Source organism: Heptranchias perlo, chromosome 13, assembly GCF_035084215.1.
Source record: "Heptranchias perlo isolate sHepPer1 chromosome 13, sHepPer1.hap1, whole genome shotgun sequence".
Lineage (NCBI taxonomy): Eukaryota > Metazoa > Chordata > Chondrichthyes > Hexanchiformes > Hexanchidae > Heptranchias > Heptranchias perlo.
This window is the reverse complement of record NC_090337.1, coordinates 48,536,107-48,608,195: the sequence shown is the minus strand read 5'-3', so window position 1 is coordinate 48,608,195 and position 72,089 is coordinate 48,536,107. Positions and strand designations below refer to the sequence as shown.

The 72,089-nt window shown below is 41.2% G+C and overlaps 1 long non-coding RNA gene across 1 annotated transcript; it reads left to right on the top strand.

Annotated features, from left to right (window-relative positions):
* Nucleotides 1–22,973: 22,973 nt before the first annotated feature.
* Nucleotides 22,974–36,739, top strand: LOC137331085 (uncharacterized). The gene is made up of 3 exons (XR_010965374.1): nucleotides 22,974–23,037; nucleotides 27,713–27,795; nucleotides 36,203–36,739. It is a non-coding gene; the product is annotated as an uncharacterized lncRNA (long non-coding RNA).
* The last annotated feature ends 35,350 nt before the right edge of the window (nucleotides 36,740–72,089 follow it).

Below are 72,089 nucleotides of genomic sequence, written 5' to 3'. Positions count from 1 at the left end.
GTAATGTAAGTATTGCCGTAGATGGTAATGGGAGTGCATGGTGCCCAGATTGCTTGTGAAATTACATTGCAGGACTTCTCACTGACAAGCATCTGTGGATTTTGGAAGACGATGGCCTTGATTTTAATTCCCTCCACCTGGTGGAAACCAGAAGTTGGGGGGGGGGGGCAGTTAAAATGGAGCTGGTTTCCATTCCCACCCCAATCAAGCCAAGTACAATTTTAAATTGCAGACAGCAAGGACACCCGCTCCAAGCCAACAGGGCCCTCTTTAAACATGCAGATCGAGCTCCGATTACATCTTCTGAGTTCAATCTGCCATATTAACCTGAAGTCTGAGCAGGGAGCAGTTGTGACGAAACCTGCCAGGAACAACAGCCAGGGCCAGAAGAGGTCCAGCGAAGTAAGTTTTAAACCTTTTTTTAAGCTTCCTTGTGGACCAGGTGGAGCAGGACTGCTCCTCCAGACCCCACAAGGAAACCTTGGGCTACCCCTGCTCCAGGCATCCAACCCCCAATGTGGATTCCCCCTCCAGTGATGGACTTACCTTTGGCAATACACTAACAATAGCATTAAAGAAATTCGACCATTTATCTAATCCCCACAATTTTTCCCAATTTTACTCCCCCACCAGCTAGATATTGGAGACAAATTTCATTATACAACTACCATGTCCACTTGAAAGACTTATCACCACTTTTAATTTGTACAGCAACATAAGTCAAAATTGCCTATGTTCTCTCTGGGACTCTTGGGATGGGCATTCAAAAGCACATTTGTGTAAAAAGGGGTCTGGTTTATTGTTGTGATCCACAGCTTCTCCCTGTTTGAAGCACATGTTACTGATTCCAGAAAATCCTGGAGAATCCACACATTATTGTATTTTATTTGGGCTTTCAGTAATTTTCTGGTTTCTGAAAGGCTTGGAAATCTCGAGGAATCCTTGGTTCCGCTCGTTGTGTGCTTCTTCAAATACAATAATCATAATGAGATTGGGCAGTTTGAGGCTTCAGTATCTTTAAGATTAATGACCCAATTAATCTGAACTCTATCCTTCTGTTAACCTGTGCCGAGGCTGACGTGGGAATGTGGAAAGCCTTCTCTATTAAGATGAAGGTACATATAATTAAGATGTCAATTATTCCTTGGTACAGTTATCAGTTTGGGATGATCCCCTTGAAAGAACAACTCTGTGTTTTATCAGGAGTCTTTTTTAAATTAAATAATACCTGATTGGAAGGGGCGGTGGCATGGTGAGATTTTGATTTACTAAATCCAAAATTGTATTATTTAGCCTTTTAAATTGATCCGATTTACACTGCCTCTACCAAGCAAATTTTTGCTGTTTGGCCCACACTAAAACCGATTGCTTGCATTGATAAAAAGTAATAAGATTCAACCAATAATGGCTGAGATTTCATGTTTTTCAACCAGCTGATAAGCTAAGTGAAGGCCTCAGTCCTATTCCAATTAGCTCTTAATGGGAGAATTATTTGTTTAAAATAGCCTGCTTATTCCATATTGGCCAGAATGAAGACTAAGGGCATGAGAGTTCTTTCAAACCTCAGATCACATATCTTATCATTCAGTAATATCATGAAATTTCAAAAAAACATAACCCTTAGGGCTGAAAATCTTCCAGCTCCTGCATGTATTCATTTCTATTAATAGCAAAGCAATGAAGTCTCCAGTCTCACTATCTCAAGTCTGGGTATGTAGCTTATGAGCTGATTATACTCTGACAGATGGAAGGCGATTTGTTCTGGTAAGCACCTGGCAACCTCTAATGCCAGGCTTAGATTGGTTCAAGAAAGATATCAAATCAAACCTACCTGACGCTTAATAAATTAATGAGAATGGAGCTGGGATCTTGTGCTTCCTGGTGTAGTCTTTATTGTTCCCTGATGCACAATGTGTGGCTTTTTCCAAAAGTCTCCCTGTTTAGGAGAAAGATACTGAAGCCCTCTAGTATTTTTGAAAATGTCTATTCCTACCTCTCCAATTATGGGAATACTTGGAGTTTCCACTGTATTCTGCAGCTCCAGCTATCAAATTTGTCTGGTTTTTAACTTGTTTTTTATTAGCACAAAGAGTCATTGATCCACCATAGTGCATCTCTTTATCTTCTCTGCTAAACTCTGCCCATTTTAAACATGAAAAACATCTTATGTTTTAAAAAATAAAATCCTATTCTTATCTGCTTGCATGATGCTTCGTTCGTTTTTAAGTTTTTTTAAAAATATGCAGTTAGTTAATGATTGTTTTGAAAAGATAATTAGGAAATAAATGTTTCTGCCTTCCATGCCATCCAAGGTGTTCATGCAGATTTTCAGTGAGGTTAAGGAAGGGTCAAAACTTATTTCCTGTGTGTTTAGTCTATTTGCAGAACCAAGGACATCAGTTTCAGATATTCCTGATCTGCTTCCCAGAAAAGAACTGAACAATCAGCATTTATAAAGTGGGGGGGGGGGGGGGGGAGGTGGAGGGAGGGTGTTGTCTGTAATCAGAGGACAAACCTACAAACCTGCAGTGCTGTGACTTCTCGAAAGAAGTAAACTACATACTACAAAAGGTATAATTCTCCCAGCAAGAAATACCATGTTCTATGCCTGTGCTGCAAAGCAAGCCTTCTTACTACATGGAGCTTGCAGCCGGATCAGATAGTATTACCTAGGATTTACCTGTTGAACTGCATAAATGATCTCTGTTCCATCAGTAGATGAAATTGCAACCCTTTTAATTTAGTGATAGTTCCAGCAATAACCGACCACACGTCCCCCAACTCAACATTATCTGATTCAGCAGTGACTGAGAGCTCAGCATAAGAGGCTGATTTATCTGCCTCCGTTATCCATAACTGAAAAGTAATATTATCTGGCCTGGATGAACATCAGCGCTCAATGACCCTTTATTTTAATTTTGCTAAAAGCAAGGATCATTAATCTGAAGAGATTCAGGCATTTTCTTTGTTCTAAAGATCATATTTAAATGTCAGTTTGCTTTTTTCTCTATTTGTCTAGCTGCTTTGTACATGAAAGAATATAATCCTCAGCTAAGACAGAGTTAAAAGTGATCTAGACATATTCTGCTGATGCTGGAAAAGTACATAATGCTGAACAAAATATAACTACTAATAAACCTGTGATCTGATCAGCAAGAATTGCATTTATTTAACTTCTTAAAGTACTCTGAGAGCACCATAATTTAGATTTAATATTTAAGAAAATAAGGATTATCTATCTTTTTAAAAATGTCTTTATACACAATAAAATAAAATGGATGAAAAAGATTGGTCAAACAAACATCTTTCATGAAAATAGTAGCCCTCTAAGATGTAATTGTCAGGGACATTTAAATTATGCTGTTTTAAACTGCCTGCTTGTATTCAATTGCAAAGATATTTTCAACTTATGAATAAAAATGTGTTATCCCTTTGAATACAAACTAAATGAATCAAATTACACTACTGAGCAATAGTGTATATGCAACCACCTTTTACAAGTTTTGTAATGACTAAACTCACTTTAAGCACACGTTAAGTGTTTTACTATACTTCCATAATCTGCTTTTCTTTTACCTACAGCAGCAGATATTTGACTAATTTTATTCTACCGTCTTACAGTATAATATTCTGATCGGCTGAAAGTTGCGAGTTCAAAGCTCAGTTGAGGGTAGCCAGATGTAAAAGCCAATATACATCTGTGCGATGTTCTATCTTGTGATGGGGTGCCAATTAATCACCCTTTGCTTCCCCTTTTCCCCCCTACTCAATATGTTACCAGGAATAGAGAGTTCTCCGCTACTGTTTGAGTCCTAGCAGTGATTTCTGAAAGCTGCAATTGACCACAAAAACAAGATAGTAGATGAAACAGAAGCTGAAACCATAATTGCAGGGTAAGGTTGAACTCTGCTTGCAATGTACCGGGACAATGAAGAGAGCAGGCTGACTGAAGCATTCTGCCTATAGTCTAGAGCTTTAGATTGACCTGCCTATTCTCAAAACTAGACATCTTTTTATTTATTTTGTACAGTGTGGTGTGCTAAAGTTTATTTCTCTAATAATTTTAAGCTGATAAATTATTACCATATTGTTTATACATAAAGAAATAACTCATAGATTTGTGCTTTAGGATTACTTTCGGAGCACATCGTAGTATTTGAGATTTTTTGTTACAGCAGACATTTCATGACCATGAAAACTGCAGAATTTGCATAGTTGCATATAAGACACAACAGCTTTGATACTGCCTGTGCTATCTTTAATTACAGGCCTGAAATGTAACAATTTTCTCATTCCACATTGTTTTATTTAAATGACTCATTTCTGGTGTGTGTCTGTGTGTGCACATGTTTTGTTAATTAGTTCTGAAAATAATTTAAAAGATCCTGGCACATTGTTATTTCCCACTCAAGATTTTGTCCGGATTCTGTTTGAAGCTTTGATCAGCTTTAAGATGGGCTTTTTGGTCAGTTTTGTACTAATTAACAACATTTTTTTAAAATTACAAATCTATAAAGTGTCATACTTATCCCCTCATACTATACACAGTGCATCAACTCTAATTTACCCATTAAAGGTATGCCCTGATTTTTTCCCCTCACTTTCTCTCTGTAGAAAGTACTTCACCTTCACTTTAGTGGTGGGGCAGAATCTCACAATGATGGCTTAGCTTAGTCAATTTGCAATGTTGGAAATTATGAGCATGAACCTACTACACAATGAATGGAAAGGAAAATCTTTTGAACCATTGGAAAAGTAGATGCAGCAGTCTTCACGTCTGCCAATTTGGTTGGAGGTAGGTCACATTCAGGCTTCTACAGCCTGCCTCATTAACATTAATCAAGTGACCTCCTGGCATGTGTGATACCTGTATTACAAGCTCACAATGAGTGGAATATCCAGAGTGCTGCAAGCGTAAAGAGCAGATAAACTCAGATATGTTTTATAACCACCTTTGGCTATTATGAATTCAGTTATCTTCCTGTTGGCCCATTGACCCCTTCTCTTGTCTTCAAACAGGTCTAACTATATTAGCTGAGATGTGGAGATGCCGGTGATGGACTGGGGTTGACAATTGTAAACAATTTTACAACACCAAGTTATAGTCCAATGATTTTATTTGAAATTTACAAGCTTTCGGAGGCTTCCTCCTTCCTCAGGTAAATGTCAGGAACTCCTCGAAGCCTACGCATTTACAAATCACAGAACAATACATGGTGATTACAGACAGTCTTTGCAACTGCCCGTTGCCAAGGCAATCACCGTATTAGCTAAGCAGTTGATATGTAGGAGAAGAAAATTTGGCAAAATGTAGGCTATGACATAGAGGAAGATCAGAAAACATAGCTCTCAGAGATAAGTTAAGACTAGATATTTTCCTAAACTCATTCCTGCTGACTTGAAGTTTCATAAGTATAGAATCATAGAATCATAGAAGTTACAACATGGAAACAGGCCCTTCGGCCCAACATGTCCATGTCGCCCAGCTTATACCACTAAGCTAGTCCCAATTGCCTGCACTTGGCCCATATCCCTCTATACCCATCTTACCCATGTAACTGTCCAAATGCTTTTTAAAAGACAAAATTGTACCCGACTCTACTACTGCCTCTGGCAGCTCGTTCCAGACACTCACCACCCTTTGAGTGAAAAAATTGCCCCTCTGGACCCTTTTGTATCTCTCCCCTCTCACCTTAAATCTATTTCCCCTCGTTATAGACTCCCCTACCTTTGGGAAAAGATTTTGACTATCTACCTTATCTATGCCCCTCATTATTTTATAGACTTCTATAAGATCACCTCTTAACCTCCTACTCTCCAGGGAAAAAAGTCTCAGTCTATCAAACCTCTCCCTATAAGTCAAACCATCAAGTCCCGGTAGCATCCTAGTAAGTAGGGTCTCATTATATTAACTAATAAGATTTTCATCGTGTTATAAGGAGATTGGTCATCAAACTCTGATTTGTATTTGCTTTGGGACAGTAACTACAGTAAACACTAACACACAAGAGTTCTTGGTTGCCGAGGATCATGTCACAATGAGGACAGAGAATGTTTATATTCTGCTGAAACAATAGCAAGAAGTCGATGCCAGAAACTTACATTTCTTGATTGTCATGAACCAGTTGATGACCTCTGTGGGAAATGTGGGGAAATGTGAGGTTATTCACTTTGGTAGGAAGAATAGAAAAACAAAATATTTTTTAAGTGGTGAGAAACTATTAAATGTTGGTGTTCAGAGGGATTTGGGTCTCCTTGTACAAGAAACGTAGAAAGTTAACATGCAGGTACAGCAAGCAGTTAGGAAGGCAAATGGCGTGTTGGCCTTTATTGCAAGGGGGTTGGAGTACAAGAATAAGGAAGCCTTGCTACAACTGTATAGGGTTTTGGTGAGACCACACCTGGAGTACTGTGTAAAGTTTTGGTCTCCTTACCTAAGGAAGGATATACTTGCCTAGATTGATTCCTGGGATGAGAGGGTTGTTCTATGAGGAGAGATTGAGTCAAATGGGCCTATACTTTCTGGAGTTTAAAAGAATGAGAGGTGATCTCATTGAAACATATAAAATTCTGAGAGGGCTTGACAGGATAAATGCTGAGAGGTTGTTTCCCCTGGCTAAAAAGTCTAGAACTAGGGGGCATAGTCTCAGGATAAGTGGTCGGCCATTTAGGACTGAGATGAGGAGAAATTTCTTCACTCAGACGGTTGTGAATCTTTGGAATTCTCTACCCCAGTGGCTGTGGATGCTCAGTCGTGAGTATATTCAAGGCTGAGATCGATAGATTTTTGAACTCTAAGGGAACCATGGGATATGGGCATTGGGCGGGAAAGTGGAGTTGAGGTAGAAGTTCAGCCATGATCTTATTGAATGGCAGAGCAGGCTCAAGGGGCCGTATGGCCTACTCCTGCTCCTATTTCTTATGTTCTTATGTTCTCTGTGCTTCTTTACTGGCTGATTTACAAACAGTAGTGCAATCAGCAATATGGAAGTGTGCTAAGGTGACCTGAAAAATTATTTTTAGACAACCACATTATTAATCTGTCAAATATTAAGAACTATCAGGTTTTATGGTATTTAGACAGCAGCATATATCATTGACTTCAAAGCTCCTTAAATGCTCCAAGTGAAACTGTGAGATTCCATCAGTAAGCAAATTATACAAATTGGGGATGATTTTTACCTCAAAGACTGTAACTAGAAAATGCTAAACAGAATCTAAACTCATGGTGAATATTGTCCATTCTGAAAAGTCCTTTTCGTAGTATCAAAGTAGGCACAACACAGGAGGAGGCCATTCAGCCCACCGTGTCTGTGCCGTTTTTGGTTGGTTATGCCAATATCCTTGACAATTACTGCCACTACCGTGTTGAATAAAGCTAAAAGAGTGTCTTTCAGAGAACTTGGCGCACTCAACTGTTTGGCCATTTCACCCATTCCAATTCACCTTGAAGGAAAGCTCTGAAACCAAAACTTCCGGTTGCATCTCTACAATGCTTGTATTTAACTGCTGTCAATCTACTGAGTGCTTGGCCATATGGCTAAGCCACTGAATTTAATCCATACAACAGAGTCTGTTTGGATCCTAGCTATAATGTGAACAACTGGTATGCTTGTAACCTGGCTAGGAGGTAGACTAAAATATGAGTCCAAGTGCCTTATTATTTTTCCCTAATTTTCTACCCCACCCCTTTCATCTCCTGAAGGTACTGACCTATACTGGGGAACAGCTTTGTGGACATCAGGAGCCCTCCAACTGGGTATTATTTATGTGAAAACTAGACAGTAAACATCGGTGGGCTATTTTCCATGGGAGGACATAAAAGCCAAGCCTGATCCTGGCTATCATCCACACTTCCCGACAGGAATCATTGGATAATGATCAAGACCAGAGATTGAACCTGGGATCTTCCTGGGCCGTTTGGTTTAATACTGCACAAGGAAGTGTATTTTTCCAATGAACCATTCGGAGAACTGACTTATTTTTAATTTCAAATATTTACATTTCTCATTAAAGGCACATTGATGTACATTGTAATGATTGGAAATAGTTAAACTATATAGAGATGATAGAAATAGAGTTACTCAGATGGCTGAACAGCGGCAAACATTACAGTTTGTTGAGGGAGTTTGGAAGCTGACAAAATGTGGGTTTTTTTGTTAATTTTTGAATGGGATTTATTGAAACGGTTAAATCTGGGTGATTGGCATTGGTTTGGATAGGCCAAGAAATATATTGATTGCCACTTTGTTGTTTCCCTCAAAAGAACAAGTGCAAATTTGACATTGTGTTAGAATTTGAAGTCTGCATATGGTTGCAGCATTTTGGTGGTTTGCAGATTGTTATGGGTACGGTCAATAAAATTGTGCAAGCACATATTTGAGAGGACTTTTAAACAGCTAGTAGAAGACACTTTATTTGATACAATTTCTGTTACATAAAAATTTAGAAATTGATCACCTTTGTCTCCATCTTGGTCTATTGAATATAATAAGATTCTAGTGTATCTGCTCCACACCAAATATAAATATTTACATACTGGACAGGTATCTCTGCAATAGCAAGTTGCTAAAGGATTCTGGAGACAGAAGCCTTTCTGTTCAGCTGGACAAGTTCCAAGACACAACTGTTCACTTGATCAGTGCCCTGCCAGTGGACTGAATATCCACCCCTTTTGTCACTGGCACACTGTGACTGCAGTATGTATGTACAGATGCGCTTCAGCAACTCACCAACTTTACTTTGACAGCATTTTCTTCCACTCAACCTCTACCAATGGGGTCACCATTGACCAGAAACTTAACTGGACCAGCCACATACATACCGTGGCTAGAAGAGCAGGTCAGAGGCTGTGTATTCTGTGGCAAGTGACTTACCTCTTGACTCCCCAAAGCCTTTTCATCATCTACAAGGAACAAGTCAGGAGTGTGATGGAATACTCTCCACTTGCCTGGATGAGTGCAGCTCCAACAACACTCAAGAAGTTAAACAACATCCAGGACAAAGCAGCCCGCTTGATTGGCACCCCATCCACCACCTTAAACATTCACTCCCTCCACCACCGGCGCACAGTGGCTGCAGTGTGTACCATCTACAAGATGCATTGCAGCAACTCGCCAAAGCTTCTTCCACAGCACCTCTCAAACCCGTGACCTCTACCACCTAGAAGGACAAGGGCAGCAGGCGCATGGGAACACCACCACCTGTACGTTTCCCTCCAAGTCACATACCATATTGATTTGGAAATATATCACCATTCCTTCATCATCACTGGGTCAAAATACTGGAGCTTCCTACCTAACAGCATTGTGGGAGAACCTTCACCACACGGACTGCAGCAGTTCAAGAAGGCGGCTCACCACCTCCTTCTCAAGGGCAATTAGGGATGGGGAATAAATGCTGGCTTTGGCAGCGTCACCCATATCCCATGAAAGAATAAAAAGAAACCATCAAGAAGAACAAGAGTAGCAATGTTGTGGGAACACCACCACCTCCAAGTTCCCCTCCAAGTCACACACTGCACTGACTTGGACATTAATCGCAGTTCCGTCATTGACACTGGATCATTGTTCTGGAATTTCCTACGCAACACTACTGTGGGAGCACCAACACCGCAAGGGCTGCAGAGGTTCAAAGAGAAGGCCCACAACTGTCTTCTCAGAGCAACTAGGGGTGGACAATAAATGTGGCCTTGCCAGTGTTGCCCCATCACAAGAACAATTTTTTTTTAAAGTACTGTTACTTCAAAAAGAGATTACATTAATGAAAGAAATCTCTATATCTTATCCATGTATCTGGCAAATTAATTTAGTTCCGGACCATTGGTTAAATCACTGTTCCAATTTAAAATGTATAAATGCCTGCAGGGCAAGATGAAAGATACTGATAGACTTCAATGAATTAGGTTGATGGTAATAAACTGTCAATTATACTTTGTTGAATTTATGGTTATTTAAAACTTCTTATGTAAGTGATAACATAACATTTGATATGAAATGTAATTTTTTAATACTCTGAATATATCATTGTAGCTGATATGTCCATCATCTAGTTTTTATGAAGCCATATTGCAATCAATGCTTTTAATGCAGACTGCTGGCAAGGTCCAATTGTCTTTTATTCTCCTCTGTCACCTTTTTAAGTAACAGTACCACTATTTTGCCTTAATATTGAAACACAGAATTGTTACAACAGTCAAAGGAGCTCCTGTGTCAATATGGGGGTAAAGTTCCATTCCCACATACCAGCAGTGCAGGCAAGCAACGGGCACATGGTGGGGGTGGGAATAGTGGAGAACAGTCTTTGCTCCGGAAGTGTGTTGAGAAAGTACTACCTGGTTGTGCTGAGGACAGGAAAGTTGCACTGCTCCATGGATCGTGAGTCATTATGCCTCCAATATTTATTTAAATTAAGGCCAGGTCTTCCTGTCCCACAAATTGAAGCCAGATCGTTACTATGGACCAATAAAAACAGGGTCTCAACAGGTGCAGAACCACCAAAAGTGGCTTCATGCACCTCTTAAAATCACATTGCTTTTGGCTTGATCAGTAGTATTTGTTTTTTTTTTACTTTTCTTTTGTTACATTGATTTTGGGGAATGTTTGGTTTTGATCCATTTCCACTTCAGTAATTCTTTTCCTTTCCCTTTTTCCCCTGTTCCCACTTTACCAGTCAAAAGATGTTTCACTGTAGCGTAGAACAGCTCCTGCTGGTAGGATGGGCAACCTTTTAGAATTCCTCTAGCACCTCTGGGAGCTGAAGAAGAAGAATTGCAGAGAACTCATTAGAGGGTTGTCTGTCTGCAATTGAGGCAGATGGCACAGACCCACCATTACTCAGGCAGGCTGGTCCACAGATGATACCAGACCTCCTTGAGCAAGTTACAGTTGTCTTGATGAGGGATGCCGCTCTCTTGTTGGGATTTACTTTCTCTAGGTGACATCTTGTTGTACCATCAGAAAAGCGCTCGCAACGGTTTAGAAGTTCAAGCAGCATATGCAATGACACACACGTACATCTGCATGTCAGCCTGGGTTTCAGTAATTGTTGGTCCATTATGCAGCTAATTTGATCTGAGATTACTTGAGGTGATCAGGAGCGGGAAATCTTTTTTTCCCCTCTCACTTAGGACTTGGGTACTGAGGCAAAGCTTACACATCATCAATTTCCGCCAAAGTTATAGCGGCCAATCGGGACAATCTCCGAGGATTTTTTTCTTTTTGGGGGTGCTGAGGGAGGAGAAGACCAGCTCCACCGAGTGCTCAGATTTGAGTATGTTTATTTTTTAACATTTGAACTCGTGTTATGTCATCCATTGCATAAAAACACCACCATAGATAATGTTGGTTGACTGATTATGTCAAAATCACATCACATGACATATAAAACGTGGAAGTAGAATTTCCATGGGGGTTCTTTTGATTTCCCGCTGCAACTTCGGCGGGAAATTGTCAGAAACCTCAGAGAGAAGTTGCAAACAGTCATTTACACTGTCTCTTTGGAGCTTCCGCCAATCTCCCACCAAAGTTAGGAGAACTCCCCACTCCCCCACCAGCGCCCCCCCCCCCCACTTCCCTACAGCAGAAATTCTACCTCACTGTGTTCAATAGATGTCCATTAGCTTTTTCTAGCAGAAATGTGGGCAATCAGGACCTGTCAGCTATCGTGCTCAATTTGCACTCTGCAAGTGGTTTAACAGCTACTTATGTAAGCAAGTACTGGTCAAGGACATTAATCCAGCTCTGAAGAATAGGAATCTCTGGGAAATTAAGTTGAGTAGAAAATTTGTACAGCCAGATTCCCTGATACATCGGGGCCCATTTTCATCTTGTAACAGTGTAGAAGGACAAAAATTTCAATATAAAAAGACACCGACTTACCACTGAAGGTCTGCCCATTCCAATTTAGGCAGCTTGTGCTCCTGCTAGAAAAAGATGGGTCTGCATTAATGTATTTAAATAGGGGCCAAATTATATAGTTAGGACCCCAAATTAATTTTGGTTTCAATCTGCGCTACCACTACTGCTTCCACAACTCACCCGCAAACTATGGTCAAGAGGCAGCCATTTGTAGCACAACATAAAGGGATCAGAAGCTGCAGTTAGATGAAGCTGAGAAAAGGTCTAGCAAACTTTTTAGTACTATTAAGTCATAAAGGCTTCCTTAAGTTTAATTGCTTGATGCTTGGTGTGCTCTTCACATTTCCCTGCCATTTACTGACACTGATCCAGTTAATCTAACCATCAGCAAAAAATACAGATACTATGCAAAGAATTTAGTTTCTCCATCAGGAGATGGAGTTATAGTTATAAACTGAGCTTCAGTTGAGCTTTAAATGTCTAAGCACATGGACAATAAAGGAGAGGATGACAAACGGCAATACGAAGTGGTTAGGAAACAAGTCAAAAAAATAATTAGGGAAGCAAAGAGGAACTACGAGATTAAATTATCAAGCAATATAAAAAGAAATGGTAAAGTATTCTACAGACATAAATAACAAAAGAAAACTCAGAATAGACAGAACAAATCCAGGGAACTATAGACCAGTTAGTTTAACATCAGTGGTAGGAAAGATAATGGAATCTTTACTCAAAGATGTAATAGAAAGACATCTAAAGAACAAAAATATAATTAAGAATAGTCAGCACTGATTCAGAAGGGAAAGTCATGCTGAACCAAACTTATTGAATTCTTTGAAGAAGTAACAGAAAGAGTTGACAAGGGTAATATTGTAGATGTGACATATTTGGATTTTTAAAAGGCCTACGATAAGGTACCGCATTGTAGACTCATGGCTAAGGTCAGAGTATGTTGAGTCAGGGGACAGGTAGCAGAATGGATAGCAAGCTGACTACAGAACCAAAAAGAGAGAGTAGAGGTTAAGGGTAGTTACTCGGACTGGCAAAAGGTGGGAAGTGGTGTTACACAGCGATCGGTGCTGGCACCACTGTTGTTCACAATTTACATTAACGATTTGGATTCAGGAATCGGAAGTACAATTTCAAAATTTGCTGATGATGCAAATTGTGGAGTGTAGTTAATACAAAGGAAGAGTGCATCAAAATGCAAGAGGACATTAATAAACTTGCAGAATGGGCATGTAATTGGCAAATGAATTTCAATATAGATAAGTGTGAGGTGGTGCATTTTGGTATGAAGAATAAGGAGGCCACATACTGCTTGGATAATAACAGTCTAAATGGGAAAGAGGAGCAATGGGATCTAGGGGTACAGATATACAAAACACTAAAAGTAGCAATGCAAGTTAATAAAATCATTAAAAAGGCAAATCAAGCACCGGGGTTCATTTCTAAAGGGATAGAATTGAAAAGCAAAGAAGTTATGTTAAACTTGTATAGAACCTTAGTTAGACTACACTTGGAGTATTGTGCACAGTTCTGTTCTCCATTTCATAGAAAGGATATGGAGGCATTGGAGAGCGTGCAAAAAAGGTTCACAAGGATGATACCAGAACTGAGAGGATATCCTTATCAGGAAAGGCTGAATAGGCTGGGACTCTTTTCTCTAGAAAAGAGAAGGCTGAGGGGTGACCTGATCGAGGTCTTTAAGATAATAAAAGGGTTTGATTAGGTAGACGTAGAGAAAATGTTTCCACTTCTGGGGGAGTCCAAAATTAGAGATCATAAATATAAAATAGTCGCTAATAAATCCAATAGGGAATTCAGGAGAAACTTCTTTACCCAAAGAGTGGTAAGAATGTGGAACTCGCTACCACAAGGAGTAGTTGAGGCAAATAGTATAGATGCATTAAAGGGGAAGCTAGATAAGCACATGAGGGAGAAAGGAATAGAAGGGTATCCTGATAGAGTTAGATGAAGTCGGGAGGGAGGAGGCTCATATGAAGCATAAATGCCGGCATAGACCAGTTGGGACGAATGGCCTGTTTCTGAGCTGTAGTTTCGAAATAACTCCAGCTCGGTGGGCAATCTAATTCCTACCTGGTTGTTTTAATTTCCTTCAGCAGAAAATAGATGAGGTTTTCTTTTTTTGAAAGCTTGTTGACAAAGCTTTAACAAACAACAGCTGATCTTTTTTAAAAAATTGTTACGAAATTCACTCCCTTTTTTTGGAGGTGTAAAACAGTAAGTTGCTCTGAAAAGGAAAAGCAATGGCAGTTTGAGCTTCACCCTCAGTTTTCCAAAGTCTTTAGCATTCATCTCTGTGAAAGTTGCCTTAAAAAAAAATCAGAAAACAGTTATTGATGCCACCTCAATTTCAAGATCTGTTGAAGGATTACCTCACAAAAGACTTACAACATCCATTCAGATAACAAAATGCAATTTTGCATTGCATCATTTCTAGTATGTTCAGAGTGTGCTGCTCCAGGAGCACTGGGATTTCCTGTCCCAGGCCATTAACATGGTCCAGGGCGACCTCGGCACAGGCCCACCCCTGGCAGGGCCTATCATTGGCAGAAGGGCCAGGAAATTTGAGCACTGCTCAGGCATGCAGCTGCATATCAGCTGCCAGATCAAAACCGTCTAGCTGCTGATAAGAGATCAGCAGTCAGATGGCCCTAGTTGCATCCAACATCCTAGGGGAAAGGGAGTTCCTCCTACTTTGTCTTGGTTTCTTTGGTCAGCCTCCACATCCTCCACCTTTTTCTCTGGTTGATGGTACATTGGCCTGGCCTGAGATTCCCATGATTTACTGGGGTATCCAGTAAGTGTTCTCCCAGGAAAATGAGGTGAGAGTGTGGGAATGGTCCCCCCCCATGTCATTAGCAAGGCTGCAATGGGTCTGCACTGACTGTAGGCCCAGGTCCAGTTTCACCCTGCCCCTCCCTCCCCCGAAAATCCTGGGGCAACATAAAAATGGCAGAGACCCTGAAACATAGGTCTCTGCCCCTTCTTCCTGACCTTTGCACATGGGAAAATGGGCAATCCCCCTCAGGTGACAGGAAAATCTACCCTTTGATTTTTGAATGTATTGACTTTGTTAACTTTGAAGACTAACTAAATAAAACATTCTGTTTCATCACTTTCAGCATTGTGCCCAGAATTTCCTGTTTTTTACTCATGACAACTTTTTCAGTAAAATTATCAACAGGAAGAATTTCATCCCTTAGATTATTAGTTTAACAGAATAAAAGATTTTTATCCTAACTTCAGTTATGACTTGATTCATGCATATTTAGTGCACATCCAAATATGCAGAAAATGTCAACTTGGCATATTTTAGTTCGGTCTGCCCTTAATATTTGACTTAATTTATGTTTTGATTATCATGTGGTGATAATATATTATAGTGGGATTAAATTCGAATCTGCAAAATTCTATAAATACCATGAAGGCAGCATTGCTACCTGTAGAAATGGAATTTGATAAGCTGTAAATGTGCACTAGCATTACTGTACACTGGAGGATTCGACAGATAACTTCTAGGTGGTTTATGAACTTCAAACTTCCCCTCCCCCATGCCAAGCCAGGCTACCTCCTTGTGGGCCTCTACTTCTCTAACAGCCACTAGAAGGTGCACAAGAACAGAGTGGGTTGGTTTGTAGTCTGATTTTTAATCCTCTTTCAATGCTACTCTCCATCTGGTTTGACATGGAAACATTTATTGCACAACATATACTAATCAAAGTATACAGTAAAGGAAAAATAGAAACAATCCTTTTACATTCATGCACTTTCAATGTTTTTGTCCATCTGATCCATTGAACATCATAAGATTCTAATATATTTCCATCCAAAGAAGATTATAAAAGTTCTGTTGTATCTGCTTGATATGTGAACGTGTCCTACTGTTATGATAAAATGCAGCTTAAAAAAAAAAAAAAAATCACAATCAACTTTCAGAAAGATGAATGTTATCGACTCAAGGCTGGCTACTGATACCCTCAGCTAGAGTTCCTCTGCCCTACAGCATGTTTATGTTCAGTGCTCTCTGTTAAAATAGAGGCTTCAACAGGGTGTATATGTAAGTACTTACTCCTCAACTAATGTTACTGATACAATTAGTATATATCACGCTATTTACCATGTAATTTTTCATGCCATAAACCATTGCATTGTACTCGATGCAAGTTGAAGCAAACTCTAGTATATTGCATTACAATCAATATACACTAAGTGTTGTATACATGTGCATACTGTGTGTGCCAAATGTTAGCAGTCTTCCAGATATGCGGTAGTATATATAAATTTGGTCTTGAGGCCCATGTTACTGCACATGAGCTTCTCCAAAAAGGCAGTGCCATAATTCACTGTCAAACTGAAGATAACATCAGTGGTTCACTTTTACAGTGCTGAGAAGTGTGGTGGGGGAGTCACTTTGCAGTGGCGGTGCAGGGAAGTGTTTTCTATCATTTGAAGGAGTATATGATTAGGGAAACAAGTAAGCCTTGTTTGAACAAGGTTAAACTAATTTGAACACTTCAGTGTGATATATTGCTGTGATTTTTGTATCTTGCACAAACTCACATGCCAGGGAGCCTTTAACCCTTTCAAGTCTACAACTGGAAATTTGTGAATTACAAATTGATTTCTCTAATTCCACTTCATAAGATTTAGCATTTGAAAGGTGCAGGTGAAATACTGCAGCTGTACTATGACTACTGGATAGTGAAAAAGAAAGAAGTTGCATTTATATTGTACATATATGTATCCTTGGGGCATATTAATTACCTTTGAAGCATAGTCACTGATGTTTTGCAAGCAAACACAGCAGTCATTTTGCACATAGCAAGGTCCCACAAACAGCTGGGATGAGATAAATGACCATTTACTCTGTTTTGGCATTGTTGGTTAAGGGATAAATGTTGGTCAAGATGTTGGGAGAACACCAGGCCTTTTATCTTCAGCCTAGATTATCTGCTGGAGTGTGCTTTGATCCACAACCATCTGACCAACAGGTGAAAGTGACCAAAGCTGACACTTTAATAAAATAAGGCGAAGAGCTTTCTAGAATCATAGAATCATAGAAAATTTATGGCACAGAAGGAGGCCATTTGGCCCATCGTGTCCGCGCCGGCTGAGAAACAAGCCACCCAGCCTAATCCCACTTTCCCGCATTTGGTCCGTAGCCCTGCAGGTCACGGCTCTTCAGGTGCACATCCAGGTATTTTTTAAATGAGGTGAGAGTTTTTGCCTTTACCACCCTTTCAGGCAGTGAGTTCCAGACCCCACCACCCTCTGGGTTAAAAACCTTTTCCTCATTTCAGCTCTAATCCTTCTACCAATCACTTTAAATCTATGCCCCCTGGTTATTGACCCTTCCACTAAGGGAAATAGGTCCTTCCTATCCACTCTATCTAGGTCCCTCATAATTTTGTACACCTCAATCAAATCACCCCTCAGCCTCCTTTGTTCCAAGGAAAACAACCCCAGCCTATCCAATCTGTCACCATAGCTAAAATTCTCCAGTCCTGGCAACATCCTTGTAAATCTCTTCTGCACTCGCTCTAGTGCAATTACATCCTTCCTGTAATGTGGTGACCAGAACTGTGCGCAGTACTCGAGCTGTGGCCTAACAAGTGTTTTATACAGTTCCAGCATAACATCCCTACTTTTATATTCTATGCCTCGGCTAATAAAGGAAAGCATTCTATGTGCCTTCATAACCACCTTATCTACCTGTCCTGCTACCTTCAGGGATCAGTGGACATGCACTCCAAGGTCCCTCACTTCCTCTACATGTCTCAGTATCCTCCCATTTATTGTGTATTCCCTTACCTTGTTTGCTCTCCCCTAATGCATTACCTCACACTTCTCCAGATTAGACTCCATTTGCCACTTTTCTGCCCATCTGACCAGTCCATTGATATCTTCCTGCAGTCTACAGCTTTCTTCCTCCCTATCATCCACACGGCCTATCTTTGTGTCATCCGCAAATTTCTTAATCATGCCCCCTACATTTAAGTCCAAATCGTTAATGTATACCACAAAAAGCAAAGGACCTAGTACCGAGCCCTGCGGCACCCCCTGGAAACAGCCTTCCAGTCGCAAAAACACCCGTCAACCATTACCCTTTGCTTCCCACCACTGAGCCAATTTTGGATCTAATTTGCCACATTCCCTTGGATCCCATGGGCCTTTACTTTTTTGACCAATCTGCCATGTGGGACCTTGTCAAAAGCCTTGCTAAAATCCATGTAGTCTACATCAATTATGCTACCCTCATCGATCCTCCTTGTCACCTCCTCGAAAAATTTAATCAAGTTAGTCAGACACTGCCTCCCCTTAACAAATCCGTGCTGCCTGTCCTTGATCAGTCCGTGCCTTTCTAAGTGACAGTTTATCCTGTCCCTCAGAATTGATTCCAATAATTTGCCCACCACCGAGGTTAGGCTGACTGACTCGGTCTATCCTATTCTGTAATCAAAGAGTTAATTTTCCAAATTATTTTTCTTATCATTCTCTTATTGGTAGAAAAATTTGTACCTTAAGTACAAGAAGAAACCTTCAGCCACTGACATTCCCTCAAGGCCACTTGACCATTGTTATCCTTCTGTGCAATAAGTAATGGCTGAATGTGATGTGGTACTCAGTCATATTGAAAAGTGCCAAATCTGAACCTTTGTCTCTGCAAAATTAGTTCTTTTCAGTGAGGCAGTTGTGGCGTCGGCATTCCTGGCTGGGGAGGGAGACGGAAACCAGAGTTCCCACTTCTGATCAGGATGGGTTGGACTTGGCTGTGATACCCTCTGTTTAACTAGGTCACCACACTATCCAAGCTCAGGTCTGAAGGAGGAACTGGTGAGCTGCTGCTGCCCTTCGGACCATACCCCAATATAAATTCAGGAGAGAAGGGATAATGGGAGAACATTGAAGGAGAAAAAGTTAGTTTCCATAGCACCATGTGTAGAAGTTGATATTTTTCATCTTCACTGAATTTTGCAAATGAGCATGAATAAAAATTCCAGACAGATTGAAGTATGTTCATTTAATTACACTTTCTCCATCTCCTGAAACAAAGTTACTTTTTCTGCATATAAATAAATTATCCATTTTTCTATGAGAAGCAGTAATAAATATTTGGACTCCGGCAATTCAATTCTACCAATATAGTTCATTGCTTTAAATGGGTTAAAACTAAAATGAATATGTTCAGCGGCATTATTCTTTGATAAAAAGTTTAAGATACTAAATTATATATGTATATTGTATCACATACGGAAGGGCAAATTTTCTTTAATAAAATAATTTGATATCTTTACACAATGGCAACTAAGTACAGATTTTAAAGCAAATTTTCAGCTGGACTGAATATGAATTATGTAAATTAGAATTCATAGATTTTGCTGTTTCTGCCTAGCACCAATATGTAACTTATGCTGCCAGTTTGATACTTTCTGATGGTTTAATATGCAAGTTATTTTTAAGAATTCACATTTGAAGTGATTACTCTATATGGTAACTCTAGTCCTAACCTTATCACCCATAATCAGTTTTTTAAAAATGCAATATATTAAATTGACATTTGTTGATTCAATTATTTAACTAATAAATGTCGATTTTTGAACAAGTTGTAGATGAAGTATAACATTTGTACACATTGTATTCAATACTCCTTGCAATCATAAGTGGGTGAGATATTTGAAGAACGAATCCTCTATATGATTGAATGTTGGATTTTGATGCCGTCACCCTGAGATCCTCATTATTCTAGTCTTTTTCTCAGTACCATTTTATTTGCAATTTTGTACATACCATCTTAATAATTAAAGTTTGAAACAAATGTTTGGTAATGCAGAAAACAAAGTAATGTTTAGTACACAGGTTTGTAATTCAATATTAGTTTTGAAGCAACTGAATGACTAGAGAAGGATCTATTCATTTTAATTGCTATTTATTAAAGTAGCTGGCAAATCATTTATTTTTAGTATATGTAGGCACTGTTGATTGAAGCGTGCTGTGGTATTTGTTTTCAAGGTTGCAGTGGATGTAAATGAATAGTCCTAATTCCATTCTTCCTGAATAAACCGTGTAAACAGGTCATTATTCATGGGCGTTGAACAGTAATCTCATTCGTCATGGCCTCATTTACAGAGTGTGTAAAATGAAAAAGAGGAAGGGACAAATGGAGTATCAATAGTAAAACCAGCCTTATCTGTGGCTCACTGACCATATTGGTGTAGTGGAAAAGGCCCAATTAACTCTTTTCCCTGCCTCCCCCTTCCTGTTATTGAGTGTCTAGAGCTTTGCCTTCTCAATGTTCTTTGTACAGGCAAAGAGTGTAGGAGTCACGAGAGACGGGTTAATCCTATATCGTTTCAGTTATTTTAATTCCTTATCCGCATTCTTACCCTTAATAAAGGAAATGCATTTTATAGTTGTTCATTTTAATTTAATTAGTAAAATATTGAAAAATATGATATCTGATTCAGAAATGAAAAGGTTTCTGCAAACTTCTGTGACTCTTTTTAAATTTATGGTCCTCTCAATAAGAAGTTCAACTTTGTTCCATAAAATTAATGTTTTAATAATGTTCACTACAGTGTGATGATAAATTTAATCTTGAATATCCCTATATCTAATGGTCTAATAGCTAGTTGATATGCTTTCAAAGGGATTATGACTATAGGGGCAGCTACAGAATTAAGAAGAAGAAAGAACCTGAATTTTTCAGCGCCTTTCACGACCTCAGGATATCGCAAAGCATTTTACAGCCAATGAAGTATTTTTGAAGTGTAGTCACTGTTGTATTGTAGGAAACATGACAGCCAATTTGCGCACAGTGAGATTCCACAAACAGCAATTAAATAAATGACCATATAATCTATTTTAGTGATGTTGGTTGAGAAATAAATATTGGCCAGGACACCGGGGAGAACTACCCTGCTCTTCTTTGAATAGTGCCATTGGATCTTTTACACCCACCTGAGGGCAGATGAGACCTTGTTTTAACGTCTAATCTGAAATAGATTAGAATTAGATGGTCAGTACAGCATGGAACACAGTGGTCCCTGGTTGAGGCCAGAGAAGTGTTGTCTTTGGATGACAGCAGGACAGAGTTGAATAGTAGAGATGTGAGAATGGTTGAATTTAGTGGAATTTTGCTTGACTTACTTTGAGATCAGGAAGTATTTAAACAGAGCTTTCCCTCAGCACATTACATGCATGGGTTAGAGACCATGTAGAGGTGGATGTATATATTCTATGGAAGACAGCAGGCTTGATGGTTCAAATGACCTTTTCTCAATTCCTGGCTTTCTTATATTCTCTCTTGATTTTTTAGCTGCACGGCTCTGATCTGGAATGTAACATTAAATTACTATTCTTACATTACAGCTGTGACTACACTACAAAAGTATTTCATTGGCTGCAAAGCACTTTGGAATGTCCTGAGGTCGTGAAAGTTCTTTCTTTCTCTTTCTTTCTTGGTAATCAGTTAACTAATCAGTGCTCATCTGCTGTGTAGGTAAAACGAGAATGGAGCGAGAGGCTATGCATTGTACAATTAAGTTTCAGAGTCCAAGAACTCAGTTATCAATGCATGTTTTGTGACTTGTTTATCTAAATGCTCACTTAACCCATTAAGATTTGATTGAAGTTTAAACTTCAAAATGCTCCACTGAACCTACTGCTCTACACTTCTAATTATTTCTACCCTTTAAAAGCTGAGCTGCTCCAGTCCCCTTGTTGTGGATGATTGAAATTTCCAAATTATTGAGTGTGATTTATTTATTTTCTGATTTTGTTTTCTCATCAAAGTCTTTTGCTGTCCCTTTTAATTTTGCTTCTGTTGATGATTGCTTACTTAAACTCTGCATTCACCTTTTTTATCTTAAATTTTGATAGTCCCGTTTCAACATTCAGGGAATATCACAACTGCTGATGGCCTGAAGTTTATTCATATTTCAAATCTTCCCCATTTACCAGCCTTTTAGAGAAATTCATCAAACAATCTAGTAGCATTTTTATTTATTATTTCTGTATAATTTAGTTATGTTGTATAGATTTCTTTTCAGTTCCTCCGTCTGTTTTGTGTTCTCAGTTTATCTTTGATCTCTTGTGTAGACTTTCTTTGTAGCATATACTCTACTTAATCCACTAGAATTACGTGATTAAGGAGTTGTGCAGCTTCCCCTATGGATCACCTACAAAAACCCATTATAGAGAGTTACATTCTAAATTGAGTACAAGTGAAAATAAATGTTAATTCACTTGGACTTTTTTTTATTATTCATCTTGACAGTTAACAAGTGGGAAGTGACAGCGTTTGTGCTCCAGTGCTTTTACCCCTCAGAGAAATATTCAAGCTACATCACTTTGTGATTTTAAAAAAACTACAGAGTAAATCTACTCTGAAGTGGCTACGAATGCAGCTTTGTGAATTGTTTGATTTTGTAGGCACAAGCATTTCTATTTGACTGGTTAAGCTGTACAGTAAAAAGCTCAAGTACCTTGAAATTAAACTTTAAATATTTTCTTATGAAATTCCTGTTTAAAATTAATGGGTTAGCACTTCTGAAAAAAAAGCAGACAAAGGAATTTCAATACATATGCGTTTAGTGTTTGTGTGCTAATAGTCAAAGATCTTAATTTCAAGACTTGTGTATGCCTATATTACATAAAACTATTAATGGGCAAAACATATGCCCTCTTTATCAGTCATAGTTTTCAATATGATCTATATGCCTGTCTGTTTCATGCATTCCTAGAGTCCCACAGTTCTCAAAATAATATTATGATTAGGAACAGTGATTAGAATAATAATATTTCTGAAGAGAGAAGAAAATACTTGTAAACTATGAATGTAAACATATCAAGATATAATTATTAATCAAAAATGTTTGGGATGTACTCAGAAGAGCTGGGATTTTAGAGGGGGGATCACAGGTTAGAAATGACAATGAATTTCGGTTAACACATGGGCTGGAGAGTGTAGCAGCGATGTGTAGTGTAACTAAATTTCTTCCATGTTTTAAAATAGACATATCCATTTCATTAGTTTAGTTTATTCCAGTCCATGTTTTGCAACAGATGCACTATGCTGGGTAATTGAGACCGGAAGCAGTGAACAGAGGGAACAAGCTGGGAGCATATGGTTGAAGAATATGGTGTAATATATGTGAGTGGATTTGCATTGTGTGGCTCGTAAACTGAGAAAGAGAAGCTTGAATGATTTATCAAAGTCATTTAAACCCCAAAAGTCATTGGGCCAGAATTTACTGTAGCCGGCAAACGAACATCGCCTGTCGTTCATTAGACTAGCTCTTGCCCATTTAGTTTCCACGAGATTTTGCACTGCAAAGTGCTGAAAGTGGGAGACAGAAACAGTGCAGCGTCCTCTACAGGGCATCTGGGACCTTTGTGAACAGGGCAAGCAACTGTGTATCTCCTCAATCAGGTTGAGGATTGAACAGCGCAGAATCTGAACCAGGAAGTGTAAATTAGAGCAGTGAATTTAATGTTCCAATCAGGTACAGAAAGAGAAATAAAGAGAGGGAAAGAAACATTGGATTAAGAGAGAGAGAAAAATGAGACAGAAAGAAAAATTTAAAGACAACATTTAATTTAATTTATTTTAAATCTCCACCAACATTAAAAGCTGCAGGAATGAGACTCCACACTTGTAATAGTTAATTTTCAGTGCCAGAGAGGTTGTTTGGCAGTAATTAGCACTTCTTATGTCATTAAAAAGGTACTTAGACTGAAATGGACAAGCCCTAACTTTCTGTGGCGAGTTTAGTTTGTATCTACCATGCAATTATAGGAACTTTCATGCATTCAATGGCAAGTCAGCCAGCGAGATGCTGTTTTCGGGAAGCTAACGGCAGAACAGCACATCTCCGAGAGCAACTTCTGGATTTTCGTGTTTAACTACGTATCTGCCTCACCTGAAGTTACTGTGCGATTTGCACATAAATAATGGTGAGCACCCTTAGCCTCATCGTTATTTTGACAGTAAATTCTGGCCCATTATATCCTGTCTGATTCTATGTAATTAATGCACTGGGAGCTTAGGGGTTAGTTTTAGTTCCTTTTTGTCCAGATTGAATTTTGTTTTATCAGCAATCAGTGGCAGATGCTAAGGCTCACACAATCAAGTCGTGCAATTTAAGTAGATGTGTCAGTGCAATGGGTTTACACGCTATCCTTTTACCTCTGGGATCTTTGTTTGAATTGAGCCCAATCTGATGTGATAAATGCTTCCCCTCTTTCATGGCTGTAAGTGAGTTTGAGAAGTCTGAACCCAGGTCCTAGAGGGCATGAGCTTTTTTTTCAGATTGGAGTTATGACACACACTTGCGCTAGAGCAGTGGATGCTTTACTCTGTACCTTATTCCAGGTGCTAACACTGGGTCCCCAAAATAGGGAAAATTCATTAAGAAAAATATTAAACATAGACATGGAACATAGAAAATAGGAGCAGGAGAAGGCCATTCGGCCCTTCAAGCCTGCTCCGCAATTCAATATGATCATGGCTGATCCTCTATCTCAATACCATATTCCCGCTCTCTCCCCATATCCCTTGATGCCTTTTGTGTCTAGAAATCTATCTAGCTCCTTCTTAAATATATTCCATGACTTGGCCTCCACAGCCTTCTGTGGTAGAGAATTCCACAGGTTCACCACCCTCTGAAGGAAGAAATTTCTCCTCATCTCAGTCCAAAATGTCCTATCCCGTATCCTGAGACTGTGACCCCTTGTTCTGGACCACACCCAGCCAGGGGAAACATCCTCCCTGCATCCAGTCTGACTAGCCCTGTCAGAACTTTATATGTTTCAATGAGATCACCTCTCATTCTTCTAAACTCGAGTGAATACAGGCCGAGTCGATCCAATCTCTCGTCATATGACAGTCCTGCCATCCCAGGATTCAGTCTGGTGAACCTTCGCTGCACTCCCTCTATGGCAAGTATATCCTTTCTTAGATAAGAAGACCAAAACTGCACACAATATTCCAGGTGTGGTCTCACCAAGGCCCTGTATAACTGCAGTAAGACATCCTTGCTCCTGTACTCAAATCCTCTTGCAATGAAGGCCAACATACCATTTGCCTTCCTAACTGCTTGCTGCACCCGCATGTTTGCTTTCAGTGACTGGTGTACAAGGACACCCAGGTCCCTTTGTACATCAACATTTCCCAATCTATCACCCTTTAAATAATACTCTGTCTTTCTGTTTTAACTTCCAAAGTGGATAATTTCACATTTATCCACATTATACTGCATCTGTCATGTATTTGCCCACTCACTCAACCTGTCTAAATCGCCTTGGCGCCTCTTTGCATCCTCCTCACAACTCACGATCCCATCTAGTTTTGTGTCGTCAGCAAACTTAGAAATATTATATTTGGTTCCCTCATCCAAATCATTGATATATATTGTGAATAGCTGGGGGCCCAGCACTGATCCCTGCGGTACCCCACTAGTCAGTGCCTGCCACGCCAGAAAAGACCCATTTATTCCTACTCTCTGTTTCCTGTCTGTTAAGCAATTTTCAATCCATGCCAGTATATTACCACCAATCCCATGTGCTTTAATTTTGCACACTAACCTCTTCCGTTGGGACTTTATCAAAGGCCTTCTGAAACTCCAAATAAACCACATCCACTGGTTCTCCCTTGTCTATTCTACCAGTTACATCCTCAAAAAACTCCAGTAGGTTTGTCAAACATGATTTCCCTTTCATAAATCCATGTTGACTTTGTCTAATCCCATTGATATTTTCTAAGTGTCCTGTTATCACATCCTTTATAATAGACTCTAGCATTTTCCATACTACTGATGTTAGGCTAACCCAGTCTGTAGTTCCCTGTTTTCTCTCTCCCTCCTTTTTTAAATAGTGGGGTTACATTTGCCACCCTCCAATCTTCAGGAACTGTTCCACAATCTATAGAATTTTGGAAGATGACAACTAGTGCATCCACTATTTCCATGGCTACCTCTTTTAGTACTCTGGGATGCAGATTATCAGGCCCTGGGGATTTATCGGCTTTCAGTCCCGTTAATTTCTCCAGCACTATTTTTTTACTAATACTAATTTCCTTTAATTCCTCCTTCTCACTAGTCCCTTGGTTCCCTAGCATTTCTGGGAAGTTATTTGTGTCCTCTTCCGTGAAGATAGAACCAAAGTATTTGTTTAATTGCTCTGCCATTTCCTTGTTCCCCATTATAAATTCTCCTGTTTCTGACTGTAAGGGACCTACATTTGACTTCACTAATCTTTTTTCTTTTTACATGCTTGTAAAAGCTTTTACAGTCGACTTTTATGTTCCTTGCTAGTTTACTCTCATACTGTATTTTTCCCCTCTTAATCAATCTCTTGCTCCTTTTTTGCTGAATTCTAAACTGCTCCCAATCCTCAGGCTCGCTACTTTTTTTGGCAGCTTTATATGACACCTCTTTGAATCTAATACTACCCTTAATTTCCTTTGTTAGCCATGGTTGGGCCACTTTTCCTTTTGTGTTTTTGTGCCAGAAAGGAATGTATAATTGTTTCAATTCATGCATTCGTTCCTGAAATGTTAGCCATTGCCTATCCACCATCATGCCTTTTAATGAAGCTTCCCAGTCTATCATAGCCAACTCACTGCTCGTACCTTCGTAGTTTCCCTTGTTTAGATTTAGGACCCTAGTTTCAGAATGGATTACTTCACTTTCCGTCTTAATGAAGAATTCTATCATGTTATGGTCACTCTTCCCTAAAGGATCCCACACAACAAGATTATTAATTAAGCCCTTCTCATTGCACAATACCCAATCTAGGATAGCCTGTTCGCTCATTGGCTCCTCAACATACTGGTCTAAAAAACCATCTTGTACATGCACCAGGAATTCATCCTCCATGGTATTATTGCTAATTTGGTTTGGCCAGTCTATATGTAGATTAAAGTCACCCATGATTACTGTAGTACCCTTGTTACATGCATCTCTATTTTCCTGTTTGATCCCATCCCCTACATTACCACTACTGTTTGGAGGCCTATAGACAACTCCCACCAATGTTTTCTGCCCCTTTGTGCTTCCTAACTCGACCCAGACTGATTCTACATCTTGATTTTCTGAGCCAATATCCTTTCTCACTATTGCTCTGATTTCATTCTTTACTAACAACGCCACCCCACCTCCTTTTCCTTTTTGCCTGCCCTTCCTAAATATCGAATACCCTTGGATATTCAGCTCCCAGCCTTGGTCACCCTGCAGCCATGTCCCTGTAATTGCAATTATATCGTATCCGTTTACATCTATTTGCACTGTTAATTCATCTACCTTATTACGAATGTTTTGTGCATTCAGATACAGTGCCTTTAGATTTGTCTTTTAACATTTTTAGACATCTTAACATTTTTTTGCACTATGGCCCTATTTGTCTTATTACCATTTTTTCTTACCCGGACCCTATTTGTTGGTGCACTCTTTTGTTTATTGAACTAAAATATTATTGTGCCACATTACAGCAAAACTACCAATTTTATTTTATTATATTGCAGGAAATAACATATCCTGTAAGATAAGTAGGAGCTATTTTGCAAGCTGAATTGTATTTTTTTCTCAAAATATTGAGGGTGAAATTGGTCTACGATATGGACTTAGAGCAAATCAGCAGCCGATTAACACCATGCTTGAATTTCTTCTCCATTGACTTTAATGGGGAAGAAATGGAAGTGGTATAAAATGAACTGCCGATTCACTATCGACCATTTTACGCTGCTGTTGAAGATCAATTTCACTCCTTTATTTCTGTATTCATTATTTACCATTCATCCTGGTTTCATTGCTATTTGTTGTATGTTGCAGGTACTTGTACCTTTTGGTGGTGAACTTTAAGCAGAGGCTACAGGCTGCGGAACATTGTTCTATGCAAAATAAACCACTGAACGGTAAGCCTCAAAACAATGCAGTGAGATGGGTGGCTGTGATATGAATGGTTTCTTTTGCATAAATCACAATCCCCCACCAATACAATTTTCTGATGTTCTTTCAGGCGCAAGTATGAGGAGCGAGTTGGCTAAGGTAGATTGGGAAATTAGATTAAAAGATATGACGATAGATAAGCAATAGCGAACATTTAAAGAAATAATTAATAATTCTCAACAAATATACATTCCCTTGAGGAATAAAAACTCCAAGGGAAAAGTGATCCAACCATGGCTAACTAAAGAAGTTAAGGATAGTATTAGATTAAAAGAAGAGGTTTACAATGTTGGCAATAAAAATAGTAAGCCTGAGGATTGGGTAGGTTTTAGAAATCACCAAAGGATGACCAGGAAGTTGATAAAGAGAGAGAAAATTGAATATGAGAGTAAACTAGCAAGAAATATAAAAACAGATTGTAAGGACTTCTGCAAGTATGTAAGAAGGAAGAGATTAGTGACAGTAAAAATGGGTCCCTTAAAGGCAGAGACAGGAGAAATTATAGTGGGGAATAAGGAAATGGCAGAGAAGTTAAACAAATGGTTTATATCTGTCTTCACAGTAGAAGACACAAAAAAAATATTGGAAATAGTGGGGAACCGAGGGTCTAATGAGAGTGAGGAATTTAAAGTAATTAAGATTAGTAAAGAAAAAGTACTGGAGAAATTAATGGGACTAAAAGCCAACAATTCTCCTGAACCTGATGGTGTACATCCTAGGGTTTTAAAAGAGGTGACTGCAGAGATAGTGGATCCATTGGTTTTGATCTTCCAGAATTCCCTAGATTCTAGAACGGACCCCGTGGATTGGAAGGTAGCAAATGTAACCCGCTATTCAAGAAAGGAGGAAGAGAGAAAACAGGGAACTATAGGCCAGTTAGCCTGACATCAGTAGTAGGGAAATGCTAGAATCTATTATTAAGGACGTAGTAACAGCGCACATAGAAAATCATATGATTAGGCAGAGTCAACAGGGTTTTATGAAAGGGGAACATGTGTTTGACAAATCTATTAGAATTTTTTGAGGGTGTAACTAGCAGGGTAGATAAAGGGGAACCAGTGGGTATATTATATTTGGATTTTCAAAAGGCATTCAAGGTTGTTACACAAGATTAGGGCTCATGGAATTTTGGGTAATATATCAGCATGGATTGAGGATTGGTTAATGGACAGAAAACAGAGAGTAGGAATAAACAGGTCATTTTTGAGTTGGCAGGTTGCAACTATTGGGGTGCCACAAGGATCAGTGCTTGGGCCCCAGCAGTTTAAAATATATATCAATGACTTAGATGAGGGGACCAAGTATAATGTATCCAAGGTTGCTAATGATACAAAACTAGGTGGGAAAGTAAACTGTAAGAAGGACACCAAGAGGCTGCAAAGGGATATAGATAGGTTAAGTGAATGGGCGAGAATGTGGCAGATGGAGTATAATGCAGGGAAATGTGAAATTATCCACTTTGGTAGGAAGAATAGAAAAGCAGAATATTTTTAAAGAAATGTTGATAGTCAGAGGGATTTGGGTGTCCTTGTATACAAATCATAGAAAGTTAACATGCAGGTATAGCAAGCAATTAGGAAGTCAAATGGTATGTTAGCCTTTATTGCAAGGTGGTTGAAGTGTAAGAGTAAGGAGGTCTTGCTGCAATTATATAGGGGTCTGGTGAGACCACACCTGGAATACTGTGTACAGTTTTGGTCTCCTTACCTAAGGAAGGATATACTTGCCTTAGAGGGGATACGATGAAGGTTCGCTAGATTAATACCTGGGATGAGAGGTTTGTCCTATGAGAAGAGATTGAGTATAATGGGCCTATACTCTCTAGAGTTTAGAAGAACGAGAGGTGATCTCATTGAAACACATAAAATTCTTAGAGGGCTTGACAAGTTAAATGCGGAGAGGCTGTTTCCCCTGGCTGGAGAGTCTAGAACTACAGGGCATAGTTTCAAGATAAGGTGTTGGCCATTTGGGACCGAGATGAGGAAAAAATTCTTCATTCAGAGGATTGTGAATCTTCGGAATTCTCTACCCTAGCGGGCTGTGGATGCTCAGTTGTTGAGTATATATAAGACTGAGATTGATAGATTTTTGGACACCAAGGGGATCAAGGGATATGGGGATCGGCAGGAGAGTGGAGTTGAGGTAGAAGTTCAGCCATGATCTTACTGAATGGTGGAGCAGGCTCCGGGGGCTGTACGTCCTACTCATGCTGCTATTTCTTATGTTCTTATGTTCTTATGTTCTACTCTGTTTTTACAACATATTTGCTGTCTAGTGCTTTTTTAAGAGTTTTTTCTCTCACCATTCTCTCCTCTCTTGATAAGCTTTGACTCCTTGCTGGGGTATGGCTTCATGGACTCCAATTGTCCTCTGGTACCTTGCCTAAGCAACCATTATTCACGTGTAAGCCTTGATAGTGAGTTTCAGCATGTTATTCCAGCTGGGGGGATGGGAAGGTGAAGCAACACAACCAAGCTCATTTCTGATGTCCTGGCCAGATGCCCACACGCGTACACTTCCAACAGGTGTTGTTGGCAATGCGAGTGAAGACCTTGGTCAATTGTTTTTTTAGCTCTGTAATCCAAGGGTATCAAAGCTACCTGCAGTGCTCCTACTCCCAGCCTGGCTGAGATTAGCTAATTCAGTGCAGATCATGCATCAAACCTGAGTCCTTCATGGTCTGATAAATACATTTTTCTTTAATTTTTTGCACGTTTCAGACAGACTTATCATTGTAGATTTAATGAGAAGTTGCAGAGCATCAAGTACATATGGTCATTTTGTGAAAATGTTTTTGAAAAAAATCAACCAAAAGTGTATCAACAAGCGCTGAATCAGCACCTAATTTTAATTTGATCATATTTACAGTAAATTAATAATATCTATCAGCTTTGCTTGGACGGTAGCACTCTTGCCTCTGGGCCAACAGGTTACAGGGTCAAGTCCCAAACCAGAATACGAGCTCATTAATCGAGGGTAACACTCCAATGCAATACCGAGGAAATATTGTCCGACAGATGAGACATTAAACCAAGGCCCCTCTGCTTCTGTTGCAGGGATTTCTGGGGATGTTAAAGATTACATAATAGGGGACCATGGGTTCATCACTGAGCACCCCTCACCTTAATGTACAGAACTACATAATTATGTACAACCCTCACTGCACTCACCTGCAAGTATTGTGTCCTATAGCATATACTCTGTATGAAAGCATGTAGACTTACATTAAATAAAATATATAAAAATAATTCATGGTACTATTTGAAGGAAGTTTTCCTGCCGTCTTAGCAAAAATTCCTTCATCAACCAACACTGCCAAACAACAAATTAACTAATCATTCATTTTTTTGCTCTTTATGGGATGTTGTTGACACAGAATGGCTACTGCATTTGGCTGCAAAGTAATTTGTGGTTTGAAGTGCTTTGAGATGTTTCAACATAGTCAGATATCATATTAATGCAAGCTTTTTTAATGCTTTTGGTTACAAGAAAATGTCACTAATTTCTACCACAGAAAGCTCAAGTACTTTTGCAGCAGTTGTTTAAATGAAGACTGTGCCCTATAAATTAGCTTTGATGGGTCATGAAGATACATATGTTAGATATCATTTGGTGTGATGGTGCTCCACAAATTTAAATTGGGGTAATGTTTAAATTTAACAGTTTCCACAAAAAAGAATCCACAGACTGTAATTAAAATCACTGCGACACCATTGGTTTGGTGTCCAAGCCCTGCCTGAACATTCAATCTATGTTTAAAAATGGTGCTATTAACCAGATCTGTCATTGTTCGAGCTGCCATTTTGACATCAGAATTCCAGGCAGCTAGGCTACAGTTTTATGTATTTGTTACAGAATCTATTTTTTTTAAACTAAAAATTGTACTCTGTTGCTATGGGTAAGCATGCTAGTCTTTCCTTACAAAAGCCTTTCTCTGACAAATGAGATAGTAAGATGAAACGGAGAAAAGCGGCATATGACAGATGTCAGGTTGATAACACAAGTGAGAACCAGGCAGAATATAGAAAGTTCATAGGGGAAGTGAGAAAGGCAATAAGAGAGGCAAAGAGAAAGTATGAAAATAGGCTGGAGGCTAACATAAAAGGGAATCCAAAAGTCTTCTACAGGCACGTAAACAGTAAATGGGCAGTAAGAGGAGGGGTGGGGCCAATTAGGGACCATAAAGGAGATCTACTCATGGAGGCAGCGGGGATGGCCGAGGTACTAAATGAGTACTTTGCATCAGTCTTTACCAAGGAAGAAGATGCTGCCAGAGTCTCAGTAAAGGAAGATATAGTTGAGATTCTGGATGGGCTAAAAATTGATAAAGAAGAGGTACTTGAAAGGCTAACTGTGCTTAAAGTAGATAAGTCACCCGGTCCAGATGGGATGCATCCTAGGTTGCTGAGAGAAGTAAGGGTGGAAATTGCAGAGGTACTGGCCATAATCTTCCAAACATCCATAGATACAGGGGTGGTGCCAGAGGACTGGAGAATTGCAAATGTTACACCCTTGTTCAAAAAAGGTTTGAGGATAAACCCAGCAACTATAGGCCAGCCAGTTTAACCTCAGTGGTGGACAAACTTTTAGAAACGATAAACCGGGACAGAATTAGCAGTCACTTGGACGAGGGTGGATTGATTAGGGAAAGCCAGCACAGGCTTGTTAAAGGCAAATCATGTTTAACTAACCTGATAGAGTTTTTTGATGAGGTAACAGAGAGGGTAGATGAGGGCAATGGAATTGATGTGGTGTATATGGACTTTCAAAAGGCGTTTGGCAAAGTGCCGCACGGTAAGCTTATCATCAAGATTGCGGCCCATAGAACAAAAGGGGCAGTAGCAACATGGATACAGAATTGGCTAAGTGACAGGAAACAGAGAGTAGTGGTTGTTTTTTGGACTGGAGGGAGGTGTACAGTGGTGTTCCCCAGGGGTCAGTGCTGGGACCACAGCTTTTCTTGATATATTAATGACTTGGACTTGGGTGTACAGGGCACAATTTCAAAATTTGCAGATGACACAAAACTTGGAAAGGTAGTAAACAGTGAGGAGGATAGTGGTAGACTTCAAGAGGATATAAACAAGCTGGTGGCATGGGCAGACACGTGGCAGATGAAATTTAATGCAGAAAAATGTGAAGTGATACATTTTGGTAGGAAGAACGAGGAGAGGCAATATAAACTAGAGGGCACAACTCTAAAAGGGGTACAGGAACAGAGAGATCTGGGGCTATATGTGCACAAATTGTTGAAGGTGGCAGGGCAGGTTGAGAAAGTGGTTAAAAAAGCATACGGGAACCTGGGCTTATAAATAGAGGCATAGAGTACAAAAGTATGGAAGTCATGATGAGCCTTTATAAAACATTGGTTCAGCCACATTAGAAGAAGTAGAATAGAAGTTTACCACATGGAAACAGGCCCTTCGGCCCAACATGTCCATGTTGCCCTGTTTATACCACTAAACTAGTCCCAATTGCCTGCACTTGGCCCATATCCCTGTATACCCATCTTACCCATGTAACTGTCCAAATGCTTTTTAAAAGACAAAATTGTACCCGCCTCTACTACTGCCTCTGGCAGCTCGTTCCAGACACTCACCACCCTTTGAGTGAAAAAATTGCCCCTCTGGACCCTTTTGTATCTCTCCCCTCTCACCTTAAATCTATGCCCCCTCGTTATAGACTCCCCTACCTTTAGGAAAAGATTTTGACTATCTACCTTATCTATGCCCCTCATTATTTTATAGACTTCTATAAGATCACCCCTTAACCTCCTACTCTCCAGGGAAAAAAGTCCCAGTCTATCTATAGAGTCATAGAAGTTTACAACATGGAAACAGGCCCTTCGGCCCCACATTGTGTCCAGTTCTGGGCACTGCACTTCAGGCAAGATGTGAGGGCCTTAGAGAGGGTGCAGAAGAGATTTACTAGAATGATTCCAGGAATGAGGGACTTTAGTTACGTGGATAGACTGGAGAAGCTGTGGTTGTTCTCCTTAGAATAGAGATGGTTGCAAGGAGATTTGATAGAGGTATTCAAAATTATGAAGGGTCTAGACAGAGTAGATAGAGAGAAACTGTTCCTATTGGTGGAAGAGTCAAGGACCAGAGGACGTTGAAGGTGATTGGCAAAAGAACCAAAGGTGACATGAGGAAAAACTTTTTTACACAGCAAGTGGTTAGGATCTGGAATGCAGTGCCTGAGGAGGTGGTTGGAGGCAGATTCAAAAGCGAAGTGGATAAGTACTTGAAAGGAAAAAATTTACAAGGCTAAGGGGAAAGGGCGGGGGAGTGGGACTAGTGGGATTGCTCTTGCATAGAGCCAGCACGGACTCAATGGGCCAAATGGCCTCCTTCCGTACTGTAACCTTTCTATGATTCTATTTAAAAAGCATGAAGCTCCTTTAATAATCATTGGTTGTGGTTCTGGGTGTTGTCCAGGGCTCAGAACAGAGATAGTTCCAGTTTATCATCTATATTTTTGATTGTCTATTTATTTATATGCCTATAATTGCAGCAGTTGGTCAAGACAAAATCCACCCATGTTTTATCTCCATAGAATTTGACAATATTTCCAATTCACTAAGAAATAACTTTCTCTGCATATGCATGGGAAAAAAGTTCTTTACCACACTTGCAGGACGTATTTCACTAAGAAACTCCATAAGCCCTTGTTGGGTGCAAATGTAAAATGGATCCACATTTGGGCTCAAAAGGTACCTGCATTGCTGCACAAAATTGTATATTTCTCTCAATGCAAACTCAACATGGAAATAAATTTACAATTCATGTGCTGATACAATTAACCACCCTTTGGTGCCAGGTTAATGATTATTGAGAGGAGCAAGTGCATTAAAAATCTTCAAAGTGATAGCTACATGGCTTCTGAAGAAGTGAAGATTGAAGATCATGTGGTCACAATTTTTTTGCCCTTTTCCTCTCCAAAAAAACCTTGTACACATGTGACCTTTTATGCAGGTCTGACCCATACAAATAGAAACTGCCTTTCATCCACTAGAAATGGTGATTTCCACGAAGCAACTCCACTCCCTAATTTCTGCTAGCCTGCCCTCCTTGAGGCCAGATACCAATTCTTAGTGTCTGGGGATATCGGAAGGGGGGAGTGGCAAAGATTACAGGGGGAAGAAAATTTTATAAGGCCTATCATCGGGCGTAGGTAGTGTGATCCGCTATTAACCAGCGCCCAGTGGCCCCTGCACAGACAGGACGGGACTTTCGGGAGGCCTGAGGACTTATCTGCAAACAGCGTTGGAAATCAGTGTTGACACGAGGATTCAATGCAAATTGCACTTCCCACCAGCAGCGGGAGCCCCAATCTCTAAAAGAGAGGCTGTCTCTTAAAATATCTTAAAGGTAGCCGGTACCTGTTATTTCCTAAAAATAACAGTCTGCTGTCTGCACAGAGTCTGAACAGAGATCAAACATCACAAGCGTAAAACACAGATGCAGGTCCCGTCCCTATGTTTACACACTAATGAATTATGTTAAAACACTGAATAAAGGTTGTGCACTACTAAATCCCACATCCTCCAATCTGCATGCCAGAGACCTCACCAATCTGCCGATCTGAGTTGGTACCAGGCCTGCAAGGGTGCGTGCACCAAGGTTCTCAAATGATGCACTAGAGACCTTGGTTCAAAAGGCAGTGGGAGGCAGCGGGGGATGAGGTGAATACCAGGCACACAGCACCACGAACATGGATGCAGCGCAGGAAGAAGTTCAATGCTTTGACACGAGTGGTCAAGGTGAGTGAAGTCAACTGTCAAGTGGCATCTCCTACCATATCAGGAGGCAGCAAGTGGCAGTGGCATTTAGCTCCTAGAGCTTGTTCTGCCATTCAATGAGATTATGGTGGACCTGTGACCTAACTCCATATACCCACCTTAGCCCCATTTCCCTTAATATCCTTGGTTCACAGAAATCTATCAATCTCAGATTTAGAATTCACAATTGAGCTAGCATCAGCTGCCATTTTCAGAAGAGTGTTCCAAACATCTTCCATCCTTTGCATGTAGAAGCATTTCTTAACTTCACTCCTGCACGTCCTGGCTTTAAATGTTAGGCTATGCCCCCTAGTCCTAGTATTCAAGTATAGGACACCTCCAAAGACAGTTACAAATGTGTCGGCAGCCAGAAGCAATAATCCAGCCGCTAACTCGCAAATTCTGCACAGTCCCTTTAAATAGCGCTGGTGGGGGTCCTCCAGGCACTCTAAGACACATTCAGATGGTCGTGGTTGAGACTGTGCATTGAGTTGAGCGTTAAATGCCAAAATGGCATCTGCCACTTTAAATCAGCATTGCACACTGATTGTTCCCATTTTCTCCTTACTTTACATGCTGCTGGCGTTCAGTATTTGCGCATACCAAGATGGCATCCGGCGCACATCACACTGGAAACGTGCGTGCGCAGTCAAGACGCCACCTTGGATGTTCGCGGGGCCGCATAGCGCCAGAACAACGGGTGCAACACGGCCCAATTTCTAGCCCTGAATATCTCATTTTCAAACTTATGTAGGATACAAATAATTCTGCTGTTTCCCACCTCTCGAGGAGAAAATGCACCCCTTGAGGCTGAGGATTGGATTCAGATGTTATACTTTTTCGTGAGAATGTTGGAGCTATCATGGAAGATCTTTCAGCAGTATTTAACCTTTTAATTAAACAAGACATCACCTTAAGCTTCATACTCACATGTATTGCAAGCCATATTATAGAAGATCTCAAAGCAATATGTATCTTTTAAGATCTCGCCATAAGCCTGAAGGAGCGAATCGCCTCCCCGTTGTAGAACCTGCCCAATTTTCTTTCCGTTCAAAGTTGAAATTGACCCCCGCTGTGTCTCGTCTTAAGCTCTGGGAGCTTCCTTACAGATGGCTGTAGAGTTGTCATGTGCTTCAAGGTGCATTGGAGTTTTTTGAATCCCTCATGCATTGCTGCAGAGATTTCAGAGCTGCACTGTTGCACATTCTCTGATAAGGATGTTCAGTGCACTCTCAAAAAGTGTCAAGCAAGCCTTTTATTCATCAAACAATCCCTTCTCAAGGAAAGCCCAGTAAGGTAACAATCCCTGGCATATGCAGCAGAGAAACACTGGGCTGGCACAATGGCCAGCTGCTTCCTGTTCCTCCATTGCCACCTCTGTTGTTCCTTCTCATTTTTGCTGTGTTCTTCACCCAATGCTCCCTCCTCAAATTCACTCTCTAACTGTGTTTGAGGAAAGAGCTTTGTATCTGAGATGGTGTTTGCATGATGTGAATGCATAGTTTCAAAGTTACTTATACCCGGCACCTCATCCCTCTTAAGAGATTGAACCTCGAGATGTCCCACTCCTTGCACTCATTGAACATGTGTACAATGCCCATTATGATTGGCAGCGAGCTGATCTTGCAAAATCTAGGGAGTCCCGCCCACCTCTCTACTGGCCTGATCCTGGCCACTCTCTAGTGGTCCCAGCAGCAATTTTGCTTGGATCATAGAATTAACCCTATAGTACAAATGCAAGGTTGTTTTTATTTTCCTTCTAATCCATGATCTTCAAAAATACAACCATCTCATGTACTCTGAGGTCTGCAGCAGCAGTTGATTTTTCTCCCCTGCCTCCAGACACAAGGCTCTGCCAAGAGATGTTCCTGTGCCTATTAAAATGACCTGAACCTGGAAATATAGGTGAGTTCATGGCAGGTCACTTCAGGTGTACTCTGCCTGACTTCTGCCCAAGTGAAGGGGGGAGGAGAATTGGCCTTATCATCTTTAGGACTAGGAACTGCTCTTAAAGCTGTCTAGTTTTAATGTTTCTGCCTTTTAACGTCAAATCTGTCAGGACTAAAAGTTTTACAAGTTTTGGAATTACTTTCATCTATTGAAAGTCAAGCAACCAGTCCTCGGGCTGATATAGAACAGGAAGCGTCAGTCATGCTGCATTCACTTGACCTTTACAAGTGATCTGGATCTGGCTTTGAACTTCTGTGAAACCAGAATGTAATGTTCACACTGTCAGATTGAGTTTATTGTTCTAGGGTTCACAAGTTCTCCACTCCCCTTTCCCACATAGAGCAAATGATATCTGAATACACATATTTGAGGGCTTTATTGTGGAATAGTGTTCTCTTTTGAAGGGAAATACCCACCTCCATATTGAATCCTAGATTTTGAAAATTGCACTGGGCCTTAACATGCATAAGTTATTGAAGTAATAATTGTAGGTTAAAAACTTAAAATGATGTATAGATCAGGTAAAAGTTCTTTTGTCTACTATAGTATTCAGTGAGAGTGCACGTACTGTTGAGATATGTATAATCTCCAAGTCTAGTCCAGTATGTATGTATAGTATACTCATGTTGTAATTGTAAATTGTAAACAACTACAATTATAGAACAATACGGTGAGTAATAGATGCTGTTTTGGTGATGAAAAATGAATTTTTCTAGTATCTTTGATGGATACAGCAATCTAAAATCCCTCTAAATCTTGTACAAATGCTTTTTTTTGTAAACTTCAAATATAGTTAATGTCTTTTTAATTTTACTTTAGAATTAACAGAGAGCATTAGAGGAGATTAGGTCTTCAGTGTGCTGACATATTAATCTCTTACCTCTGTGAACTAGTGCCCTAAATTATGCCATGGGATACTAACATACACATACTTAATGCATCATCTAAAATATCCCCCTCTGGAGGGATGTTAACCCATGTATTTTAAAATGAGTTAATGCCTCCATTAAAATAGCAAAGCGGGGAGTTTCAGACAAGCATGTTAAGTGTTTGTACATTAGTTTTATGCAACCTAACTTCAGGCCCAAGGTTTGAATCTACCTGTCTGTTGGCTGTGAGAGCCCTACGTAAAATGAACCTCAGCAGACTTCCTCAGAAAAGTCACAGGATGGCTGGATAAGCAAATGGAAAATATCACACAGCTACAGTAAGGGGTGCTCTGCCGAGGTTGGGTTTAAGGTACATTGTTGTGGCAAAGTAGAGGAAGTCTGGAACCAATATTCATCTCCCCATTGCCCTGTTTGGTGTGAAAGGAGCAGTAGTGGGACGAAAATTGTGGAGTCAATGGAAATAAAAATAGGGAGAGATGTAAAATAGGCTGCCAACTCGGTATCACCCTTTTACACAATGCACAAAGTCAGGATTTACCCCACTGACTAACCTCTGGAGGCTCGACGGCTGTGATTTTCTGGCGGGCCTCAATTTAGGCGGCCAGCCATCCCACCCAAAACTGGCGAGGAAATAATTAATATATTAAACTGAGGGTCCTATGACATAGTCAGGATCTGAACGCCATTTTTGACCGATTCAACACCGCCACCACCACTTCCTAAACTCGACCACAAATTATGGGTGACGTAGAGTGGGAGATGATCAGTTCCAGCACCATTTAAATAGGCACTCACCAGCTTTCATTTAAATTACTGCAAACATTTGGTAGACATCTTGCTGTCAATTCACAGTTGTTTTTGGGTGCAGAATCACTAGGTTTTTTTGTTGCTTGTAGTGGCTAGACAACCTACAGTGAGCTTAAGGTGGTACTGGCTGTTTCTTAAATAAGAATCCTTCTGGCCAGTCCATTCTGCCTAAAGGAAGGGGAGCAGCTACAACAAGTGGAAGGCCCACCTGGAGCTGCAGCTGCAAGGAGACCACAAAGAAGGAGGAGGGCTCGCAGACATCCAGACCCTCCCAACAATGTGTATAAACCCTGAGTGACTTACCTACAATTCTCAGAGGAGCGGTGCATAAGGAAGCTGCATTTTGACAAGGAAGCTGTCACAGACCTGCATCACCAGACGTGCAACCCATTGCCACAGCTGGCACTGTATTGCCTGTTGCAGTCAAAGTGATGACAGCACTCAATTTCTTCGCTTCCAGCTCCTTCCAGGCTGTAACAAGGATATCAGCAACAACAGTCAACCTACGTGAAGCAGGTGTAGTAAAGTGTCCCATTGTGATTGGAGGAGAGGCTTGTGCAGTGGTGCAGGGAACGATTAGTGCTTGGAGAAAAGTGCGGTACCTGAAATCAGAAAGTGTTCCATTTCCTAACGGAAACCATGGAGAAGTGTATTTTTTTTAAATCGTTCATGGGATGTGGGTGTCGATGGCGAGGCCGGCATTTATTGCCCATCCCTAATTGCCCTTGAGAAGGTGGTGGTGAGCCGCCTTCTTGAACCGCTGCAGTCCGTGTGGTGAAGGTTCTGCCACAGTGCTGTTGGGAAGGGAGTTCCAGGATTTTGATCCAGCGACGATGAAGTGCAAAGTACTCTCCATTTTTAATTCTTGCATAAAAAAGTTTTAAAATCTCTTCATAGTATCATAGAGTCATAGAAAGTTATAGCACAGAAGGAGGCCATTCAGCCCATCGATTCCGTGCCTCCCGAAAAAGAACTATCCAGCTTAATCCCATTTTCCAGCGCCTGGTCCGTAGCCCGGTAGGTTACGGCACTTCAAGTGCACATTCAAGTACTTTTTAAGATGAGTTGAGGGTTTCTATCTCTGACACCCTTTCAGGCAGTGAGTTCCAAACCCTCACCACCCTCTGGGTGATAAAATTTCTCCTCAGCTCCCCTCAAATCCTTCTACCAATTACTTTAAATCTATGCCCCCTGGTCACTGACCCCTCTGCTAAGGGAAATAGGTCCTCCCTATCCACTCTATCTAGTCCTGTCATAATTATATATACCTCAATTAAATCTCCCCTCAGCCTCCTTTGTTCCAAAGAAAACAACACCAGCCTATCCAATCTTTTCTCATAGCTAAAATTCTCCAGCCCTGGCAACTTCCTCGTAAATCTCCTCTGTACCCTCTCTAGTGCAATCACGTCTTTCCTGTAATGCGGTGACCAGAACTGTACGCAGTACTCAAGCTGTGGCCTAACCAATGTTTTATACAGTTTCAGCATAATCTCCCTGCTCTTATATTCTATGCCTCGGCTAAAAAAGAAAACTATCCCGTATGCCTTTTTAACCACCTTATCTACCTGTCCTGCTACCTTCAGGGATCTGTGGACATGCACTCCACTTCCTCTACACCTCTCAGTATCCTCCTATTTATTGTGTATTCCCTTGCCCTGTTGCCCTCCCCAAATGCATTACCTCACACTTCTCCAGATTGAATTCCATTTGCCACTTTTCTGCCCACCTGGCCAGTCCATTGATATCTTCCTACAGTCTACAGCTTTCCTCCTCACTATCAACCACATGGCCAATTTTTGTATCATCTGCAAACTTCTTGATCAAACCCCCCACATTCAAGTCCAAATCATTAATGCATACCACAAAAAGCAAGGGACCTAGTACTGAGCCCTGTGGAACCCCACTGGAAACAGCCTTCCAGTCACAAAAACACCCGTCAACCATTACCCTTTGCTTCCTGCCACTGAGCTAATTTTGGATCCAACTTGCCACTTTCCCTTGGATCCCATGGGCTTTTACTTTTTTGACCAGTCTGCCATGTGGGACCTTGTCAAAAGCCTTGCTAAAATCCGTATACACTACATCAAATGTGTTACCTTCATCGACCCTCCTTGTTACCTTAAATATTGGTTCAGATTCTAATTTTTTCCCTCTGTTAAAACAATGGGAATCAGCATTGTTTTCATTCTTCTTTCACTGTTCCCCAGTAGCTGCTTATGGCTTTTCCAGAAATAGCAAAAAATACATTATTTTAAAAATGAAGCTGTACATTAAACAATCAAGCAGTTTTATAATAGTTGTATAGGCTAAAAGAACATGTCCTGCAGCGACACAGGGGCACTTAGGATTACCTAAAGCTCAGAGTCACCAAATGGCGATTGATGTAGGTCAAAGCTCAGTTTCTCATCTGAGCCACGTGGATTGGAGAGGTGCCAACCGGAAGCTCCCAGTGGCAGACAGAGGGGAAACGTGATGGTTGGAGGAGGCAATCATGTTTGAACTGGTAGCTGGGAGCAGGCTGTGCACCTGCCCTCCCAGGCTGCAGGCCAGGTAGACAATGGAAAGGGGACAAGAATACAAAAAAAAGCATATTTAAGATATACCCATAAAAAATAAACTTTAAAACAAATGTCCAGATCAGTGCTAGGGAAATATAAAAATGTATGTGAATCTGAGGGTATTTTGTATTTAATGTTGAATGGGTCGTGTTTCTACGTTACACCCTTCTTTAAATTATACATACCGGCACCAGCATCTTATTACATGGTAATGACATGATGTAAAGCATATTGTAAAGTAGAAAGAGGTTTCAATCATACTGTGACTTAATTAATTTGCTAGCACTCCCTACACACTTCCTTCAACCACTTTCCCACAGGCATCTCCTGCAAAGAAGTCACGACAACAAGTCAGTGACTGATCTTTTTTTTCCCTCTTACTTTTTAACCCTGTCACTGACACGTTCCTGTTTTAAATTCTATTGTTCAGTGAGATGTTCTATTTGTGTTTGAAGCTTGCCCTTTCTCATTTGAGTATTGTTAACACTATATTTTATTTATAGACAAATATGTATCTGCACTTTACTGCATGTACTTTTTATATATAAAAAGCTCTGCAGCAAAGACTGTTATCCCATGAAAATGACCGATTACCTTTCCAAACTGAAATGCAAATATAGAATTTGGGTACATACCATTTTGCATTATACCAGCAAAAGGAACAACCTATAAATATTAACTGTCTTTGTCATTTTAGTATACTAGTCATTTTGAAGTCTTGCGCTGCTTACAATTTGTTCCTTCATAAGAAGAAATAAGATTTGTTTCAAAGTATTTATTTCCCAAAACCCAATTGCAGTGTAAACGACCAGCAAATTTTGCAGAGGGTGTTGAAAAATAATTCTCTAAGAAAGAGAAATTATGACCACCCCATCGAGAACTTTATTTTTGGAAGAATGGAAATCTCAGTCCTAGGTTACTTTCTGTAAATAGTTGATACATTGAATGCATTGAGTTTTCCTACAATGTAACTGGCAAAACCTAACTGCAAAATTGTCTAAAGGAATGACCCAAAAATGCAAATTCAGATCTTAAAAAAAAATATTATTGAAGAAACAGACTGCTCCCATGAAATAGTTCTAATAATTGATTCACGCAGGCTTTGATAATTGGGGTGGAGAGGTAGACGTCTACTGTCACCAACATATATTTAGTATAGTGTTTCAGACTAGCTTCATTGGATCGTTCTGGATGAATTATTGTGGAACAGTCCATTGTATGTACTTAGCTCAATGCACATCCATAGTTAATTTTTGTCTGAAATCCTATATATTATAAATATATGCTGATAAAAATTAAAATAGACAGAATTATGGTGCCTATAGATTTTTCTTTCAACTTGTAATATTTCAATCTTGAAATGGCAAATCCTGAATGTTCTATTTGTACACATTCATTGTTAAAACACAAAGGGATATCATGTTTCAGGTTTAAAAAGAATCGGAAAATGATTAACAGTTGATTTGTTGCCGTGAGCTCTTTGCGAGTGATGCCTGTGGGAAGGTGGTGGCAGGAAGGGAGAATGAGAGCCCGAACATTTTAATCAAGCCCATTTTCGTGCAGCCTATCTCTCCCCCATCAGCTGATGAGAGACGCTTCCTAACAACAACACCACCACTTTCATTTCATTCACTAACACAGGGCAAGGAAATGGGGCTTTTAAATGACTCTTTATAGCAACGCATTGCTATTAATAAAAATTCAGCTGCAAAGCAAATGGCAAGTTGAAAATATGTTTTTAAATAGCAGTGGATATTTTGCTTATTGTCTTTAGGCCAACGTCATACTTGAAACTGATTTCTGAGAATTTCAAGACTAGTTCAAAAACAAAATTATCTGCTGCTGTACAAAATGCCCATTAGCAGTAGGAGTGAGAGAATCAAATTCTCTTTAAGATTCGGCTTTAGAAGATTTACAATTCAGGTACTGATGAAGCTATATCTGAAGTTTTGATCTTGATGACCAGAGATCAACACATGAGTGTCCCTATGCCATTTGGGTACTTAAGTGCAGTCCTTCTCCCCTGTCAGACACAGAACCTCACCCGACACCAATCAGATCACCAATACTGTATGCAAACCGTGCCCCTTGGTTTTGCTAAACAAAGCATCCTGGCAAGGTTAACTGGCATAGAAAAGGATACATACTCTGGCACTATCTTTCCAGAGACCTGGCCTCGGGAGGTGAAATATCAGCCAGGGTTCCTTCTCCAGATTGTTCGAGTTACCTCTGTTTCCTGCAGTCAAAATGCTTGCCAACATTCATGGCCTAAGGATAAAGACTGATCACTTGGTGAGGTACCAGAAGGTGACTGACACCTTTGGAACTATTCCCCAGGATAAGTCAGGGCTTTATGGAAAGGAGAAAAAACTGGGAGGGTAAAAGATTGCCAGAGCCTAGATGATGTCCCATATTAGATCATTACTGATAAGACTTCTCCCACAACTTGATGGTAAGAATTTTGACATCCTCCCAAATGCACTACTCAGTAGTATAATAATATTTAAGCACAATTTTCCCTTTTAAACCACCATTTGCCTACCATTGACAATGACAATAGAGGAACATATGGAATGAAGTAAATGGTAGTAAGCATAGACAGAAGGGACACTTTTGCTGTGAAACTGATTTACCAGTAGCACAAAACGGGCTGATAGTGAATCAGCAGCCTGTTTTACACCGCGCCTGATTTTCCCTAGGACTGAAGGCCAGCTGTCAATGATTTAACTTAGAATACATTGACTAGCTTAAAGACCTTCTTGTTGTCCCTAGATATGCCACTCTTTCTAGCAAGCACTGCATGGAAGAAAATCCTTCTTGGATAGGGTGGCAGAGGAAGGCATTAGAATCCACGGCCATGCCACCCACTGCTGCACATCTGCTGAGAGGCTGTCCAGTGCTTCCACATGTATATGATTCTGTGCGAGCATCCTATGCATCATTGCAGGATCCTCAGATCATTGTCTTTTGCTCTGCTCTGAATTACATTTTTTGAAGCCTCTGTTCAGTGACATCATGCTCCACTTCCAATCCTCTGGCTTCCTCGTGCATGGTGATCCCTCCAATGGCGGTTCCTCATCTACACTATATTGGTAATCTCCAGTGACTCTATCTGGGCTGGTGAGTGAAAATGAAGACATGGGTAATTTTCTGCAACCAATGCAGATGTGGACAGGCCTTTTATCGCATCTTCAGCTGCTGGTTCTGACAATACAAAAATAGAACAGTGATTATTCGAGTTCTGCTGTGATATCCTCAGCAGCACAATTTCAGTCAAACATCCTGTTCCTGCTGTAGTCTATTTGCATTATTGCAGTCTTCCCTATATGCGTTTGGTTATCATGAACCGATTGTGGGCATGAGACATCCAATTTCCCTTGGAGACAACTTGAAAAGGGTTACTCCATGCCCGTCTCCTCCTGCTGGGATAAATTCTGAGATGTCAGGGGGTCCTCCACATGTAGCCTGCCATTCTCTACCATCATGTGCTAACTTCTCTAGCAAGAAGAATGCATACATTTGAAAGGGCAGCAGCAATCTCTGACTTTAGGTCAAACATTAAAAAAAACTAAAAACGAATACTGGTTCAGCAGAGTTTACATAGTGTTAAACAATATGCAAAATGAAAGTTATGTTTTTAAATTTCAACTATTTTGTTAAAGGAAGAAAAACATGAGCACATTTAAATATTTCACAAGAGGGGTCAAGAGATGTCAAATATAAGCAAAAGAAACAATTATTAATTGCCTGTCAATTTTTTATTTACGAAAATGTTCTTAAAAAGAAAAACTATGACCATTCTTAGTTGTAATTATCTCTACGCATGTTTTGATAACCACCATGTTGGCAATAATGCGTTTCCTCCACTCCTGCTTTTCAGACATCTCTGCATTCAAGGGGTGTTTCAATAAAGGACAGAGTGTGGAAAGCAAGCCACAGACTGCCAAAACAGTCATCATTCTCACCACAATTTCCTTTCGCATTGATAAAGAATGTGTACCATTATCTTATGGAGCCATCATCTGCAACGATCCCTTATCTCCTTGTCTTATGTGACATGAGGACAATGGACTTGCTAAGACTGAAGTGAAAACTAAAAGAAAAATGGGATTCTGATGTGAATGAAAATACCCTTAGGAAATAAAGGCTAATTTCTCATTGCAGATCTTCAAAAATATTTTCTCTTATCCCTCTTGTAGCTTAGGGCTCCTCCATACTACTTCAAATGTCCAATGTACAATGTTTGTTAATTCTAGGAAATGAAAAGAGAAATAAATTGCTAATAATCTATAACAGCAACAGAATAATATTTCTTATAAAGCACCTTACAATGTTGCAATGTCTCACACAATGGGGGCGATTTTAACCTTGCCCATCTGGCAGAAACTGGGCGGGTGACTTACACGCTGACGTCCTGCTCCCTTCCTGCAGTCGCCAATTTTTAACCTGTTCTTCTGAGCAGGCGACAAACACGCCTGGGCTCCAATGACATCTTTGGGAGCCAACTGCTATTTTAAACAGTGGCCTGTTCAGGGAAGTCTGGCTTTCCCACCAAGTGAAACTAGCGAGAAGAAGGGGAAGAAGAAGAATTGGGGGCTACCAAAGGCCCAAACAGGTAAATTTATTAATTTTTTGTTTACTTTCCTTGTGGGGCCTGGAAGTGCCCCCCTGCCCCAGGCTACCCCCGCCCCCCAATCCCCCACCGATCATGAGACCCTTCCGAGAACCCCACCCCACAGTGCTGGAGACCATTCCTTCGGCATCCTCCACCCACCCGACATTTCGCTCACGCCTATCGGCCAGCTGTCGCTTCCCACCGGTTACGGGCAGGCAACTGACCAGATAAGGCCTGAAGAACTCCAGACAAGGAGATATAATTCCTCTGGGCCTCATGCTACTGAGTTCGGGGTTGAGGTGTGTGCTGCTTGCCTCGGGCCCTGCTCGCCCGATTTCTGCCCCTAGTTAAATTCTGGGCTAATGAGTTACTTTTGAATTACAGTGGCTGTTATTATGTAGGAAAACATGGCAGCAACTGTGCCCCAGCAAAATCTCAAAAACAGCAATGAGATGAATGGTCAATTAATCCACTTTTTTTTAAAGAATTCATCTGAATAATCATAGTCATTATATTTTAATAGACTGGCAGTACTGACTTTACAATTAATAATCCTTTGACGTACAAGTTATACTGTATGAATGACACGTAGCACACTGCTAATGGACATCTGTAGTGGTAGCTATTATTAGAAGAAAAACCAAAACACCCAATGAAGTTAGCTTTATACTTTTAAAAATAAAAAAATCTGGAGTAATTTCAAGGCAATGATTTAATTATGGTGTTCAATGACTTTTATAAGCTGCCTGAACTTTACTCTTATAGTTAATGAGATCATCTGAACCTCTTAATTAGATTACTGCCTTGTAATGCTATCCATGCATCTATTATTCTGTAATTTAATAGATATTTTGAAACATTATATGTGCCATAAAACAATTTAATCTCAGTGGCCTAGAAATTGGTTTGCTCCAGCGATCAGGATGTAGGGGGGCGATCGGGAAAGGTGGAAAGTGAATGGGAGGGTGTCGAGTCGGGGCTTGCAACACTCTTTGGCAATGCAGTGGAGCCAGGAGGTGCACTCCATGTTCAGGTAAGTATTTTTTTTTAAAACTTACCTTTTTTGGTGGCGGCCTCCAGCGGTCCCTTTTAAGGACCACTGGTTAGGCCACGTGTCGATAAATCTTTTTTGAACGCAGCCGGCCCAGTACCTGCTACGTTCAGAGCGGCCCATCTTTGGAAAGGGGGCCTCAAACAAGCGTTGGACCTTTGCATATGCAAATAAGGGGTTGTTTCAGGTGTGGGCCCTGGACGCCTCTTTTTCTAAATTTACCAAGGATAGAATTAAATTGATTGTTTTATTGTTTGCTGTAAAAGGCAGTCTGTACTCCTCATCCTTCTGTATTTCCACTACACCGCTGTGCGAGGCTTTCACCGACTCTATCTGCCGTTGGCGCTGCTGCTGTAAGATGGTGAGAGGCGACAGGTGTCTGCACACTTCCACCCGGTAACGAGCATACATGCCCCGCCCATCACATTGGATGTGTAGGCGTCGGCTTTGCACCTGAAAAACGGGCCTGGCGCCTGCTCTTGAAATTACTGGCTATGACTAACTTTAAGCGTAAACGGTTAGCTACTGTAAGCACACAGTATATTAAAGCACCTAAATAGGACTGGATGGTTTTGTTGATTTAACATATGTTACTTAAGATCACTTTGTTCTTCTGTATTATGTATTGCTTCCCTTTTAGGGCGTTTTCAAACCAGTTTAGTTACTCAAAAGTATTGGTGGAAACCTGCTCCAAATATTCTGTTTTCATAACTGGCCAGTAGGATAGTTTGTAGTGCAGCAGATTGATTACAAAATTTAACATATATCTTTGATATACCTGTGGATATAGACAACCTTCTGGTCTGGAGGTTGGGAGAGCTTCAATTTTCTAAAATGTGTCACCGACATGACAACCATATGCCATTTCTAAGTATATGGATTATTTGTACCTCTTCCATTTGTTTCTCCTGAGCTAATGATCAAAGTATGTAGCTTCATTATAACATCGCATTCGCAACCCAGCTCGTTTCTAGGCACTTCCAAGGTGTGGAGGGGGGATGGCAGTGGGGGGGTGATTGGGCGCATGGGTAACCCGCCCAATAAAAAATGTCCGTTTTCCATGTGATCGCGATTCAATTGGAGCCACTTAACGTGGCTTTCGGGTTTGCCGTCCAAAAGCTGCGCTGCGGGCAGACTGCGCGCCCACACCACAGGAGCTGTATTTAAAGGGGCAGTCCTCCAATGGCTGCTCCTGGAGCAAACACCCACACACCACAATGGAGCAGCACAGGGGCAAGGCTGCTCCAAGATTCAGTGATGCCTCACTCCATGTGCTACTGGATGAGGTGAGGCGGAGGAGGGATGTGTTCTACCCGGCGGACGGGAGGAAGTGACCTGCCTCTGCCACCAAGAAGGCCTGGAACGAGGTGGCAGAGGAGGTCACCAGCGGCAGCAACATCTCCTGCACCTGGGTCCAGTGCAGGAAGTGCTTCAATGACCTAACTTGGCCAGCCAAAATGAATATACTTACTGATTCTCCTACATTCCGTCTTCCACATCACCGCCCCCACCCCCAAACTCATTCTGCACTGCCAACACTACTCTATCACATCACTCCCCACACCCACTTAAGGCTCATCCTCAACTTACCTGCGCTTCCTCAGCACTTCCTCACCTCCCCATTAGTCATCCCACCACTACCACTCAACCCAATCCTCATACAATGTCATCCCTCTGTCTCATACTCACCTCTGATGCACCTCTTTCACGGTCAGCCGCACCCAAGCCAATGCATTCATCGGTTGGCCACGTCACCATCACTCACTCACGCTTCTGTACTTTCTCCCCTTAAAGGAGAAGAGAGTCCAGAATGCATGGGAAAGAGCGAGTACCGGAGGGGGGCCGCAACAAATCGTAGTCCTTACAGACGCAGAGCAGGAGGCGCTGGAGCTCAGCAGAACTTGTCCGTCGGTGACACCGAGACTGGCACCCGACAAACGTCTGGTGTCCGAACTGTAACATTCAGCACACACAATATGAATTGATGTTATCATGCCTTGCCACCTTCAGCACCTCAGTATGCTCATTGCAAGATGACACATCTGTGATGATGCTTAATGTTGCCTTCTGTTCTCTTACAGGGCCTTTGGCGACTGCTGTGACGGCAGAGGGTGATTCCTCAGAGGACCTGTCGGCCTCTGAGGGCACACTGTCATATCTTAGCAAGCCATCCACCAGCGCAGATACTCACACCTCAGTGGGTCCTAGTCCTCAGTTAGTTGGGTTCACACCTGGTGAGTTGCCCCACACGTGAGCACGAGCTCTGGTGGCAGGGGCAGCTGTGGAGAGTCTGCGTCGGTGGGAGCACTCCTCTCCAGGCTCTGCTCAGCTGGACACAGATGCTGAACCCTGGGGGCCATCCTTTAAAAGGAGAATGATCAAGGGGCAGCAGCACATTTGCGAGGTGCTGGAACAGGTAAAACGCACACTCGCCACAATAGCGCAGAGGATGGAGGAGTCCAACTCCTGCATAATTGGACTTGAGGACATAATTGCTTTAGAGGCGGTTCAGAGAAGGTTCACTCGACTGATTCCTGGGATGAGGGTGTTATCTTATGAGGAAAGGTTGGACAAGTTGGGCCTGTATACACTGGAGTTTAGAAGAGGTGATCTTATTGAAACATATAAGATCCTGAGGGGACTAGAAGGGGTAGATGCTGAGAGGATGTTTCCCCTTGTGGGAGAGACTAGAACTAGGGGCCACAGTTTAAAAATAAGGGGTCTCCCATTTAAGACAGAGATGAGGAGAAATTTTTTCTCTCAGAGGGTCGTGAGTCTGTGGAACTCCCTTCCCCAGAGAGCGGTGGAGGCAGGGTCATTGAATATTTTTAAGGCTGAGTTAGATAGATTCCTGATTAACAAGGGAGTCAAAGGTTATAGTAGGTAAACGGGAAAGTAGAGTTGAGGACACAATCAGATCAGCCATGATCTTATCAAATGGCAGAGCAGGCTTGAGGGGCCGAATGGCCTACTTCTGCCATTAATTCGTATGTTTGTATGCATGAGTGGAATGGTGACACAGTGACGGGAGGGAATCTCTGAGAAAGTGTCACAAGGACGTGAACAACTCCCTGAGATACTGTCACAGGGACGTGAGAGCATCTCTGAGATAGTGTCACAGGGACGTGAGCAACTCTCTGAGATACTGTCACGGGTAACTGCAGGAATGTCTGCGATGGAGAGAAGGCTAGCCTCCATTGAGCTTCAAGCATGGCTCACAAATGAGTCCATTCAGGCCCTGACAACGGCCATTCGGACTCACAGTGAACAACTTTCTGCCGCCTTAAACAGGCAGACAGATACACTAGCACTGGCCTTACAAGGCTTCACACATGCCCTCCAAACTGTTGTCCAGCAGAGTGGTAGGAGTGATGTGGGCCTGGCCCAGGGGAGGCATGATGGTGAAAGGGGATGTGAAAGTGGGGACGCCACTCAAACCGCTCCCAAGTCTCACTCGTTGCCCCCCTCTCAACCAGTACCCGCAATGCTGCCTCCTCTCCAGGTGGCCGAGTCTGCCCCTGCACTGGTGCAAGTGGAGCAGTCTTTGGAGGGGCCCTCACGGGCACCGAAACCCAGAGGGTGTAGACCCAAAGCATCTAATCGGTCAGGGCATGAACAAGGGCAACCTGCCACTCCCTCTGCTGCAGCCACAGAGGATGCACCAGGTAGAAGTAGTTGGAAGAGAAAGGCGAAGGTTTTGTAAGCACGAAGGGTACACACAAGGGTGTTTGATCGTTGGTCATGTTTTTTATTTATATTAGCTTTTTGTCAAACTCACATTAAATATTATTATTGTCACCACTACTGCCACGTCTTGGCCATTCTTGACTGGCTTGTGTCATAAGGCACTTTCATGAGGTTAGCCATGAGCGGCGACACTTGATGCCACCCATTGGGTCACTCTACAATGGGTATATGTGTGGTTGCAGGACTGTTTTGTCCAGGGAGGGGTGGGGGTGGGAGGGGGAGGGCGGTGGTGGGCAGCCTGGTGTGGCCGCTGCTCTATCCGGTGGTGTGAGGACTGGAGTCTTCACACTTTCTGATGTTAGGAGAAGCGTTCACATATCAGTGACTCCCTGGCCTCACGAGCAGCCAGATGAGCCGCTGCTCTGCCCATGGGTTGCTCCTCCTCCTCCTCCTCCTCCTCCTCCTCCTCAATGTGGGTGGCAGATGTGGATGGGACCTCCTCAAGCGGCACCCCTCTCTGTTGTGCCAAGTTGTGCAGGGCCCAACACATGAATATAATGCGTCCCACTCTGTCTGGTGCGTATTGAAGCGTTCCCACAGAACGATCAAGGCACCTAAATTGCATCTTGAGCAGCCCTATAGCATGCTCAACTGTAGACCTGGTAGCGATGTGGCTGCCGTTATATCGACGCTGTTGCTCGGTGATGGGGTTCCTCTGAGGTGTCATGAGCCACATGTGCCGGGGGTATCCCTTGTCCCCGAGGAGCCGGCCCTTAAGGGTGTTCGGTGCATGGAAGAGGGGCAGGATGTTGGATTCCCGAAGGATGAAGGAATTGTGGCTGCTGCCAGGGAATCTGGTGCACACGTGAAGGAATCTCTTGCGGTGGTCACAAACGAGCTGAGTGCTGATGGAGTGATAGCCCTTCCTGTTGATGAACAGTCCTGGCTCGTGTGGAGGTGCTCATATTGCAATATGGATGCAATCGATTGCACCTTGCACCCGTGGGAATCCCACTGCCCTCTCCGTCTGGCTGAGGTCGTCCATGAGAAAGTTGACATAGTGCGAGGCCCTGCAAAACAGGCCGTCAGTGACCTGCCTTATGCACTTGTGTGTAGACAACTGAGAGACCCCGGTGATGTCCCCGGTGGCACCCTGGAATGATGTGGAGGTGAAGAAGTTGAGGGCAGTGGTGACTTTGACAGCGACAGGTAAGGAGATGCTGCTCAGCACAGAAGGGAGCAGTTCGGCATGAAGGAGGCTGCAGATGTCTGCGACTACCTGGCGACTGACTCTGAGCCTCCATATGCACTGCTCCTCAGAGAGATCCAGAAAGCTGAGCCTTGGTCTGTAGACCCTGTGGCGAGGGTAGTGCCTCCTGCGACATCGTTCTCTCTGTTGTTGCACTCTGTGCTCTTGTGCAGGTGCCTGTGGCGCAGCACTGTGTTGTAGAGCTCCAAGTGGCAGAGGTGGACGCCGTGCCTGACGAGGCTGGTGATGTTGCTCGTCCTCGGATGTAGTGGTGAATGCAGCCATGGCGTCCCCCAACCTGACGGTGTGAGTTTGAGGGGGTCCACAAAGTAGTTAAATATGTTCGAACAGCAGAATTTTGAGTGGAAATTAAGGATTTTGAGTGAAAACAAAAAAAATTGCAGCCAAAACTTTGTCTGAAATAACAGAGTGCCCTGCTGCAATAAGTGACCTTTTCTCCCCATCTGTCAAATAAGCATTTGAATTTCCCATTGGCTGCTGGCTGAAACACGTCTGTTGCAACATAGAGTTTTTCCCACAGCACGGGAAACACGCTGAGGATGCTTCACAATCGCACCCCTGCCAAAATCTGGTGAAAATTAAGTACTTCAAGTACTTAAAGTACCTGAACAACTATGTAAATGATCATCCCGCTGGCTTTAATTGCCGGTGGGACTTCCGCATTCGGGAGCCGCGCACACATCCAGATGCGTCAATGGGGAACCCGGAAGTCAGCGGGTTGGAGCCGGGCTCCGAACCCGAACGGGATTTCCCCAATTTTCGTAGCTCCCCGCCCCCAATGCACCCCAATGCTAATGAATAGATAACTTTGTTTCCAAGTTGGACATTTTAATAGTTAAGCTGGTGGGCCTTCCTGTAGAAAAAGCAATGTTTTTGTTTTGTCGTTAATAGAATATTGTTTTCCCATATTCTTGAGATATCACTAGGAAATGATTAAGTGACATGTGAAGTACAACGCAGTCCTACTATTGTCAAAAACCCATAACCTGATGGGATGCATCCTAGGTTACTGAGGGAAGTAAGGGTGGAAATTGCGGAGGCTCCGGCCACAATCTTCCAATCCTCCTTAGATATGGGGATGGTGCCGAAGGACTGGAGGATTGCAAATGTTACACCCCTGTTGAAAAAGGGGAGAGGGATAAACCCGGCAATTAGGCCAGTCAGCCTAACATCGGTGGTGGGGAAACTTATAGAGACAATAATCCAGGACAAAATGAATTGGTACTTAGAAAAGTATGGGCTAATAAATGAAAGTCAGCTCGGATTTATTTAGGAAAAATCATGTTTGACTAACTTGATTGCATTCTTTGATGAAGTGATGGAAAGGGTTGATGAGGGTAGTGCAGTTGATGTGTTTATGGACTTTTAAAAGGCATTTGATAAAGTACCACTTAATAGACTTGTTAGCAAAATTAAAGTCCATGGGATTAAAGGGACAGTGGCAGCATGGATACAAAATTGGCTAGAGACAGAAATCAGAGAGTAGTGGTGAGCAGTTGTTTTTCAGACTGGAGGGAAGTATAGAGTGGTGTTCCCCAGGGGTCAGTATTAGGACCACTGCTCTTTTTGATATATATTAATTACCTGGACTTGGGTATAGAGAGTATAATTTCAAAGTTTACAAAAGACACGAAACTCGGAAATGTAGTAAACAATATGGAGGATAGTAACAGACTTCAGGAAGATATTGACAGACTGGTGAAATGGGCAGACACATGGCAGATGAAACTTAATGCAGAGAAGTGTGAAGTGATGCATTTTGGTAGGAAGAATGAGGAGAGGCAATATAAACTAAATGGTACAATTTTAAAGGAGGTGCAGGAACAGAGAGACTTGGGGTGCATATACACACATCTTTGAAGGTGGCAGGACAAGTTAAGAAGGCTATTAAAAAAGCAAATGGGATCCTGGCCTTTATTAATAGATGCATAGAGTAATAAAGCAAGGAAGTTATGTAAAACCTTTATATAAACACGGTCTAGGCCTCAGCTGGAGTATTGTGTTCAATTCTGGGCACCAGACTTTAGGAAGGATGTCAAGGCCATAGAGAGAGTGCAGAAGAGATTTACTAGAATGGTGCCAGGGATGAGGGACTTCAGTTATGTGGAGAGACTGGAGAAGCTGGGGTTGTTCTCCTTAGAACAGAGAAGGTTAAGGGGAGATTTGATAGAGGTGTTCAAAATCATGAACGGTTTTGACAGAGTAATAAGGAGAAACTGTTTACAGTGGCAGAATGATTGGTAACCAGAGGACACAGATTTAAGGTGATCGGCAAAAGAGCCCGAGGCGACATGAGGAAACATTTTTTACGCAGCAAGTTGTAATGATCTGGAATGCACTGCCTGAAATGGTGGCAGAAGCAGATTCAATAGTAACTTTCAAAAGGGAATTGGATAAATGCTTGAAGGGGAAAAAATTTACAGGGCTACTGGGAAAAAGCAGGGGAGTGGGACTAATTGGATAGCTCTTTCAAAGAGCCGACACAGGCATGATGGGCTGAATGGCCTCCTCCTATGCTGTACCTACTATGATACTATGATAAAGACTGACAAATCTCCAGGACCTGATGGTTTCCACCCCAGGGTTTTAAAGGAAATAGGTGAGGAAATTGTAGATGCTTTAACCATAAGCTTACAAAGCACTCTCGATTCAGGAATTGTTCCTTTCGATTGGAAAATTGCAAATATAACTCCATTATTTAAGAAAGGTGAGAGAGAGAAATCAGGAAATTATACACCTGTTAGTCTAATATCTGTTGTGGTGAAGTTATTGGAATTTATAATTAAGGACAGATTGACTGAGCGTTTAGAGAAATTTGAGCTGATTAGAGAGACCCAACATGTACTTGTAAAGAGTAGGTCATGTCTAATGAACCTAATGGATAGCATGCTGGCTACAAAACAGAAAACAGAGAGTAGAGGTTAAAGGCAGTTACTCAGACTGGCAAAAAGTGGGAAGTGGTGTTCCACAAGGATCGGTGCTGGGAACATTGTTGTTCACCATTCAGATAAGCAATTTGGACTCGGTAATTGGAAGTACAATTTCAAAATTTGCGGACGACACCAAGTTGGGGGGTATAGTTAATACTGAGAAGGACTGCGACAAAATACAGGAAGGCATTGAAAAATGGGCGTGTAAATGGCAAATGAATTTCAATATAGATATATGTGAGATGGTGTGAGATGGTACATTTTGGTAGGAACAATAAGGAGGCCACATACTCCTTGGAAAATAAGAGTCTATGTGGAGAAGAGGAACAGAGGGATCTGGGGATATAGATACACAAATCACTAAAAGTAGCAATGCACGTTAATACAGTCATAAAAAAAGTAAACCAAGCACTGGGGTTCATTTTTTGAGGGAAAGAATTGAAAAGCAGAGATGTTAAGTTAAACTTGTATAGAGCTTTGGTTAGACCACAGTTGGAGTACAGTGAATAGTTCTGGTCTCCATATTATAAAAAGGGTATAGAGGCATTGGAGAAGGTGCAAAAAAGATTTACTAGGATGATACCAGAACTGAGAGGTTGTACCTATCAGGAAAGATTGAACAGGCTGGGGCTGTTTTCTCTAGAAAAGAGAAGACTAAGGGGTGTCCTGATCGAGGTCTTCAGGATTATGAAAGGGTTTGATAGGGTAGACATAGAGAGGATGTTTCCACTTGTGGGGGAGACAAGAACTAGGGGCTATAAATATAAGATAGTCACTAATAAATCCAAGAGGGAATTCAGGAGAAATTTCTTTACTCAGAGAGTGGTTAGAATGTGGAACTCGCTACCACAGGGAGCAGCTGAGGTGACTAGCATAGATGCATTTAAGGGGAAGTTAGATAAAAATATGAGAGAGAAAGGAATAGAAGATTATGTTGATGGAGTTAGATGAAGCAGGGTGGGAGGAGGCTTGTGTGGTGCATAAACAACAGCATGGGCCTGTTGGGCCGAATGTCCTGCTTCTGTGCTGTACATTCTGTGTAACTCTATGTAACTATGTAAATGGAAGCCTCACCACTACTTTTTTTTTGTTTGATTTTTTTCAGCCTAACTGTGAGTGGGATAGATTAGCACACAGTTGAAATGACAAAAATTGCTGAAGCATCATGCTAAGTTAATGATGGTATCTACTCCCTAATGCTGTCAGACACGGTCACTCCTCCAAGTCAGTTTCCCCAGTGATGTTCAAATCTGAATATTGATAACTACACTGTTAGAACAATCAAAAATATGTTGGGGTTGCTTGTGGTTCTTTTTAAACGTTTGATTTTTAAAAGGAATACTTAATCAAGAGACTCCTACTTTAAGGTCTAAGGTCTCAAGTTTGATCAAGGTCTTGAAGCAAGCATTGTGCCAAACTGTTAAAGCATACGCTTGAGTATAGGGAGAGGAAGATAAAAGGGTTATTTTATCACGTCTGTTGGCTGGTGTTCATTCTGATAATGTTACTTTACCTGACATCCTTTTGTGAGGATCTTTGTTAAAATTTGTGGACTTCCGCTGTCCATTTTGTTTGTGGCAACAACTGTTTTAGGACTCGTAAAATTATAAATCCTTAAAACATCCATTAATGCTCAATTTGCAAATTAATTTGACTTTCAGATTTATTTACAATTGGAAGAGGCACTGGTAATATAAGTTAATGCTTGATATATTGTCAGCCATTTTGAGGTAACTGCCATTTCATTACATTACAATGGTGACTATACTTCAAAAGTACTTGCTTTGCTGTGAACAGCTCAGTAATATCCGGAGGTTGTGAAAAGCTCGATATAAATGCAAATTCTTTCTTTAGGTAGTTTTTCATCAGAATTGGCCTATAACTAGCAAGAAAATCCTAATCCTGACTACAAACATTTTCTCAATTCAGCACTCTCGATTCTGAATCAGAAGATTGTAGGTACCAGGACTTTTGCACATTATCTAGTGCATGCATTGTCAGACGAGCCATCCTTTGAATGAGACATTCACCTGAGGCCAGCATGTGTGTTCTCGTGGACCCCATGGCACTACTTGAAAAAGAGCAGGAAGATCACCTGGTGCCCAAGCCAGAATTATTCTTTTAATCAACATGATCAAAAAAAAATTAACCATTCATCTAATTTGTTGTTTGTGGAATCTTACTGCGTGCAAAATGAATGCCACATTTACCTACATAATAATAATGACTGCACTTCATGAAATAATTAATTTGATGTGAAATGCATTGGGATGCATGATAAGATGTTATATAAATGCAAGTTACTTCCATCCTTCTCTCCCTTTCTCCCTTGTCCTTGCCTCCTACTCCAAGATTTAATCCTATCCCGTTCAACAACTTCCATGTTAGCTTTTACTACCCTCTGAAGCCCATAAATACTACCCCACCTAATCACACTTCTTCCCTCCTAACATTGCAATGAACTGGTTTTGCCCTGCAGAAAACACATTGTGGGTATAATAAAAAAAAATCTGATGAATGATTTTTCTGGCAGGAAAAAAAAACAAAATTTCCCTAAGAGGGTGAAATTCAGACAAATAGGTCAGAAAGATTTCAGTTTCAATCCATTACCTGTGCTGAGTTAGCTGGTCTCAGCTAGGACATTAGTAGGGGAAGTCACAGACAGTCACTGCTTAGGCTCGTGTGAGGAGCAGCCATTCGGGCGAGGTGTCGGAGGATAGTCAGAGGCACTAGAACTGAACCCCAGCACCAATCAATGCCTTCAAGAGAGGAGAGAAGGAAAATGGAAAAGGAGGAAAAATCCCACAAATCATATCTGGCTAGAAATTGGGCCATTGTTTCGGCGCAGTGCAGCCTCCCGAAGTGCCAAGATGGCGTCTTGGCTGCGCATGCTTGTTTCCAGTGTGACATGCGCCGGACGCCATCTTGGCATAGGTATTAGCACATGCACTAATACTGAATGCTGGCAGCATGTAAAGAAAGGAGAAAATGGATACACATGCTGATTTAAAGTGATAGACACCATTTTGGGACTTAACGCTCAACTTTACGCAGTCTTGAGCACGGCCATCTGAACATGTCTTTGAGTGCCCGGAGGACCCTCCACCAGCACTATTTAAAGGGATTATACAGGATTTACTGGTTAGTGGCTGGATTATTGCTATTGGCTACTGATGCATTTGTAACTGTTTTCGGAGGTCTCCTATACTTCAATACTAGGACGAGGGGACATAGCCTAACATTTAGAGCCAGGACGTGCATGAGTGAAGTTAGGAAATGCTTCTACACGCAAAGGGTGGGTGAAGTTTGGAACACTCTTCTGCAAATGGCAGCTCAATTGTGAATTCTAAATCTGAGATTGATAGATTTCTGTGAACTCAGGGTATTAAGGGATATGGGGCTAAGGATAATGGAGTTAGGTCACAGGTCCACCATGAGCTCATTGTTTGGCGGAATAGGCTTGAGAGGCTAAATGCCACTGCATTTGCTGCCTCCTGATATGCGCTACCTTCTCCTGCAAGAAAGCGGGACGTGTGTCTGGGTGATGTGTCTGTCATGGTTGAATAGCTGCCAGTGTGTGTGGCATGTGAGTTGTGGGAGGGCGGCTTTCAACAGTGGTAATGTGTAAGGGTGAGAGGAAGGATCTGATTGGAAGAGTTGAGTACTGATGGAAAGAATTTGTTGGCGTGTGGGTGATGGGGATGTAGTGTGTGGAGCAGTGGATGCGGCTAGTGATGCAGTTGGTAGGAGACGCCACTTGACAGTTGACCTTACTCACCTTGACCAATTGTGTCAAAGCATTGAACTTCTTACCGCACTGCATCCATGTTCGTGGTGCTATGTGCCTGGCATTGACTTCGTCCCCCACTACCTCTTGGGCATATGTCTGGAGGGCCTCGTGCCCCTCCCCCACCGCCCCCCTCCCCGCGGATATAGGATGTCCCTCCTTCTGTCCACCTCTTGCACCAAGGCCTCTAAGTGTATCAGCAGAGAACCTTGGTGCACACATTCTCGCAGGCCTGGTACAAACTCAGATTGGCAGATTGGTGAGGTCTGGCAGATTGGAAGATGTGGGATTTAGTAGTGCGCAATCTTTTTCAATGTTTTAACATAACTCATCAGTTTGTAACCATAGGGATGGGACCTGTATCTGTGCTTTACGTGTGCACTGTCTGATCTCCATTCAGATTCTGTGCAGACAGCAGACTGTTATTTTTAGCAAATAACAGGTACCGGCTACCTTTAAGAGATTTTAAGAGACATCCTCCCTTTAAGAGATTGGGGCTTCCCCTGCTTGTGGAAAGTGCGCATTTACTTGAATCATCGTGTAAGGCCTACTTTTCAACGCTGCTTGAAAGTAAGTACTCAAGCCAGACAAATATCTCATCCTGCCTGCGCAGGGGCCAACAGGCGCAGGTTAATAGCGGATCATGATACCCGCGCCCAATAATAGGCCTTATCCAAATTTTTTTTTATTCCCCATTCCCTTTACTATTGGATTAACTACGTGGTAAAAACAACTCCTTTTAGAAAAGTATGTTTTACCTTTTATGCAACCTTTTTGAGTTTATGGAATCTCAATAAACTCAAGAACGTGTAGCAACTGCTGCTGGCTACTAATCCTTCCTATTAGTACTCTGTCCAAGTATTGCATTTAACCAGATAATGAATCAGTTCTGGAATTAAGCTAAATTCATTAACTTAATTTCGTCAGCTTTGTCTTTGGTGTGTGTTGCCACACCACTGTGCTCTATATTTATGTTTAAACCCATTAATAAATGTGTTTAATAAAACAGGTACCATTGTATTTACAAAGCAAGTTCAAGTAGTGAAGTGATAAAGTGTGTAACAATAACCAAAAGGTTCCAAACCTTGAGATTTGTCCAACATTATTAAAATTTTATCCACAAGATAACTCGGGTATCATAGCTTATGTTAAGTTTCTTTTCTTCAATATTACCCAGCCAAAAAACTTCCTTTGAAGGTGCACTTCATCTGGCTGAAGAAAGTCAGGAACATTAAGACCAGATATTCTTCAAAGAGCAAGAAATGTTGCAAATGTGTGAGCAGATCCAGTAATATTCATTTTTCCCCTTTTTTTGGCAGTAGAAAGAAAAAGCTTGAATTTACATAGCACCTTATCATGTCTCTTAAAAACCTCCCAAAGTGCTTCAAATGCAATGCTCTGAAGTGTACAAGCTGTGTTGTTAGGTAGGCAAAAGCAGCAGCCATTTTACATTCAGTGAGAACACACAAACAACAATAAGATGAATGACCACTGACCTGTTTTTTGGTACTGGTAGTTGAGGGAGGAATCCTGGCCAGGGTACTGGGAGAACACCCTGTTTCCTCTTTGAAAAATTGTTGTGGGATCTTCAAAAGGGCAGCTGGAGGCCTCTCAAAATAACAGCCCAGGAAATTTTGAGTCTTTATTTTTGTGGGCCGAGGAGAAGCTGTCAGCCTGTTCGAGCACCTCCAGGACCCTCCCAGCTTGGGAGCCGGCCAATTTCCTATCGACCCACAACCGACAACCGTTTGGCGCTTGCAGCTTACTGGCAGCATTTAAATGAGGCCCGAACCCAAATTTGATTCAGGCCTCACGTCGACACGAACAGGCAGGTGGAGCAGCTGCTCTGCTGACTTCGCGCCCGTTTTGGTACAGAAGTTGTATTCCTCGGCCTTTGTTTTCATATTCTGCTGTAAGCATTATTCACAAAGTCAAAAATTGCTTTTAGTGCAGGAAGTTTGTAGATGTTTTAGCTAAGCATTCTGTAGCCATATGTTTTGTATGCAAATCAAACCAATACAATGAATATTTTTTCAAAATCTCTGCCCAATCCCAATGGATATCCTATCTAAACTCAGCCAGCATCTATGCAACTACACTGGCTTTCTAGTCCGTATCAGGTTTTTAAGGGGAAAATGTCCAGTGAGGCTTTATTTTTCTAGTAATAGGATATCCCTGCTAACTGCATCAACTTTTTCACTATTCCCATTGATACCATTCTGATTGTGAGCATTAGGCAGTGTTAGCCTTTCGCTAACATGGAGAGCTCCAAGACTACAAGCATTTTAGCATCTCAGCTGGGAGCTTGCAAGACTAATGTATTAGGTCTAAGCGTGCATAAATGTTCACCAAACGAGGAGTAACAGCTAGAGTTACCATGCACATTGTGTTTGATTATATTTAAGTTTCAATTTTTTGCTCTTTACTATTTCACACCAATCTTATATTTAACATTTGTGAGATTTTCACTGTTCATTATTCCACATTACTGCTGTCAGTGCATGATGGGAACCAAGTAGAGGACTAAGCATTAAGTTGCTGCTGGTAGTTTGAGTTTCCAATAATTCTGTTTTTAAAAAGACCAGGGTTTCCATCATTTATCAAACAGATCCACATTTACACATTACATATATATGTGTGCGTATTCCTTTCTCTAGCATAGAAGTGCCTCTTACAGTACAATTGCTTGCTGATGGCATCAGTGTTCTGACAATGGAGCTCATATAGACCAAGAAAGCAGGATTATCAGAACTATGATGTGAGTAATTTTGGTAAATTGTTGGCAAACAGCATTTCTAAAGGGTTTTCATTCTGGGCATACCCAGAATATGCATACTTCATTCATCGTATTCCCTCTGACATAGAGAATTTACTCCTGTCCCTTTGGTGTGGTGTGCACTATCGTATATGAAGAAATTTTAATTGCATTTCTCTTGCACTGCTACAGATAGACACCTGGTAAGCCAAGATCAAGGTTTACTCCCACTCTTCATTTGAAATAAATTGGCTAGAATCCCATTCCTAGCCTCCTATTCTCCATTGTTTGAGTTATCTCAGCATACTAATAAGGAATCTGTCTTTTTCTAGCAGAATTTTGCTTTCTATTTTACTAACAAAGTGTTACTACAGATCTTTTCAGAATATTAATGTCTCTTTTGGGTGAAGAAATGCCTAATCTGAAGGTACCAGCACAAATCGGGGATGTAAAATGGGCGCAATGAGGACCGGCATCCTGTGCTCCAAGGATGCCTGAAAGACATCCGAACTGATATCGGGGCAGCCATTTTTCAGGCGCCCTTGGCAGCCTAAAACAAACGTTGGACCCCTTACATATGTAAATAATGGGCCTAACACTTGTTTTATACCCCCCTCTACTAAACTGGATTGTAATGAGCAGAACAAGCGCCAAATCTGCTTGGGATTCTTAAGCGATTGGTGGGATCAAAGCAAAAGATGAGTGCTCCCCCGACTCCACAGAACTCGTGATCAACTCCCCCTTGCCGTTCCAATCCATGTCCTGGGACTTAACTTTAGGGCCGCTGGCAAGTGGCCTGATATTCAGCAGTGTAAAATGGGCGAGCTGCCTGTGGAGATATGGCGAGCACTGCCAAGTCGTCCAAATAATATAAATGAGACCCGAGGCCCAATTTCGGATCAGCCTCAAGCCTGCTGGTTGGGGCAGGCGCTGCCTGCATGCTACTGGCTATGTGCCTGAAAATGGGCCATAACCAATTTCTATGGCCAGATCTCTCCGGGACAAGCTCTAGAGTAAATCAGTGGAATTATTTCATTGTACTTTTTAGAGATTAATTGACCCTAGAGCCTTTTCATTCATAATCAAAACTTTAAATAAAGATGACCTGGTCGAAAGCTAAAGGGGCTTATAATTTATTTGTAACTGCAAACAGCTGTGCACAAAAACATTAGGTCATATGCTACATTTAGAGAAATAGGAGCGCATGTTTGAAATCTATACAATGGCAGGTAATCCTCCGACTGCTTATTGTTTGCTGTCATCCAGGTTACTATATAGTTGAGCACAACCAGCCAATACTAATGTTTTATTTATAGCTATGGGGAAAGAGATAGTCTGCGTAGGTGTAGGATTAAGAGCCCAGATATAAGTGGATGAACACTTAAGATATTTGTATGACATTTCTCTGTCAATTAATTTATTGCAGGTGTTGCCCTATTTCTTACAAATGGGTTAACAGCTCCATTATAACAGCGGACGGAAGAATGTCATATGAATGCGTTAAGAGTTGATCCACTAATTTCGCCAACAGTCATTTCTAAGATAGGGTCTTATTTTGAGCCCTTGGCCTTTTACCTGCTCAAATGAATTCATAGAATCGAAATCTTACAGCACAAAAGGAGGCCATTCAGCCCATCGCGCCTGTGCCGGCTCTTTGAATGAGGTTTCCAATTCAGTCCCACATCCCAGTTTTTTCCCCATAACCCAGCAAATTAGTCCTCTTTAAGTACATGTCCAATTACCTTTTGAAATTCCAGACTCCCCTGCCAACCACTTAGGCCTGGGGACAGTTCCCTCGGGTGCCTGGGGGCGGACCCATGCCTTCTGAAATCATGCTCCTGCCTACCAGCCAGCTAGGGCTTCTCACCAGATTTGGGTAGGAGACTGATGGCCAACATGCAGATGAGGCCTGGAGTTAAAATCTCCTGGGCCTCAGGGTATGGGGGAGCTGGATGGTTTGTCACCCACCTCAGCTCCCACCGACATGACTCCCACCAGGAGTTAAAATCCTGGCTTAATTTCTGTAGCTTCACACTTTTGCTGTCACACTTTTGTCATCACATTGATTGGCCCAAAGTAAAACAGTGAAGAGAGCCTGCTCCGTCATTGAATAAGATCATGACTGATCTTCAACCTCAACTCCATTTCCCGCCCGATCCCCCTATCCCTTGATTCCCTTAGGGAATATGTGAATCAAAAGCTAGGAAAGTCAGTAAAAATCACTCATGAGGAACTACTAAAGATTTAAGAAAACAACTGATTCTGAATGACCAATCTGAAGATTCTACCAATAAAAGGAAGGGGAAGATGAACTAAATAAATCAATCAAAATGTATTTGAAAGAATATTCGGCCACTATTTCTTTTCTCTGAGTAACAGAAATTTCTAATGTCAAAAATAAAATTTTAAACAAAATAAAAACATCAAAGAAACATATTTCACAGTAAAATGATTAAATTTACCAATGGAGTAATTTTTTGGGTCTTTTAATACTTCCATTAAATGTTTTACTTCAAGCTCAGCCTGTCTGAACAGAGTTGAAGGGAGTAACAAGTCACACTTGTGCACTCTAACAAGTTCCCAGCATGCCCCAGTAGGTGTGTCTGAGTTAAAGTCAACTGGGATCTCTCCTTTTCCTGTGAGGATGTGAGTTCCTTTGATTTTTTTTTCAGAAGACTACAAAAAAAATTGAAATTAAATTGCCACAACTTCATTTTAGGCCAGTTTCACATTTTAAATAGCAACAACTGCTACTTTTCTTTTATGAACTGTTCAATTTTTCCTCACAGTTAGTCAAACAAAGCCAGTGATTAACAGCACTTATGGTTTCTTTGATGGCTTTTAGAAAGTCAAATAATGATTGTTTGTTGAGAATGGATTTATTTTTCTCAGTAGATAAGTTGAATAATACTTCAGTTTGTTTATCCAAATGATTTAAACCTAACTAGAAGATAAATTTGAATTATTGGGCTCTTCCTGATTGATGACTGCGCATATCAATCATAGCAAGAACTCCAGAGGTAGCCATGCCTCTAGCCAAGCTGTTCCAGTACAGCTACAACACTGGCATCTACCTGACAAAGTGGAAAATTGCCCAGGTATGTCCTGTCCATAAAAAGCAGAACAAATCCAATCCGGCCAATTACTGCCCCATCAGCGTACTCTCAATTATCAGCAAAGTGATGGAAGGTGTCGTCGATAGTGCCATCAAGCAGCACTTACTCACCAATAACCTGCTCACCGATGCTTAGTTTAGGTTCTGTCAGGACCACTCGGCTCCAGACCTCAGGCCTTGGTCCAAACATGGGCAAAAGAGCTGAATTCAAGAGCTGAGGTGAGAGTGACTGCCCTTGACATCAAGACAGCATTTGACCGAGTGTGGCATCAAGGAGCCCTAGTAAAATTGATGTCAATGAGAATCGGGGGGAAAACTCTCCAGTGGCTAGAGTCATACCTAGCACAAAGGAAAATGGTAGTGTTTTTTTTTTCATCCATAGTGGTTGTTGGAGGCCAATCATTTCAGCCCCAGAACATTGCTGCAGGAGTTCCTCAGGGCAGTGTTTTTGGCCCAACCATCTTCAGCTGCTTTATCAATGACCTTCCCTCCATCAAAAGGTCAGAAGTGGGAATGTTCGCTGTTGATTGCAGTGTTCAGTTCCATTCGCAACCCCTCAGATAATGAAGCAGTCTGTGCCCGCATGCAGCAAGACCTGGACAACATCTAGGCTTGGGCCGATAAGTGGCAAGTAACATTCGCGCCAGACAAGTGCCAGGCAATGACCATCTCCAACAAGAGAGAGTCTAACCACCTCACCTTAACATTCAACAGCATTACCATCGCCGAATCCCCCACCATCAACATTTTGGGGGTCATCATTGACCAGAAACTTAACTGGATCAGTCACATAAATACAGTGACTACAAGAGAAGGTCAGAGGCTGGGTATTCTGTGGTGAGCGACTCACCTCCTAACTCCCCAAAGCCTTTCCACCATCTATAAGGCACAAGTCAGGAGTGTGATGGAATACTCTCCACTTGCCTGGATGAGTGCAGCTCCAACAACACTCAAGAAGCTCAACACCATCCAGGACAAAGCAGCCCGCTTGATTGGCACCCCATCCACCACCATAAACATTCACTCCCTCCACCGCTGGCGTACCGTGGCTGCAGTGTGTACCATCTACAAGATGCATTGCAGCAACTTGCCAAGGCTTCTTCGACAGCACCTTCCAAACCCGCAACCTCTACCACCTAGAAGGACAAGGGCAGCAGACACATGGGAACAACACCACCTGCACATTCCCCTCCAAGTCACGCACCATTCTGACTTGGAAATGTTCCTTCATCGTTACTGGGTCAAAATCCTGGAACTCCCTTCCTAACAGCACTGTGCGAGTACCTTCACCACACGGATTGCAGCGGTTCAAGAAGGCAGCTCACCGCCACCTTCTCAAGAGCAATTAGGGATGGGCAATAAATGCTGGCCTTGCCAGCAACGGCCCACATCCCATGAATGAATTAAAAAAAAGTCTCCCTCTTCACTTTGGCTTCAAATTCAGTTGCAAATGTTTTCTGCGAGACTGAACTTGTTTCGTATAAAAATTTGGCAAATGCGTAAACAATGAACTTTTGAGTGTTTTATATTTGTTTATTGAAATTTATGTATATTAAAGACTGTATAAATTGACAAACATAGGAGTAGTACATTAAGTACTTTTAAAGCTGAAACTTAAACAGCAACGGTCTGATAATGGGGCAACCGGTGGGTGATGCCTGATAGCCTAAAAAGTGCTGCAGATGGGTTAGGGAAGAGGCCGAAAGGTGGAAATTTGATGGGAATTGATACCTGAGTCCAAAAGGAGCCAAGGATGATTTGGGCCCTTTCTTATGAGCCACCTTCCCAAAAAGGCTGCCAGGCCCTGTCCAAATACTAACCAGTTGCTGGCAATTGCCAATACTGCCAGACCCTAGCTCCCTGAATGCTCCTGGATCCCTCTCCCCACTCTGTCTGAACCCAGGACCCCTCCCTTTGCTGACGATCCTGATGACCTCCTCATAAACCTCAAACCATTCTCCCAATGCTATTAAACCATGTGATTCCCTCTCCACAATTTTCTGAGACCTTGTAATGCCTCTCCATGTTTTCAGACCGCAGGATTCCCTCTCCCTAATAATCTTAGAACAACTCTCTGCGATGCTTCTACACCCCACATCACCACGCCACCCCCCCCAACCCCACAGTGGGCTGAAAACCCAGGACCTCATAGTAATGTTAGGCTCTGAGACCCTTTTCTTCCACTGCGACCAGGCCTTCTCCCATCCTGACCCAAAATATTCCCATGACCCAACTAGGGTTGCCAACCCTCCAGATTTGTCCAGGAGTCTCCAAGAATTAAAGATTGATCTCCCGGATGATGCTGAGAACCATCCAGGGGCATTACATTTTTCTTCTAATTTTCTTTAAACACTTTTGTTTATTAGTTATAAAAATATTGCAAATGGGAAAAAAAGCTGTTTGACTGGGCAGGCGTTCGAAGGCAGGATGAAACCTCCAGAAATATGTACAACAGAGTTGGCAACCTTAGTCCCAACCTGACCTCAAATCCGAGTCATGAGGCCCGAGATTAGGAATATCTACATTCCTGACTATTAATGGGAAATGGTTTAAGGTTCTTTGAGCACTTTCTGTCCTTTTAAAGTACTACTTTCAATTTTGAAGGAACTTTAAGCCGGTAACAGCTCGAAAGGCAACTTTTCTCACAGCAGCAGAGCTGGGATTCCCCAGTACTGACCTGAGGAAACCTGTATTATTTAAAATACATAGTGCTCATTCTGTATATGGCATGGGGACAGAATATCGAAAGAATGGATGCAATTTCATTAAAAGTGAGGTGCAAAATAAAGTTAGACTTGTTTAGATGAGCATAATAGCATTCGTTATAATGGACAATGTAGATGATTAGCAGATGGAAAAAGGACATTAATGAAGTTTCAAATGAGGGACAACCCTGCCTTTCTGGACTTTTCAAAGTAAAGCATTTCATTTTAGGGAGGAGGGTATGAACAACAAATAAGTTTTACAGTAAATTGATTTAAATATTTGTACTGATCCAAGGATGAGGACAGAAAAATAATAGACACTCCTTTATTCCAGATTAAATGTACGGAGTACAACAAAGTTATTTTCCCATCGTCTGTCTTTCCTCAAGGGCATGTGCACTTTCTATTTAAACTAGATCTAGTTCCATGGTTTGATAATGTAATTATTTCTCTCAGAAGATGTGGCTGGACAGGGTTATAATAACACTGAAAATATAAAGTATATCTTTGAAGCTCAGGTAAACAATTGAAAGATCAAAATTAGCAAGAAATTTAAGATGGCACAATCTCGTGCCATGCAGGGTTTGTGGAATAGAATCCTAACAGCATTGTTGCAAACTGAAGTAATTTGGATCAGTGGATATTGGCCACGTTGAGATCAAAATGAGAGATAATATGTGAGGTATTGGAAAGGGTTTAAAATGCAAAATGAAGTAATCAAACTTAGACTGTGAAATGCTTTTTAAAGATGCCTATTTTCATCAAGTGCTTACCATAAGTGGTCACTGATATCGACTGCCTTATAGAATGTGTAATCTGAGAGGAATGGAAGCTCAGCTCTCTCAGCAAATTCTCTTCTGTATTTATATACTTCGAGCTAATTGTGTGATACTATATCTTAAAAATTAAACTGAGGGATTGAACAATACAGTGTGGTAGCACACTGTCCTTTTATCTCAGGGGTCTCTGTTCAAATCCAGCCCACGCTGATAGGATGAAAGTCGTCTTTTTTCTGCCAAGTTCAACGTGAAATGAGTTTGACCAGTCTCAATCCAATTCCTAGTGGACACAGGTCTACAGCACAAAACTGCACACAATTTGAGTTAAAATGTAAACAGCATTAAATTCACAATCTCAGCAGAGTCAGAAAGTATCACACTTGTCTAGAATAGGGTGACCTCCACTGTTGGGGTTCAGTCTTATTTTTGGGTAGAGTAGATCTAGGCGTGAATGCTTTATCTGCGCACTTGGTATCAAAACAGGAAAATGTGTTCCATTTGCCAGCAATGACTTACCTCACTTTAAGCAAAAACAAAATCACCAAAATTGAAAAAAGATTTTAACTAAAATGATTGCAATTATTCTTAAATGATAGGGTTAACATTGGAACGCGGATAATCTGTTTAAAGGGCTTTTCTCAATTTCTTTCATGGGTCATGGAGAAATTTCACAGGGTTTTCCTAAGTTGGCCTAAATAGACACAACTCTGGTTTTTCACATCCCTTGGGAGATTATTGTACTGTTAGTGTATAAAGTGTTTTAATTTTAGGAATAATGGAAGCAAAGGTTACTAACACTGACATGGTAATACATGAGGACTGTGAAATGAATATTCATAAGGAAATGCAAAATATTGAAAGCATTTTTGTTTGTCCCTGAAATGTAGAGAAGTAGATGGGTTGAAAATACAGATTATGTTACATCATGGGAATTTAGATGTATGCAGGAAATAAGGGAGAAGGAAAAGTATAATGATAGGTTGGTACTGCACCAGTGAAGAATGGAAATTCGTGCAGTAGGCAAAGTGTTGAGCCTTGCAAGGTTACTAAGGGTCATGGGAGAAAAGGGAAATAAATGATGAGAAATGACATAATGAGGAGTCTGTAAACAGATTTAAGACTCTGGAAGATGTTGAGAGAGAGAAGAGACAGTTGACCTCAAGGAAAAGAAGGTTGAAAAAGTAGCAAGGGTAAGTAGTAAGCGTTCATTAATCAAAAACCTCTGACCATCAATTTTTTTTACAATGAAAATCTGGCAAGTAATTGTTGGGAGGGACTTCCATTGCTAGATGGATTCCCACTCCAGCAATTTAAGCACAAAATCTAGACTGACACCCCAGTGCAGTACTAATAGAGTGCTGCATTGTCGGAGGTGCCGTCTTTTAGATGAGGCGTTAAACCGAGGCCCCGGTGCTCTTTTAGGTGGACATAAAAGATCCATGGCACTATTTTGAAGAAAAACAAGGGCGTTTTCCCCGATGTCCTGGCCAATACTTATCCTTCAACCAACATCACTAAAAACAGATTCTCTGGTCATTATCACATTGCTGTTTGTGCAGCCTTGCTGTGTGCAAATTGGCTGCCACGTTTCCTACATTACAACTGTGACTACACTTCAAAAAAGTAATTCATTGGCTGTAAAGCACTTTGAGACATCCTGAGGTCGTGAAAGGCACTATATAAATGCAAATCTTTCTTTCTTTTAGATATTAATCGAGTAGTTTTCTCCTTACTGGAGCTCAAGTAGATAACAATACAGAGTAGGTTAAAGAGGGCTCTGCTGTTTGTGTATGATGCCAGAAAAGGGCAATTGGAAGTTGAAAGAATAAAACTTAAAAGAATATGGTCATAAAATCTCAAATGAAAAGCAATGATATCTGAGCTGCTTCCAGTGCTGACCTGCAATAATGAAAAGCCTAGTAGGATAATTGGTTCAATTGTTGCTTGGAGGGATGATATAAAGGGGACAGCGTGGAGTTCCTTGAAAAATAGGGTGAATTTTTGAAGCAGATTTTCAAAAATGTTTAGAAGGCACAAGACTTTTTTTTGATTTTGGTTGGGGAGGAAGGAATTTTGTTGCTGCTTGCAGGGAAACATTTGAATGTTATCTTTGGAAGGTAAAACCTCAGTCAATTTTGGTGGAAGTCTGTGAAAACCAAGGATGGAAATGAATAACTAAGAGTTGATATAGACAAAACAGCAAAAGGAAGAAATTGATATGAATTGATCAAATGAATAAGGAGTAAAAAAAAAGTTTTGACAAAGGGTCTGGACCGGAAATGTTAACCTATTTTGTTCCCTTTTCAGATGCTGACTGACCTGTGTGTTTTCAATATTTTCTGTATTTTTTCCACATTTCTGGCATTTCCAGTATTTTTTTTAATGAAAAATATTTTGCTGAAAAGAGGCATTTTTATATTACTTTGACTTAAAGTAAATTAAATTTGGGGATATTTACAAACACTAATGCAATTGCTTCATTGAAAATCTACAGTTCTAGAATTCTAGGGTTTATATACAACTAGCAAGGGGTGCGAGGGATTGGGGGGGGGGATGAAAACTGTAGAAAGTTTTGGGGAGTAGCTCAATATTAAGGGCCCAAGAGATTTTCCATCAGTGACAGAGAAATATTTTTCCAACTTTTGGAAGATTCCTAAGAAAAGATATCTGATCTTCATGGTTGCTCCCTTTATTTGTAAAAGGAAGCTTTTTTCAGTATGAGGGGCAATTAGGGATGCTGCATAAACTTCTGACAATTTAGGCAACACATTTTTGGCCAAAAGAATGATATTGTTTCAGTTTGGAGGACACAGCGTCTAATGACTCTCAGGAGACAAAACTGATTTATTTAGGGCCAATTCCAGACAGTCCCAAAGAGATAGAAAAGTTATTAGACTTGATTTGTTTCAAATTTAATGGATTAATAAGTGGGATACTTTATTCCCAAATTAAAATGTTTTCTCTTGTTTTTCTTATCCAATTCTGTTTTAGCTGAACCTAGGGTGTCAAGTTCAAGTCTAGCCCCAGGGAACACTAAATCTATTAAATTCTTTGGCTGGCTCGCAAATTGAATAACAACATTTGTAATGTTTCTCTTCCAACTTATAGTACTTTCAGAATAATTTTAACTAAAACTGACTCTTGAGATAGTACACTATAACTGAAAATTAAAAGAACCTTCATTTTGATGGGACAACTGCTCATTGCCTCCACTGTATGATATAAGATCCCTACTCCGACTTATCCATTATGGGTTGGTTGCTATCTAAAAGCATAAGTAACGAGGGAACTAATTAAACCATCTTACATAAGTAACAATATCTCTCTACTAGACTAATGTAAATACTTACATTTATAGTACGTCTCTCTGAAGTGTCTTAAAGGCTACATGTACAATGAATTGCTTTGAAGTAACTTGTTCTAAAGGAAAATACAGGACAATCCCACAAATAGCAAAGTGATGAATTCTGTTTTTAATGATAATTGGCTGAGGGATGAATGCTTGTCAGGATTCTGGGAGAACTTCCTACTCTTCATCAAAAAAGGGATCTGGGGGTCCTAGTGCAAGAAAATCAAAA